Source organism: Chelmon rostratus, chromosome 10, assembly GCF_017976325.1.
Source record: "Chelmon rostratus isolate fCheRos1 chromosome 10, fCheRos1.pri, whole genome shotgun sequence".
NCBI lineage: Eukaryota > Metazoa > Chordata > Actinopteri > Chaetodontiformes > Chaetodontidae > Chelmon > Chelmon rostratus.
This window is the reverse complement of record NC_055667.1, coordinates 4,547,097-4,617,245: the sequence shown is the minus strand read 5'-3', so window position 1 is coordinate 4,617,245 and position 70,149 is coordinate 4,547,097. Positions and strand designations below refer to the sequence as shown.

The following is a 70,149-nucleotide window of genomic DNA, read 5'->3' as shown; positions in this document are numbered from 1 at the left end:
AAAAGTGAAGAGGTGTCACAATTTCCAAGGTGGATGGTTGCTCTGCAGGTCTCTCATACAAAAACAGTGGAGAAGCTATACCTGTCTATTCACACTCAACAGCAGTGACGCAGTGCACACAGTGAGCACAAACATGCTGCCATGACCACCTGCAGGTGATCAGTGATTCCTGTGCTGGCTAATTTGAGTTTGGCAGGTGCCAGTCTAGAAGTTACAGTAGCCTATGCAGAAGAAATCAGAGCAAAAGCAGAACTATAAAATACATAATATATATAAAATATAAATTAATTTTGAAAACTGAAATCTATTAGTTCACATAATTCTGTCAATTTACTAATTACTCATCAGCAAATGTAATGTTTCATTGCTTTTTACTTTACTTTTGTTACTCAGCCCAGCTCTGTCAAAGGTGCCTTTAAACAACTCCATAATCCTACACACACACACACACACACACACACACAGCACATACAGAAATGGAAGACGATTGTGGTTTAGCAGGCAGTCTGCCCTTCAGCGTGGAGAGACCATCAACAGCTAACTTAGCCTCACTGACTCCACGCAGCTCTGCAGACGTCCTGACCTCAGCTGCAGCCTCCAACTCCTCCAACAAAACTCGGGGGATTCCTCAGCATAGACTCACTTCAGCCAGCCAGCCAAGTGTGGATCAACTCTGGGATCACCAGAGGTTGCATTTCTCCTATTTTGGTAGAGGCTGAGCACCTGCCTCCACCTCCAGCCTCTGCTGCAAGGTAACACACCCCCTACCAGTCTCCCCACTGAACACCAAAAAAGCAGACACCCAAATGCAATTGCTGGATTTCAAATTGTAATCCTTTACTGAAAAATGTGTTGCTAAGTAATGATTACTGCCCAGCATTGATTACAGGTGATTACAGACATGTTCAGTAGATTAAGTGCATCCACCTCAGGGTATAATCCGGTTCAAACCTGACCAGCTCTTCAAAAACACTTCTCAGACTGGAAGGTGTTTCTGGCCTTTTCACTCCACAACAAAGTAACAGCTGTTCACATTTGGCTGGATAAGGCAGGAGGAGAGAGGTTTCTCTTTGAGGCTGCTTGCGTCACGCCCCGATAGTGTTATGCACTCCCGTCTCTTCCCATGCGGCGCTAATCTAATGAAGCCCCCGTTCACACGTGATTCTCATGGCCAGGAGTGAACTGTCGCTGTCAGCCCAAAAGGGTGAACGTTCCACTGGCAACATTTAGGACAGATTGTATTTTGGACATGCTTAACAAATGTGTGAAGGAATATTCTTCAGCAGCTCTCACCCTTTTTGCTTTTCTTTTCCCAAATGTTTCCAGCAACTCTCATGTTAATGTACAAACATAGCTTTCATGCAGACTTCAAGGTCTGTAGTAAATGACCCGTGTCTGACTATGACAATAAGCACACGTCTATTATTATATAGTCAGTACACCTTGTATCTTGCAGAGGGGCTCTGTGCTCATGTTGTGCATATTTCTATATTCCTGAAAACTTGGAAGTGACAGTGTACATATGCAATGCACACAGGGTCACTCAGGTGGGTGGTATGGTGAGGGCCAATGGGGACCAAATCATGCTCAAAGCAGCAGCTTGCACTGAGTAGTTTGATGTCACTCGCTGAGGTAAGCATCATGTGAAATGTGAAGTGTTAATATTATCGTGAGGCCTATCTGCTCACCCACAGAGCTCATAGCTCTCTAAAACGGATATTTCAGAGTCAAGAAAAAGAAAACTTAATTGAAAAATCTATTTTCTATTTACTAATTACATACCATGCAGTCTGCTGTGCAGTGCACTAAATGGCAACCCGGATATGACAGGGTAGATATTAGAAACACATTAAAATACAACGCTGATATTAAACAGGAAGTGGATTCAGTTGAAGTCTTTACAAAATGTCCCCGTAGATGCAGAGGAGCTTTAAGTCTTCCCATGAACAAACACCGCAGCACTGATCCACTCACCAGTCAACATAAAGACCACCTGCATCATATTTATCAGCATCTTTAACCAGAGGGACACTTGGAGAACACAGACCTCCACCAAGACCAATGGTTCTCCTCTGTGATCTACAGGAAACTTCCTGGACCCAGTCCTGGTGTTTCCTGTGAACTTTTAAGACTGAAAGGTCAACTATAGGCCTAGTGGATGAAATCCAGCTTGGTCGCTAAGCATTGCATGTTGGGCTATTTGTGTGATTACCATAATTAGCTCATTATCAGGCAAATTGAAGAAGACAATTAAAAATCATCACAGACTTCCCAGAGTAGGTTTATTTTAATGGTGATGTACTGCAGAGATTTGTTTTTGAAAATTCAAATTTGGTCAAAAATTGGCCAAAGGTAGCTCATTTAAAAGCTCAAAACAATTGTAACAAAAATCCAATCATTTTCACAATTTAAGATGTTTGGCTAATAAATCACCAAATGCCTCATACTCAGAGGCCTTCACCCCCTTCATCATCTCTCTCCTCTCTCTTCCCTTCAGCCTCCACATCATTGCCATCCTCTCTTATTTGTGGTGGTGGGTTGCAGCAGCAGACCTCACCTCCGTCAGACTTACAGTAGTCAGTGTGACAGGGAGTCGCAGCAGTGCAGCTTCAGGCCTTCAGTGAGCTGCAGCTGCAGCCGGCGATGTCAAGCAAGGCCGCGATGAAGAGGTGGCTGTTGTTGTGATGATCAGCAGCGTTTCTTCGACACAAACTGAGCGGCACATTTGCGGAAGAGTAGAACTTCAACATAGTTGGTTACAAGGTCACGATCACTGAGACTTCATCAGCTCGCAGCTACCATGCTTGCTGGGGAGCTTCAGGGTCAGTCCCAGCCTGGTCTGACTGCCTGTGCCACTGATGTGCTGCTGGATGCTTGTCCAAATTATTCACAATTCACTACATTTGCAAACATTTGCTTCTGATTTCATCTGAGCTTGTATTGTACATTTCCTGAAACTCACAGTCCATCGTCCCTTCATCGTCTCTACTACAGATCTTAAGCGACTCTTTGATTGCTGTCTTACATGACTGAGAGTTGACTGTGTTTTGTGGAATTTTGCAGATCTTGCCATCGCAACTTTGGTGATACTGAGTATTGGTGGCATGAAAATCTTCTTGAACGTTCTGGTCCTTTGGCCCCCATCAACCATCCTGCACTGAAACAACACTCATGGACATATGCTCAACTGAAAAAAAGTGCAAAGACAATATATTTAATGTTTGACCTCATCAACTTCATAATATCTGCTTATTCTAAATTTAGAGCAGCAACACGTTTCAAACAAGTTGGGACAGGGGCAACAAAAGGTCAAGAGGCAACGAGCGAATAGAGAGCAGAGAGGTTTGATCCGCGGATGGACCGAGCAGGATTTACAATCTGCCATATCAGCAGATATGGCAGGGCCGAGTCCTTGCAGGAGTCCTGATTACAGGATAGGATGCAGCTGGAGAGGCTCTGCTCCGGCACACCTGTTTCCACTCAGGCAATCACACACCATACACACATACACACATACACACACACACACACACACACAGAGCGAGAGAGAAAGATAGAGATAGAGAGAGAAGGGATTACATTTTGCTTGACACAGCTTCCAAACATTTTTTGGAATCAGGGATGTAAACACAAATTGTTTAGTGTGATTTGAGTACAACCAGGATTATTTGACTCAGTCGGCCCCCTCGTCTTCCCACCACTCCCAGTGCTCCTGGATGTGAGCCTGTAATTACCAAAACAGTTTTGGTGTGTGTGAATGGAAACACTGTCCTATTCATGTGGCATCGTCGAGGAGTCATGGACTTAGCTTTAAGTTACTTTACAGAGGTGGTCAGTCTAATTCCAGTTCTTGGTGATTAATTAGCTCATTATGCTAATTACTGAAATTAGAAAACATGCAATTCTTAGCAACCAAGTTAAATCTCATCTGCTAAAATCATAGATGACATTCATATCATACACGTTCAAGATACTTGGAGATATACACACACACGCACACACACACACACACGTAGGATATCAGACCACAGCCTCCATGGTGGAGGTATATACAGCATATACACACATACCCAACACTGAAAGTGCACTGTGACGCCCCTCCCACTGTCTCTGCAGGAAACTGGCTGACATGGGAGTGCTAATCTAGTTCACCTGGGCCTCACATGCTATAAAGGCAGCACACAGCTGACATCTGTCCTGCATCTCACTGCAGATCTGCTCACTGCATTGTTTGTTTTGTTTATCTTAGTTTAATGAATTACATTTTTTAAAAGTAAATCTCTTGCGTGGACCTCCTCACGTTCCCTCGGTCAGTTTGTGGCAACGCTGCACAGCGACAACAGTTAAACTAAAATAAATACAGGCTGATCTTGTTTCACACATTGTTCCTGACAGTGTGACTGCAGTGCACTCAGTCCTCCTGTCATGTCTGTAGTGTTGGACTGAGATTTCTTATCTGCAGTGTTCATGCTTGACTCAGCTAGTGGGAAAAAACTGGCCTTCAACCATCAACCACCTGTTCAGCTTTGTCTCCTTCTCATTAGACCTGCTCCAGTGTAAACACATGCCAGTGTGTGTCTGGCTGTGTGCATCATCAGGTGCTTTTGGATACATCATTATGTTCTGGTTTAAGTATGAAATATATAGAAACTTCAAAGGATGAACAAATAAATGGTTTTATACTTCAGTATCTTGACCGGCTGCGTGCCTTCACCTCAGCTAAAAGTTAAGAGGAGCTGCTCAACATAACTGGCCAAGGCAAAAATGGCACAGGAAATGAAATAGCATATTTCTACACTTAAAATACTCCACCAGCCAAATGGGCTCTGTTGAAAGTGGATACATCCCCAGGCACATTTATGCAGAATTACTCAAAGTTTACTGTAAATCCACTGTTTTCTTATTTTGTTGAAACTGAATCTCTGGGCTCCGTTTTGGTGTCGGCGACAGTGCACTGAGGTTATTTTGTGTAGCATCTCTGTGACCCACCATGTGCCAAAACTTAAAAAAAAAAACAATGCACACTTAAATCATATGTAAGACACTACAGTAGCATGTAACAGCAGGTGGTTATTATAAGGATCATTGTGATGATAGCGATGATAAATAAAATCACACACTATTACACATGGAAAACAGGTTTCTTCTGAGGAAAACTCTCCACAGGATTCCCAAACAGTGAGTGCGTCATGATGGAGTCAGCCCTTTGTTTGCACGGGTGATTGTCACAGCTCTAACACACCCACCTATAATGTGTTCTTTCTGATTCTACTGCAGTCGTCAAGTGTAGCACAGGTGCACAGAGACATCCCAGCCATAGGATTACCAAAAGTGTGTCTGACGCCCTCCTGATGCACTGTGCAGTGAACATCTGACTGATCTGGCTGCACCACTGGGTTAAAAAAAAAAAAACAACCTCAGGAGCATCCTGTGCACTGAGAGCAGCAATTAATCCATTGACCTGTGGAGGAAAGGACATACACCAAACACTCTGCACTGAGAAAGTACTGACAGGTGCTGATTTGGAGAACAGAAAAGTTGTATATCTGAAACATGACCCATCATTCATTCAACCTTTATTTCACCCCCACAGACCACTGAGGAGGATCCTCATTTACAATGGTGTCAAGCCACAAAACAGTTAAATACACAACGTGCAATATTACTTTTTCACTCTCTTTAAGATCTCCACCTATGCACATACACTGGTATTCTACACATATATTTATTACTATGCAATAGTGTGAATGCTGTTCTTATATTATCCATACCCACCATGTGCAATTTCAATTCATGTGCAATTTCTGTTAAAGTTAAATGTTCTATACAATTTTTGGCAGTATATTTTTATGCCAATAATATTTTTTATAGTTCTTTGAGGCAATATATATTTTTATAGTACTTTGAATAAAATGTACATATAAAGTCAAATTTTATTTTGTATTTCTTTATTCTGTTGTTTTTCCTACTGCTATTGCCCGTTGCCTGTAACACCCAAATTTCCCCCGCTAGGGATTAATAAAGTCCTATCTTATCTTATCTTGTCTCATTTTATCTTAATAACATGCTATCAAGTAAATAATAAAAATATAGGAAATGCTCAATTGGAATAAAATAGAAGAAATAAATAAGAAATAGAATATTTAAAACAGAGTACAACATGGAGCTAAAAACATTTGCAATCAATTAGGTCTGAAATGAGGTCTTTGAATAGTCATAGCAGCAGCAGAGAGTGTAAGTGTGAGGCCTTCTGCAGGTTGTTCATGTATAAGGTGCACTGTAAGAAAATAATCTGATCGATGGAGTGTGGAGCATCAGCCTATTCTGTGAGCGAGCACCCAGATTATGTGAGTTCAGAGTTCAAAGGGATGAAATGTAGAGTGGAAGCAGCTGCATTAAAGCTTTATAGATGAATAAAAACCAGTGACCACTACCACTACTACCACCAGATACCACTAATGGCATGTTGAATAAAACAGTAATCAGCCTGTACATTTAAAGCCTGTATGTTCAGGATTTTTTTCTTTTCAGCTATATGTCCGCAGCTGAGCATGTTGTCATCTGTCTGGTGGTCTCAACTGAGATGTTAGTTCTCATTTCTTATCAGCTGGTCACGTCTGTCTGATAGCACAGCGACGCACCTTCATTGTGAGCCTCCCATCTTGCTGCTGTCTTTTTAAATATGATATCTCTCTCTGCTTTGGTTTGTTCATGTTGCTGTTTTGTGCACCCCTCCACCCCCCCATCACCAAAGTCTTGCAGATTCATCAGCTTCATCTTCACAAAATCCACTGTCCATCCACTATCATTAAATGAGGATTTAATTTTTAAAAAACAATGAAATTTCTCAGTTTCAGCATCTTGTTGACATGCTGTCTTTGTGCTATTTTACATTAAATATGGGATTTCAGTGTTTTGCAAATGATCAAATTCTGTTTCTATTTAGTTTTACACAGCGTCCCATCTTTTTTGGAGATAACTAATTTGAACTGTGAATGACTTTGAATTTGCAATGTCTAGATGTTTGACTTTAGTAAGTCATGTGGCCTGGAAAACAGTGTTGGTCTGTATGAGTTCAGTTAAGTCCAGAAAACTTCACTCTTCAGCTTTTCATTGTCCTCTGCAGTGGTGTAAGACACTTATGAGAGGCCCAAGTTACTAGTTATGAAGCACACACATATCGTCTCATCATGTGATCAAATAGACTTGACGCTGAGCAGCATCAGCATAGATATTACCCAGCATTCATCATTGCACATCTGTATGTGACAAAAATACCAAAGAAAATAAGAAATGTATTTAACTGAATATTTTTTAATAGCTTTTTGTATATTTTAAGCACAGTTTTTAGTTTTTAGTAGGATAAGCATTTTGTTATAGATTGTTACTGATGGTTTTACCAAAGTAAAAACAAAAAGACAGAAAAGCATTATGGAGATGGCCTTTGCCTTTTTGAGGGCATATAAACAAATGGCACCCACCCCATAGGCCCGAGTGCAACCGCACTGTCTGTATGCACACCCTCGCTCTCCTGCTCTCCTTCTGTTGTGCTGCACAGTCTTTCACAGTGTGAATGTGACAATCAAGCAAGTGTACAGTGAACAGTGATAAGTGTTTGGGTACACTGTTAAGATTAGTAGGAAAAAGTGCATCATCTTCATAAACATTTTTACTCAGCAGTTTGTCTTTTGACCTTTTCCTTTGTTCCTTTCTTCTGGCCGATATCTCTGTAAAATAAAATGGAAGTGAAAGTTAGATGTTCATGCAGAAACTTTTCCATATTCTGGTCCTAAATCTTTCAGTTCTTTCTGTGAGGCTTGTCACGGCGAGTGTTTGAACCTGATGAATACAATACAAGGTTACACAAGGTTTCCTGTTCGGGGGCAAGTACACAGAAATGTCAAACTAGAAAGTTCACGCTGCAGAGCTGAAGTTCTGCAGAAATGAGCAGAAAACATAAAAATAGCATCACATCACAGAGCCGTACTGCAACAGAAATAAAGAGGGAAGGCTTTAGAAGCATTTTGCTCAAGCAAAGCAGTCCATGACTTACGAGGAAGTGACATTACGGAGAAACATCGAAGGTGAAATTACACTGTCAGGTAAAAATATGAGGTGTAATGGAAGATGTTCACATGGACTGTGATGCACAGAAACACATTTGTCAGTAAGGTGGCAGCACACTGATACAGTGGACTGAACATTCACTTTTTAGTTTCATTTTTCACTCAATAACGTTTTTAACTTTTTAAACCAAAAACTCATTTAGAATGAGATCATAATTCTCAGGTCAAACTAGTAATTTGTCCCTGTGGGGAAGCCGATTGCCCGTACAGGACATCGTTGTTAAATGTTCAGTTGTCATTAAATGACAAAAGACATCGTTTGTAACAAGTGCAACAGCAATTTGTAACCCATTTGAAAAGCAGACAAATGATGTCTCGCTGATAGAGACGTCAGAACAGAAAACGCTTGTGTTGGTGACACTGTGTCATTATATCTCAAAGTGGCAAAAGCAGTTTTCAGTGATGCACAATGATGACAGAGTGTGGAAAAAACGGATGCTTGAACGCCAACAAGCATTGGGTGATTTATCTTGACATGCTTTTGGGCTAGAGACATGATGAAAGACTGATATGTGGGACAAGGACTTTGTGATTAGTCCATCTCTAACATGTCCAGACTGTGTGGCTCTGAGTGACGTCCTGTTCCAGTCTGTCCATTATCACATTTAGCAGCTTAGGATGAGTGACAGGCGGGAACGCATCATTCTGTAGAGATATGGCACTGACATAATCGTGTTACCCAGATTTTTTTTTTACCCTTTTACCTCCTTATGTGTTACTTTCACAACTTGTGATACTGATATCTTCAGTTTAGCTAACATTCTACATGATCTTATCCAGCAGAGGTTTTCTGAAAAGATGTGGGTTTACTGTGCTGTAATGTAAATAAAACCAAAGATCTGAAGCACGGCTGGTTGTGTGTAGTTTTATTGTCTGTGTTTTGTCTCATTAAGGAGCCTGCATGTGACTGACAGGGCTCCTCCACCACTCAGCAGGGAAACACTCAGCAACTAGATAACCAGTAGGCGATTTCAGGGGGGATTAAGGAGCGATGCCATCCTACTTGTGAGCTAAATGCATCCCCCTTGTTAACCTGTCATCCCCAATCCAATCCAACCATGGCTCTGTCACATCCGTAGCCTTACTGTTCTGTGTATTGATTGATCCGTGGTGCTGATGCAGCAGACATATTTATATTTGTACATTTTTCTCTCAGTCCCATCCTTCTGTCACTTTCATCTGGGATCTATGGTATTCTCCAATATACATGTACATATACATACTCCCTCTTGTGTTGGGGGGGTCCTCCGATTGGCACTACCTGGACGAACCAGACGCTGAACTATAGCACACTGTAGTACATGCACCTGTATGGCAATTTGTTGGATTGAGTTATCATTACGTTTGCTCATGATTATTTTGGATGGGGGTGCATGATTCCCTGTCTTTATAATGGAATTGTTAGTCAAGTTAAGTAATGTGATAATTAGGATCCTGATGGGTGAAGTAATGATTGCTCTCATATCTGTTATTGGGTCAGGAGGGGTTTATGGTGAATGATCAGCCACCAGCTCCACATAAAGGAAGGTTTCCCTATAAAAACTTGTCAAACTTAATGAAGCCCAATGTGGCAGATGTACTGTGTGTCTGTTCAGCAGCTGAGAGGTTGTTGGGGAGCACAAGTGAAATATTTCAAGCAATGCCACATCATTACTACTACTGAAAATTTCATTGACATGCGCAATGACAATAAAGACTCTTGACTTGACTTGACTTGACTACTAGATTGATGGGAGATCCTACTTCCTATCAATAGTCTAGAGCATGGACCCACAGCAGTGTCTATCACTGTTTGGTACATTTTGGATTTTCCTCCCTGTGCACTGGTCAGGTTCTGCAGTGTGTTTGCACAAGTGGGCAGAGACTAGATCCATTGAGGACGATAATTTTGTTGTAATGAATTCACATTTGTGCATAAAGGGGAGTGATTGGCTTGAGTGAAAGGAATAAATTTCAGCTAATGGTTGAAAGAGCAACTGACTATTCTGAATCATGTCCAAACTGCATGGTGTCCAGGGAAAAAAAGTATTTTTCTTGATTGTAAAAAAGAAAGATTGTTCATGTATTGATGTATTTTTTTCTTTTTTTTATTCTTGCAAAAACAAAACAATTCCGACTTTATAGATATAACAATGATAGAAGCAGGCATAAAATGTACAAGGGCAGACAGAGGAAAGATGATGATGTACAGAATGTGACATGATACACACAAAAACAACCAACAAGACGGAATCAATAGTCATAATAATGATAACAGTAACAACATCATGCAGTTGCTCTGATATCAATTAGTAAAACGTAATGAATAAATGGGTAATAAATAAGAGACAACCCAAAACTCAGGTTTTAACAGTTTGATGAACTTGGCTGGAAGCCTCAGGACACTTGCAGCTGGATTATCAAATTGAAGGTCTGTCCATGTCCCTGAGTTTGAAAAATAAATAGTATCAAACAGGAAATTGATATCAGGCTTGTCATTATGTAACCTGCTGTAGATTGAAGATTATATGGTTGATGTGACCTACTCCAGTTTGAGAGACTTATCAGAAAGGACATGATGAGTTTTTGTGACTGAACTTATGGAGTGAAATGACAGACTTACTGTTCAGACTATGCAGATTTAGATATGAACAGATATGAGTCCAGAGTCCAGAGTTACAGTCTAGATATAAGAGAGAGAAACATATTTGCAAAGTTTGCTGTAAATCTGGTTTTAACGTATTGATGAAGAGTCTATCAACTCTTGGATCTCCTGCTCTGTGTGCATCAGGAATTACACCAAATGTTCACTCGAAACTAGACAAAAAAGTTTGCATGAATGAATCAGTTTGACACTTCGATTAAAAACAATTTATTTCTCTTTCAACTTTATCAGTTGTAACATAAAGGTATTGAAACTGAGCTCCTCCACAACTCAAGGCTCTGAAGATAGGGTAATAATGTCGGCTAACTAACAATCAGCCCGTACCACACACCAGCCTCCAGGTGGCTGCTACCTACCTGCCCGAATCCCATCACGTAGGTAAATGAGCTGGCTGAGGTTTAAAAAGGGGCAAATGCTCAGAAATATGACACAATTAATATAAGAAGGCCATGCGATAGACAATGCTTTTTTCATTCCATCGCTTGAAGGCACAAATTTCACTCATACTCAAACACAGTAAATACTGCTCTATGTAGCAAATAGGGTGTGATTTCAGACAAACAGCATCCACTGTGACCACATGTGGGACTTTCATGATAACAGCACACTAAATTTCCCTACATTCAGGCGACCTGGTGAGAGAACTGCTACTTTATTGATAAAACCTTTTATCAGTGATGTGCTAACTCGTGGTGTGACAGTAGTACATTTAGAGAAGGGTCAAATTCAGCATCAATTGTGTGATTTCTTCTTTCAAAAGTATAAAAGAAGAAATTGTTTCAGGAGTCCTTTAGAATATGCTACTATTTCAGGTCAGGATCAAAATGGACTCGAGTCAGTTCATCAGAATACACAAGGTTTGTCACACCGCGGTGAGGTTTGTCTCGTCTTGGGTTTTTGTCTTGTCATTTCCTGTTTTATTTTGTGAACCTAACTCTCCTCTCATTTCAGAGCACTTGCCCTCCCTCATGTGTCACCGTTGCGTCAGCCTGATTACCTATTGTCTCCACCTGTTGCCTATTACCCTCCATGTGTTTAAATTGTCTGCGTCTCCCTTGTCTCGTGCCAGTGTGTTTTTTGTCCGAAGGTCGTTTCACACACAGCTACAGTTCAAGTCGCCTAGTAAGCCTTTGATCCTCTTCGTGAGCGTTTTTTGTTTGTTAATATTTCATAGTCTAGTTCTGAGTTTTTGTATTCCTTTGTTTATTCCTTGAAGAACCATAGTCCTCTTTATGAGAGTTTTTGTTGTTTCACCTTTAGCAGTCTTTGTTTTCCTCCTAGATATTTCATAGTCCTTCTTGAGAGTTTTTTGTTATTTAATATTCTAAGTCTAGATCTGTAAATACCTCGTAGCCTATTCACTATCCTACAAGAGAGCGATTTTTGTTCCATTCATTTCCTGAGATAATTATAGTCTTCCGTCATTTAAGTTTAATTTTGATTTCTGTATAAGTGAACTTCTGGCGTTGGTTAATTTTGATAGCTTTGTTATTTTTCCTCCTTCTGGAGCGATTTCCGTTATCTAAGTTTTATAGCCTCTTTTCCTCTTACCAGAGCGTTTTGTGTTAATCTAAGTTTTTGTTCCCTTTGTGTTTTGACCGCTATCAGGTCCAAAAAGTATTGATCAAAGATTAATTTCAAAGCCATTGCTTTCAAGCTTGTCGAAGAGGTCATTGGTTGTTTTTGTGAAAGAATAAAGTCTGTTATGATTTAACTCTGCACCTAAGTCCTCATTCCAGTCCCGGCCTGACAAGGTTTCTATCACTGGTGTCACCCGTCCTCTATCTGGGGGCTGCTCACACTTTTATCTGTCTGTTGTTATTTATATGAGATAAGAAACCACATAAGCAGACAGTCTCTTTAGTTTCTCTGTCTGTCTTGCCCATTCTCTAATTTAATCCACTGCCACTCTCTCTTTCTCAAAACTAAATATAAAAGACTGCAGGTAGATTGAAAGTATTCGGGCTTACTCTGGATGAACAAGAAGCAATGACACTGACATCACGTGACAGTGATGTCAGTAATGATTCAGTTCCTCACCTGCAGTCCATGTTTAAGGAAAAGATTCACCAGTGAATATTCAGTTCACCATCAGGGTCAGGGACAGTGCCAGATTAATCCACTAGGGGGGCCCAGTGTGCACCATTGTCCACTCAAAACTTTGTGAACATACTTAAAATTACGTTGAAAGGTATCAAAGGGCTTTTATTGAATGATATTTAAGGCAGTAAAAAGCAACAGGATAAGGGGTAGCAATGTGCTTAAATGCTATTTTGACCAGAGCCTCAGAAACAGCCCTAATGTTGGAGGGTTACATGCCTCTGCAGCCAGTTTTTTCCTAAAATTACTGCAGTCTTATTTTCAGTTATATGGCCACAATTACCAATAAGCTTGCAGTGATTTTAGGGAAAAAAAATTTTAGGTTAGGTACCATGAGAGTATAACATCAACTGACATCACAGTGGAGGTAAAATCTGACATAGATCTCTTTAAGACTAGGTGAAAAAGCATCATCACTCTCAAGGCCTGTAACGTAGCACTTAAAGGCCCTGAAAAATGATTTTCTCAAGAAGCTTCTTGCTATGACTGATGCGCCCCTACCTGACCCATCATTTTCTGCCAAAGATAGAACAGTTGTGTATGCCACATTCAAGATTTCTGTGTGTCTCATTTCTCTGCGTGGGTGGGTGGATGTCACGCGCACCCGAGCAGAAACAATAACCCCGAAACTTAAAAACAGCATGCAGGCTGAAAGACATATGACTTGATCACCATGCTAACGACCTGCCCCAACAGGTCATCACACATCCTCCTCTACAAAATCGCATAGTGATCACTGTGGTCTCTACGATTCAAGCGCCCATTTCCATGCTAGCATTTGTTTCTTGCTTTTTTTGTAATTAACTTCATACATAGAAACAGGTCCGTTTTGTCTGTATATTTGGCACAACAATGTCATTAATTATATAGCTAATTTGGGTATTTGTGGAAAAATACAAAAATATGTATCTTTAATTTGCATAATCTACATGTGCATCTATGAAATACAGACTGAATGACACACTGACAGATAGAAATGACAAGTAATTATAGCAGTTAATTTATGTTTACAACGACATTTTATTAGGATCTATTGCAACTTCCCAAAGTACAACTGCTGCTCAGATCTCAGATCTTTGGAAGTGGAATCAACACGATGTTGTCCATTGGCATCTCTCCTGCTTGAACATTCATACCGAGAGCTTTGGACATGTCTCCCCGGGTGAATAGTGGATAAAATGCAGTTGGAATTGTCTCCATCTTTGAAAACAATGAGCATTTCTCCACTCTGGAGTAAATCTGCCAAGAAGCTTCCTTGGATGCCTGCAGCATTGGCTTTTGCAAATCCATCTTATTTTTCTTGCCTGACACAATCACACTCAAGTCAGAGCGTCGTTTGAAGCCCAAATCTGTGCAGCTCTTCTTTTCTTTGGTTATATAAAGGACCCTTTAAAAAAAACTCCTGCCACCCTGTCTCTTCGGGTCCAAAGCCCAGCTTCACTACTGGCCTTTAGCTCTGTTTGCTGACCTCTGTTGTGATCTAGCGACACAGCTGACGGCCAAACCAGCTCAGGCAGCACTGACTGTTCCTGCCACTAAGACTGCAGCTCTACTCTCTGTCCTGGTTCTCAACACACTCCGTCCAACATGAGCGAGGTCAATATGAAGAGAAAGAAAACAGTCCCTGTGCGAGTGGAGCATTTGTGTTCTGCTACCCTGTCCTGCAAACGGATTTTGCTCTTCCCATGTAAAAAAAAAAAAAAAAAAAAAGAATTGCAACTGGGACATTCTAGCTGAGGACTTCACAAAATCCGGATCTGGAACAAAGAGCAAGTCAGTTTGGATGGTTATGATGATGGTTTGGTTATGAATCGCTGCAATACATTAAGAAGTGTTAGAATGTTTTCTTATTTGAAATTCTATTGATCAATAAACTGTTGTTTACGTTGAATACACAGTGTAGTTGGATACAGGGTTTCTGCTAAGTACAGTTTTTAGTTTTTTGCTTTATTTTTATTTATTATTTATTTTTTTACCAGGAAAGTCTGTTGAAGTCTGACATATGTAAACCTCTCCAGTCACATTGTCCGGTGAAAATACTTTCCATGTTCGACATGAAAACACACACACACACTGTTTTCCCCTCTGCTGTCCGCCCTCCCTCTCACTCCTCATCAAACCAGAGTTGGTGGTGATTGTTGGAGCAGTGGAAAGATGAGTGTGATTTTGTTTCTGTTAAGTTTGAATTTTACAATGCTAAAGTTACTGTTTCTGTAATGGAGGCTGGTGGCTTTGGCAGGAGCGATATAGTGGCTGTTCCCGTTGAAACTAAAAGGATCTTACTTCTCTGGATCTTTTCCATAATGTTATCAGACACTTAGAATAATAATCTGAACCTGGACGTACATTGACGGTACTCTATTGCCTGGAGGGATTACACTGCAGCCTGTTTTGCCCAAAGACTGTTTCGACCAATTCAAAAAAATGACTGTCCCCATTAGTCCCTTAGGCACAAACACATGTGAAAAAAGGGTCCACAAACACAGACGACATTTGACGTGAATTTCCATTGAGATCTTCCAGGACAGAGACCCTTAATAGAGATCACTCACAGTGTTCCAGACCTCTGACCGTGAATAAAAATCAGATGCTGACCTTTGAGAACCGTTGTTCCAGCCTATCATCACGTTTAACAAATCAGTTAATGGAATGAAATGCTGAACTCGCACTGACAATATGAAAACATGATGTCTGCGTTACATTTTTGCAGCGGTTACAATGGTTTACACTTGTAGCACCCCCTGGGTTTATGGATTGAACATGAATCAGTTTATCATCACGCTCAATAATACCCTCATTCCTATTGAGAATCTAATGTTTTCTGCCTCTGTATTGTATGCTATGACAAATACAAGTTTGCAAGATCTAAAGATGACAAAAAAAAGTCATATCCTGGAAAACACTGCTGGCAACAACCTTATCCTCACACCATCACACCCCATAGTGGTTTTAGATATAAATAACTACAGGGCTTCAAACTCAGTAGAGGAGAAAGGAAGTTATTAAGTTTTTCACAGAGGAGTGGACCCTCAGTGCTTGTGATATTTTATTAAGCTTTCACAAATGCCCCTCCCTCGAGTAGAAGCATGACTAGCTGTCCTAATTAAACAATATCAGCTACTGATGAGCCCAGCGCACTCCTCTCTGAACCGAGGGACATTGGAAACCAACAGGGACCATCCTGACCTTTTCCATGGGCGCAGCGGTGGCACAGGCCCGGATCATGGCACGACCCAGGCTGCAGCTGTGAGTCCTGCCAAGTCCTCCCCTTAAAACAAGGCTCTTCTCTGTAGCCGGGAGCCAGTTCTCGTTTCTCTCACACTGTGTGAAAGAGCTGGGCCTCTTCCACCCATTCACATGTGGCCACATCATGCATGGATCAAACAGCCTTCACAAGTGTAACTGCGACCAGGAAGCATTAGGAAACATTCTAGCCAAATGTTGAGAAGGTGTAGCTTCAAACATGCATCCATCACTTCAAGTCACATGCATCGTTTTTACAATACAAGTGACTGTATCAGGAAGTGGTCTGTGCAAGCAGCCACAACTGGGCCTCGCCTCTCTGTGCATACAGCAGCAAATGTCACTCTGAAATTAGCTGTTTTTATCTCTGCAGCATTAAAGAGGGATGAGTGATAAAAATGAACAAACAAATCTTTTCTACTACTTTTTCAAGGATGGTATTTACAAAAGTTACTGGTCTGATATGATATCACCCTCTCCAGCCAACACCCTCTGTCTTTAGACCTTTGATTCAGAGACGAAAAACTCCCCAGGAGTTTACAGGAAGAATAAGAGTAATAGAGGAGGGATCCCTCCCCCATAACATGCAATAGATGTGTGTACAGAAGAGAGCACTATAATGAAATTACAGTATCACAATGAAGAATAGATCTGAGAGGACGTTGAGCAAGTGTGGCCACACAGACCTGAGCCACGCCACCTCCTGTCCACCATGTAAGCTGGAAGAGGACAGACTACACCAACACACCATACACCATTCACACAGAGAGGAGGGAGGAACAGACACACAACACAGAGAGAGGCAAGAGGAGAGGCTACATCTCCTGGAGGATGAAAATCCAAATCCAGAACATCTGGATTGAGTCAGCGACGGGAAGGTTCGATGGTCCGGCACAGAGAAGCCAAGTGAAGAGAGAGGACAGGCAGGAGAAAGCAGAGAGAGAGACAGAGAGAGAGAGGCCGAGGCACACAGCCCGGCTTATGGGACTCAAACAAATGGAGGCTCAGAGACGTGTAACGGGTTTTAGAAAATTTACAGTATTCTTATTGGCAGAACAAACATGGATTAACTTTCACAGTGAGAGTTCAATTTTGACAGTACTGACTACGAGTCCAAAACGAGCTCGCCAGATACAGCAGTTCACCAACTAACCCTGTGAGCAGCCACTACTTGATTTTGTGAAGACGTGTGGATGAATTTCTTTCTACTTTGGTCATCAACCATGGACTTGAAAGAGTTGCTCCTCTATAACACTGTCAGACACTTCAAAAACAAACATAGAAACTGATGCAGCAGAACCACTGCTTATTTGTGCTCACTTATTTATTCCACACGTTCTTCTACCCTGCCAAAACCTGGTTCCTACATTACCCACAACGCAACTCAACCACAGACAGCTCCGTCTGGGATTGAGGTGTGCTGTGCTAACACTGGTAGCCTTGAGCCTCCTGCAGCGAAGATAAGGAGCTCTTTCCTTTTCAAACTTGTAGTGTTCAGCCCCGATAAACACTGACTCTCAGACTCCACACAGCTCCCTCTGGAGACACCAAAGGCTTTACACAACTGCTTCCACATATGCAGCGGTACTCCCCAGCACCTGGAAACACACGTTACTATGGAAACATCACACTTTTAGATCTCAACTGACATTGTTGGACATCTTTTAAGATTTAAGATTCAAGATTCAAGATTTCTTTCTTTTTTTAATGAATTCATTATAACACTATTGGACTTTTTTCCATTTTTGATATTTGATTTCATTTCTGTTATTCAGATTTCCTCACCTACAGATGTTCCCCATTACACATCCAGCTGTTAAAGGATCAGGATCTCTCTCTGAATTGCCTCTCCTGACAACTAGCTTTGTTTTATGTTCTACAAGTTTTGGAGGAGGGAGGTTTGGAACTGTTGCTGTTGTTAGCCTGTAAAGCCCATTGAGGCATTATAATATTAGCTTATACACTCCAAATAAACTTGACCCAGCAGCCTCAAAAAGACTGGCTCAGCGGGAAAATGAGATCAGGCAGGTTATTTGGTTGGACTGCTTACACACACTGGAGTGAACATATCCAGTTTCAAGTAGTGCACGGACAAACTGGCTACACAAGCTGTGCAACAGGTTTCAATGCAAAATGCACACATACAAAGACGAGCAAAGGCACGTACACACACACACAAACTCTGTCAACTGCGTCACTTCATTTTGGTTTAGCATTGAAAGAGGAAATCCCAGCCAGAGACTGAAGTCCGTCGACCATACACTTCAACGGTGCACTTCCTCATACACGTGCACTTGCTGCTTCACTGCTAACAGTCAGACACAGTGCCTGCTTAAGCTGCGGATGAGAACCTTTCAAGCCGGTATTCACTGATGATGAAACGACAGTCACAGCATTTGCACTAGATCCAGCGGATTAATACATTTCTGTCTTCCGCTCAATCAAGATGGACGAGACGTCACAGCAAGCGCAGGTGGTGAGTGTGCTTCTTCAACAAACCGTGCTCTTTGTGTCATGAGTTCAAGCCTGCTGTTGTTTAAATGCAGCTGCTGTTAACCTGCCATGTTCACGCTCACTTTTTGTGTCTCGTTCACTGCTGCCGGAAATGAAGGTGCAATAATCTGTGCAATCAGCAGGAATTGGGAAACTATAACAGAAAATTGCACACTGAGATTTGAAGACGGTTAACATTTGAGACAGTGAATGACAGTTCCTGAGAATCACATGACAGCAGGAATAGAGAACGTTGATCTGAACAACTTCACTTCCTGTGCAAGAATTACATTACACACCATTTTGATGCTGATTGTTTAAGGGAGGGTGGGGGGTGGGGGGTGTGTGTGTGTGTGTGTGTGTCGGGGGGGGAATTGTCGGCAGTTTTGCTGTGTGAAAACTCCACTCCACTATTTACATCATGCCATCACTGTAGAGGGGAAACAAACCCATCAGGGTATTTCTGTGATATCTCCGCAGTGAAGTGCTGATCAGCCCTTACATCTCCCGCTTTCTGTGTACACATTAGTTAGCAGCTAGTGATTACTTTGTGATAACTTGATTAAACAAACTAAATTTTAACTTGGGGCCTCAGCTTTTCAAAAATAATCTCAAGAGAATGCCAATGTAACAAAGTACTGTACTCAAGTACACTTTTGAGATACTTGTTCTTTACTTATTCTACTTTTATTTTACTTTCTGCCTCTTCATGCTTCCACTACTTTTCAGTGGAGGAGTTTGCACTACACAGTGACAGCTGTAGATACTGGTTTGAACATTAAATATCTTGTCTTGATAGTGTGTTCAATTGATCATAGGTCAAAAATGATTGGTGCACCATTGCATTCTGTTTTTATCTATGTTTTACACACCGTCCCAACCTTCACAGAGTCATTCAATGGCCTACTTTATTGAAACTGAACAGATAAGCTATGGGAACACAGTGCAGTTTTGTCATAAATGTGTGTGTTTGTGATGGAGTCACTGTACAAACCACCTGTAAGCACACACTACGTCTTGTGTGATATAGGCGTGGTCAGTCTAGCTGCCTGAGGCCATCTGTTCTTTGAAGTGAACAATAAGCCAGAGGGAAGACAAGTGTGCACAGGTATAAAAGCACTCCAACAGCCACTAGCCAGAGGCCTGAAATAACATTTGCATTTTCCTAGTGTGCTTTTTCAGGGCTGGAGCAAGCTTTTTAGAGACAACAGCAGGATTTGATTTCAATTAAAGTCTCTATGTGTGGAGTTTGTGTGTGACTATAGTGTCTTAGTGTTCTAATGGCATTATCTGTTTTGTTTGTGTTGGCAGTGAGCATTATGTGTGCCACACTCTCTGTTTCTTTATACTACCACTGGGAGGCCCAAAGTTGACTCATTTCCAACTCTACACAACTCTCTGGCTTTTATGGAATGGTTCAACATTTAGGAAATATGCTTATTTGATTTCAAGATGAATATTAACATGGATGTCTCATGTCTGTGTGTAAGTACAGACCTGGATTCAGGGCTGATTTGACCTGGTTTAAAGACTGAAGGCAGAGGGAAACACCTAACCTGGTCCTGTCCAAAGTTCAGTCTCTCTACACCTCTGAAGCATCTGTATCATGTTTGTTTAATCGTTACACAAACAATGTAAAAATGTTCATGGCTTTAGGGCGAGCTACTCGCTGCTACAATTTCTTGACAGACAACAGCCAGTCGCAGTAATTACGCAAAGCTTCCGCTTCACCTTGCATAGCTTGCTGCCATGGCAACACAGACCCAGATAGGCTTTACAAAATAGATAGGTGGATGGATGGGTGGAGATTGCTCATTGCACAATTTTGCTCCACACAGTAATTTGGTCCATTTTGATCATAACATGATTTTTCCAGCATGCTCAGGCCAAAAGATCAACTTTGTATTAATTATTTAGACATCTAGGGGCCAGATTGTTACAATTTTTGTTGAGGATGATCATGGTCCTCAGACTACAAACCTATATAGATTGCTGTGATTCTGTTGTCTCAACGTATTTTTCCCCCTGGTAGCAAGTCTCACAAAATGGCAAATGCATCAGAACAGCTCTTGAAAGTCAATAGTGTACATTGTTTTGTATTGCTTTTATGGTAGTTCATGTGAACAGTATGTTGATCTGAGCCTATTAGACCTTGGTGAGCAGGCTCACGTTGCCCAGTCTTTACTTGGCTCTAATAGTTTGTCTGCTCTGTCGTGACCTCAGACACTCAAGTCAGCGTCTAGCCCAAATAACTGACACTAGCGAATACCAGTCTACAGATACCGCTCTGTTACCACCACTAAGCCACTGCTGTTGCTTTAGTTTGTTGCTGCAGTTTTTTATAGTTAGTTGGGCTACTGACCCTTATTTGAATACTCAGCTGGAAGTTCTTCATGTGTGTGTATATAAGGGTTATTGGTTCTGCATGGGAAGACACGGCCACTATTTATAGCCAACCAAAATGACAGGACATAACGATGTCCTCTGGGAAAACTCCCCAGCAATATAACCCACCAGTGTACAAGTGGAATGCATCAAAGTAGTCTTAGTGGAGCATTTCTAAAGTATTTGTGATATGAGTTTGTTACAGTAGGAAAACATTTTTGTTTTCTGCTTTTGTCATTAGTGGAATTTCCATATTTTCCTTTCTGAAAGCCTTAGCGTTTGCTTTGTTGCCACTAATTGATCTCTCATGGGAAAAAATCCTCTGGCACAGGAAGTGATGAGTTTTATATTTCTTGTTTGTTTTGAATAAATTAAAGAGCAACCGGGCTGTGAGCATGAGCAGCGAAGGACAAGCCACCTGAATTTAATCAAACCTCTTTACCAGAAAGTCCAAAAGACAAAAGATGCCAGAGTACAGCGACTGGGATGATTGTCAGAGCGGCAGTAGACATGGAGGAGTGCAGTACAACGCAGCACCACAAATACTGCTCATCATATGCAGTCAGTACTATAAATGGAAACAAAAAATGCCATTTGGAAGTAAACAAACAGCCATTTGGGTTCATCAGTCTGATATAGAAGCTGAAATCTCACTGATCAGTCCTTACTAGTTAGTATAAAAGTGCACACATTGATCATAGAAATTATTCTTACCACTGCAGAAGCCCTGTTCTTTGATTTTATTACTTTTTTTGGTAGAATGTAAAATGTTGGTGTCGGGGCAAACAGCTTATCTGTCTCTGTCCAAAGTTTAAAAATACACCCACCAACCGCTCCAAAGCTCACTGATTAACAGGCATCTTTTTTGTTTCACCTGCAAATGTAAAAATGACGATTTGTGGTTTCAGGGATAGTTACAGTATGTGTCAGAATTCCTCCCTTCAGAAATAACACTTCACCTCAGGTGCCTAAAACTAAGCAAGGCCTACCTTCATGTCACTCTCCAACAGTGATATATGTCGTTTTTAGAGTCATTGGCAATCGACCTATTCATTCATTTAAGTATGAGGATGTATTGGAAAGTACTTTCTAGCATTTTCTATCAATCCTGAGCAGTGCTCAAATCAAGTTCTAGAAACCCAAAACAGGCAGTAACAGTGGAAACAGCCAAACAACAATATCTCAGTCCTGGTTTTGGTTTCTGTTCAAGCATGACGGTATCAAACGTGACAACCTCACTGTCTCTAAGACTGATCCATACCGCTTTCCTTGACTTGTGAAGACCCCAAGTTACGCCAGTTTCTTTAATTGGGACAGTGACTCACTCTAAACTTGAAGGCAGCAATGGGCAGTCTGCACATTAGATTTTGCGATACCTTTAGACGTGACCATGGATCTACGTCTTACAAAACCAGCTGTGTATTTCAGTCACTCAAGGCTTATCAAGGTTCAAACAGAAACAATGCTGAAAATAAAAAACTCAACGAATGAGGACCATCTTCTTTGTAACTGGGAAAGACAACATCAAAAAAGTGGAAAGTAATAAAAAATATACTCAGGCCAGGAAAATTTTCTCCCATTTACGTCAATGCAAATCATAGAAAGTCAGAGACAGTGTAGGATTTCTTCATGGTTCACTGACTGGAGCACTGCTCATCTGCACGCCACTGAGTTCTGCAACTGGTGGCTGGAAGCTATGTATGTTTCAAAAGTAATGACTGTTTTCAGCTGCAACATAATAGGATAGATCATATACAGGGCTACCAAAACAATATCTGTTTACATTTCTGTGACAAAGTCCTCTAGTGGCTTTAGCAATTATGATGGGAGCAATGGAGGAAGTCAGTGGATATTGTTATAGAAAAAAAAGGCAAAGTTCACAGAGGGAGACCACTCTTCCTTTTCCCTTCCCTACCATGACCACGATCATTCCAGAACCATAACCAAGCGTTTATTACTGTAACCACTATGGTGATGGTCCCCTAACCTTAACTAAGCACTTATTTTAACCCAAACCATCATTCTCTAAGCCTAACCAAGCTGTTTATGTGCCTAAACTTAACCAGACCTCAGACCTCAGACGAACAATGCTGTCCTGCTGACAGGGGCGACATCAGAAAAAACTGTGCCTTTCTAAAGGCCATTTACAAAGTTTGTTTAATTTGGAGGACTTGTTGCATTTACAGTTAAAAATTCTGGCCTGAAGGACCAAAGGGTTATGAGATTCATCCTCTGTCCACCATCAACATCCACGGCAAATTTCATACCAATCCAGCCCTTAAAAATCTTGTGTACATCCACTGTCATGGCCAATAGATTCTGTGAGACACTGACATGCAGACTGAAAAACAAACTTGTTTCTTATGTGAGCGTGATGGAATATTAAACTACTCTTTCTCTCCTGCCTACAAATTTATTTGTATTGTTTACTAATTTTTTTCATATTTCATTTAAATGTGTATTTATTGTCTTTCTCTCAGAGCCCAGCGCAGCAGCTGTCTTCAAACACAAGGAGGAGCTTCAGCTTTTCATCTCTGCGTATTAAAAGTAAGACAGCGGACCGTACACCACATATCCACTGTGATATAAAGTACAACAATAACTGCATCTCAATTATCCTTTTATTCACTGGTAACGCTTTCATTATTTTCTGCAGAAAGGCACAACAGTTATGATGGGGGTGGATTCACACAGCGGAGAGGGTTGCTGTCTTTTTCATCATTAAGAGGGGCATCAAGAAAAGGTAAAAAAAAATCTACTTCTCTTAATCTACATGAAGAACACCAACTGATCACAGCTTTTAAACGCAACCCTTCTTTTTGTTTTTAATCCTAGAGTCAGTCCCAGATGAAGATGGTGCTTCACAGCTGCACCGTACTCAGGACCAGGTGAAGAAGACAAGTATGTCTGAAGGTGACATGAACATTAATTACACATGGCAAAGTATGGCTAAATACTAAATGGGGCATAGCATTCCTCAAAGCAGAACATTGAAGCCATGCCAGCATTAGCTGATCAGCATCTGCTGTTTCATTAATGTTTCACAACCACTGGCTCATCCATCAGCTGCTTGGCTGCCAACAACCAATCACATTCATACAGGTGTAGAGTGTGGCTTTTATAACCCTTCTCACTGTGAAGGTGTGTTCAAACAGAATGCAAAGGGAAGACACTGCATGCCTGCAAGTCACATCATAAAATTTAATCAAATTAAAATTTCATCTGCTCAGTCTGAAAACACCTTTACTCTGCTCATACACTCATCTTAAGGTCAAGGTCCCTCCACCCTTCAAATGTATTTCAAAAATCCCCTCTGCCCTTCCACATTATGAAGCTGATTAACTTGTTCCTCTGAATTGCAGCTAAGTCTTGCCGTGCCATTGCAAGTGCTCCAAAACAGCTTTTGCAGTAAAAATCAAGCCGGTCTCCTTAAAATTACATGTATGTCCTACAGTACAGTACGCACAATAAATGCCAACAACAGACAAACAACCATTTAAAATTAATGCAAAATTGACACAACTCACTGATTATGTCTCTCAGTGATTAATTACAGTCTGGAAACTTCAACAAAGGTTCACACAATCCACTGCAGTAAAGATATTTAGTCCATAACATGATAGTAATCTACAGAAAGCTGTTGTCCTTTCAAAATGGCAGCCTATGTGCTTGTCTTTTGCTTGTCTTCAGTGTTTTCCCAGTTAAGATCTAGCCAATCACAGCTGATAGAAGATAACTGATGCTTTGAATACCCAGTGAAATTTTGTACAGAGTTAGGGTTAGTGCTATTACACATGATAAGTTCATAATTTATGAAATGTGACAAGTGAATAATATAAATATATATAACCACAATATAGGTATAAATACCTTAAATATGCATATAGGTGGTGAAACTTTACATTATAAATATATGAATATAAATAGATATTCATGCATATATAGTAAATTTGTAGTTTTTGGAAAATGCCTAAATACACCATTATTATAAAATGAATATATTCAGTTTCTGTGCTATTGTTATCAGTTTTTATTGATTTTGGAGTAGTGTAAGGCTTCATGCTATAGTCCCATTGTGTTTTCCAGCTAATAGGTCCCACATACAGCTATCTGCAAGCATTTGCAAAAAAATATTCAGGTAAAAAAAATAAAGTTCTATTTCAGTGTGTTCAAACTTCTATGATTCAATGCCAGTAGCACATACAGTGAGTGTTACCTTTCAAAGGACACCAAAAGCATGCATGTACTCCAAATGCTTTAAGAACAGCTATCAATTTATGTTGGGTATGTCTTTGATGGGCATTTTCGGCTTATTTTTATGAGAATGGTCAGAGCACCTTTCACATCTAAATGTTACCTGAAGGCCACCGGAAAGGGAGGGGTGAGTGGAGGGGTATTCAGTTGGTTGTAATCTGCAACCTCAATGCTAGATGCCACTAAATCCACACCTTGAACTCAAATTTGTACAGATCTCTGAGATTCAATACAGGTTTTTACATGGACTGTACATACCATGCAGTTTTACAAATGGTGACATAATTACTTTTACCTAATTCTGAAAAGTGTTATTACAGGCCTATACATTATACCATAATCAAAATTCATAAGAAATCATTATTTTTGGCACTCTGACCAAACTAATAATTCATTACTAAAGGGGCATGCTACTGATTTCACATGTCAAGGTCTATTTACTGGTCATTAGGAGTGCTACAAGGCTTGTGACACCAGCTGCACAAAGTCTTCTGTGGCTGTCGGGGGCTGTTATACAATACATGGTACATATTTATTGCAGTATTGGAAGCAATGGACTTGACCCATACTAGGGAATAAAAGTCAGGCTACGTAGGCCTTTGTTTTAAAGTGTATCACGAGTACCCAAATCTTTATGAGTGCATTACTAAATGATGTGCAGTACCGCTATAAGTGCATGCCATATTTGTCCTACTAGTACTATGGTGAACATCTGAAAGTTAGCTTGGAAATATGCTAGCTATTAGCCCTCAGAAAACTGTTGTCATGGTTTCAAAGGCTGCTTGACAGATGTGGATTTTATTTGATAGTTCTGGGGTAATTATGCTCCTGAAGGGTCTGGTAGGCGAACAGCATTTCTCTGTTTACAAGCTGAAAGTACCTACTGATACACAGCATTTTCCAGAAACCCCAACCTGTCTAAACACTCGTCAAAGTGAAAGAAAAAGTAAGTGATTTAACAGTCTGACATTTAACAACTTCCAACGAACGTGAAAGCCATCCTGGCCTGCACTTACTCAAGGCGCTTGTTGTTGTTGGCCTGTTGAGCTTCTATGACATCTTTTGGTCGAACTGAAGTTAACTATTACGACAGGAGAGCAGGGAATGCTGAGTCTGTGTCACTGACCTACTCCAACACATTTTCCTATGTGTGCTGTGTATGTTGGTTTGTGAGTCTAACTGTTTTCTACTCGGTGCGTGAGTGACTCGCTTCTGTTCGCTGGTAGCAGGAAATCCAGCGTTGGCCGTTTTCCGCACATGACTTGAACGCAGCACAGAGAGGACCGCTTCAGCACGCGCACGGCAGAGCTATTTCAGTCTGGGAAGCACGCGGAGCCAGCGGTGAGCGCGAGCCAGGATGCTATGTGTGTGCGGGAATGGAGACGATAAAACGCGACTGTCGTGTTGCTGAGTTTGCTGACAAAAACAGCTGAGAGTACTACAAATCTCGGAGTTAAGCAGCAATGAGCGAAACAGTAACGAGGAGAAGAAAAGGGCCCAGATTGGCCAACTTAAAGAGCAGATGGAGTGAGTACTGAAGAGCTGACACCGCCGAGGCTATCCACTATCATTTATTTGACTTACTGAGTCTCCGTGGATTTGGACCAGTTGCGGGATGTTCATATTTAAAGACAGTGAAAGAGCAGTAATCCGTTACACGCGGGTATAAAACCATACGTTACTTTTGGACGGTGTTTTGTTTTACCTGTTGGGACGTGCGATGGTGACCTAGTCTCGAGCAGGTTGTGCTTACTTATATCCGGGTATCAAGTACCACCTCATGTAAATAGAAAGCTAGACTTCTGCTCTAGTTTGTTTTGCTAGTTAACGTACGACCCTGCGCTAAGTCATATGTTTTTGTCGTTGAATCATGTGGAGAAAGAAAGTGACATAAAGTGCAACGTGGTGAAAAATAAATATGCCGATTTGAATAATAGACCCCATTGAATTGTTTTGTCGGGCTGCGAGATGGGTACTGCAAGCGGCAAGGACTGCAGCATGAATTTACGTGTTACTAAATGCAGTTTGGAATGGGTATTTCGCGGCAGACGGATATCGGAATTGAAAATGTCGTATTGGCTATGACAAGTGCACTCACTATAGGCCCACTTCAGCATGTTGTCCAAGTTACTAGCTGCAAACTTATTCTTTGGTGGTTTAGTAATGGCTGGTTCATGGCTGGCTACACATTAAGCCAAGAATGTGGCTGTTGGTATTGAAAAAGATGACACATGAAACAGAATTTAGGAGCTGAACACTGCTATATTTTGCATATAACTGGACAAATAGATAAGTGGACATATGTTATGGACAGACTTTATTCTAAATCTATAGGTTGCAAGTTTTATAAGTGAAGGGGAACATGGAACAGGATTCAGGCAGGTTTTGGTGGGTCTTTGTGACTGCACCATTCCTTTTCTTATAGAATTGACAGCATGGTGTTGTAACATGTTCAGCAGCCTCAGGGCATGAGGCTGTTAAACAGGACTGTTACTTGCACCCACATCGCAGCTGAACTGCAGAAGCACAACTAGGGAAAGAGTGTAGGCTTAAGACAAATTCGCTCTGATGTTGTTGTCTGTGTCAAGAATGAATAAATGACACTACAATCTAAGATCATTCTTGATGTGTATTTTTTATGTTTCTCTGTGGCTAATTGAACGAAGAGTTTCCACCAGGAAAATTGTCTGTGCAAACACTGCTATAGCTATTGACACAGCACACACTCCTTGTCCTATCAACAGAGGTTGTGTGCTGCAGACTTGAGGCTTCAGTAAAGGTCGTTATCAGGAACCTGGGACGTGAGCCAGAGTGAAACCTGGACAATGTCCAGTGGGATGCTCCACTTGGAGGATAAATTCAGTTGAACTTTCTTCACGTGCTGTATGTGCACACACACATAGGACTTAGTGGATGATAAATGTCAGATCATGTTTGGCAGCAAGCCAAACATTGCAGTGACAACCACAAACCGACAAGAATGCAGTTCATGGTCAAGCATTACAAGTTTTGTCTTAAAGTGATTGGCTTGGGGTGTCAGTGTGTTTTGTCTTGTAGAAAGCTGGTTTTCCCACAAGGCGTGAATGCAGCACAAGAATGAAAATTATTTCCTCAGAGTCTGAAGTAAACAAATGATTCAGCACACTGTTAGTGCTGCAGTATACACAGAGGATTAATAGGAAAGACGACCTGTGTGGCAAAACTGTTGTTGTGAGGCAACAGGGAGATGTTGATGGTGGTTGGGTCAGTACTTTGCAATTAGCCAATCCAAACAAATACGGCCAAGCTTGTTATTTACACTGGACAGCTGTGGGTGGTTTAATATGCTAAAATAACAATGATATGCTCTACAGCAACCAGAGCCATGCAGAGAAATAATGTTTAGGCGACAGGACTGAGGACTGATTGTTACTGGCAGCTGGAGAGGTGCAAGTTCACCTCCAGGGCACTGCCAAGGTGCCTTTGAGCAAGGTACCTAACCCCTAACTGCTCTGGGTGCTGCGCCGCTGCGTACCTGTGTGTGTGATAAAAGTACTTCTCAGTGTGTAAAGCTTGGTTTATTAATGAAGAAATTCTTCTTCTTCTTAGCTTCTTTATTCTGCAGTAATCTGTAGTGGAGCAGCTACAGTATGTGTGATTTCAGCAGAGTCCACATTCATGTTTGACTGATTTGATTTAAGGTTTCTTTGTCTGCAGCGTTGTTGTTGTTTAAATGCAGCATGCTTTTGTTTCTGCTTATGTCTCAGTGGTCAAATGGTCTTGGTTGTTTGGTTGACGTCACTGACGGGTGTTCGTGCGTCTGAGAGGTGTTTCACAGAGCAGGATGATGTACTTACAAACTTGCTTCACTAAATCACACCTGAATGCAGGAAATTCTGTTTCATAAAGCAAGTTAAAATGAGTCTGAAATAGGTTACTATGGAAATGTGGTCTTCTATAGCCTGGTCCTGGTCAAGGTAGCTGTCAGGCTTAGCTTCACCTCAGACTTAACCAGCCTTACAGCCAATCTGCCAGACTGAAACATAACAGTCTGTACAACAGTTCTGCCATGCCGTCCCTCAAAGCACATGTGACATTTAGCACAGTTCATTTTAGGACACAGGCTTCAGTTATAACTAACTTAAAATTCAAAATTCAGTCCCTCATCAGTGCCTGAAAATGAAGGTGCTGTCGTACTGTGCTGTATTCTCACCATTTATTCTCAGTCCTCAGATGTGTGTGTTCTTTATGAAACAGATTAGTCCTGGTTCAGTTTGTTAGGCTCATTCAGAGTCTGGCTTCTCAACATCAGCCCTGCTTTCAGAGCCAGCCACAGTTACAGCTTTGGTTAAAATTACACATTTACAAAATACATATCCAGTTGTATTTTATAAGTGATCTAGATCACGGTATCCAGCAAATGTGGTTGTTCAGTCTCAGAAGTGTTTACTCACTGTACTTTTCTCTGTGTTGTCTAGGTGAGCAGCCCAAAGGTAACCTCATCTCTGATGTCACTGGGAAACACAGTAAGTACAGTAGCTGGAGTAACAAGGGCTATTTTCTCCACTACAAAAAAAGCAAGACAAGATTTTCTTTAACCATGTCATCTTGGACAGTCAAATAAAGGTTTCAGAATTGGAATTTGTCATTTTACGTCAAACAAGTCTCGGTGGACTATTACTCGCTGCATGTAGAATTGAAAGGTGGCTCTAACGTTCATGGCTTTCTTGTTTCCAGAGGACCACATATCAACCATTCGTAGACACTTCCTGTCACTTGTGTGGACGTGCAGGGCCTTGAAGCTAGCAAGGGAAGCTAATGTTGTTGTGTGAAGGTTTCAGTGTTGAGCAGATGCTGTTTTTGTCTCTCCATCAGCCATCCCATCAAGTGAAGATGAAGGCGGGCGACAAGGGGCCCTCAAGAGGTTTAGTGCCATGTGGTCCTCCTTCCGCAGAGGCAAAAGGGATAGTGAGTATCACATTACATCACCACATTAAAGAAAAATCATTTACTTTTTTGTATTACAAGTATTTCCTCTTTCTTATTCACTGTTGCTTTAGTGCGCAGTCGGACCAGAGAGGGAAATTCATTTGTGTATCCTCGGGAAAAAGGTGGTGGATGTTTGGTCATAAGGGGGGGTATAGAAATGCAGTTCTGAACACCTTCTGAGCAGACATTACTGTGTTGATCAGAGTACTACTGAAGACACTGCTTCCTTTCCAGTTGGCTAAGCATTGGTTAAATCTGTTTTTGAACATTTAGGGGACAGAAAATGCTAAGAGTGACAAAATCCATTAATATAAACTTTTTGTTGTCTGATACGGGCGCTCACAGTGTCACACTTTCAAAACCTGAGGTCGAAAGATTGAGTGGAAAATTCTTGTTTATTTCAAACTGGCAGAGTGCCCGCATATGGGGCTATTGTGGCTCTATGGTTTGTGCTAACTTTGCATTTGTCACCTCCTTGTAGATATTGTGGTTTAGATTGTATATGAATAATTTCAAACACTTGTCTCAGAGTCTGACGCAAAATAAACACAGGCAGTAGATCCTTGAAACAGCCATGATGGCTAACTGCATAGAATGGTGGTGGCACAGTAGTATTTCTTACAGTGCTATTTTATTGGATTTAAATACATGTCAATACATGTTAATTCTTAACACATGAATTAACAGTTTACTGTAGTGTTTTTGCTAAAACTGTACTCAGCTGAGTATTATCTGTCGACTCCACGGATTCATTTCGAGAACGGGTTTTTCAGGTGGAACGTGCTGCATCTCTGTAAACCGTTTGCAAGGCAAATCAAACCTGATGATCATCAAACTTCCCGTCAGCCAACTTTAAATATTTATGCATCTAGTTGTGGTAGGGTTTGCACCAGCAGGCTTTAAGCACACAGATGCAGAGGGCTGCTCGCCTGAGCACTGAGAACTCCTTGCTGGGTTGCTTTTATTTTAGACAAAAGGCGAGGAATGCTGCAGAGAACACATGAACAGGCTGGCAGCCTGTGAAGACAGGACGAAGCTGGGCTGTTTGCATGGCCTGTGAATAATGGACTCAGAGCAGAGCAGTACGGTCAACAGGAGAGCTGGGTATGCAGAGGCGTCATGGCCAACATCTGTGGGCAAACATTTAATGCAGATAGTGTAAATAAATAATTCATTGGAATAACATTTCGTCCAAAGAGAGGATTAGTATAACTATGTTCAACAGTCAGTTGAATCCTCCCACCTGTTTCCAACACCAGAAACAGCATAATCATCAGTTAGAACATGGAAAAATATGACTTTTTTTATAATATTAACTTCATTGCAACATCCATACTTCATTTTACCAATCACACTGTAACAAACCTACAAACTGTGCTGCACTGTGTTAATAACAACAGTCCCAGTCTAGGTCAGTCAGGACGTAAAATCATACAGCATGTGGTCTTTATTGACTCTTAATTGTTTGCTTTCTGATTAGGTCACTGCCCCTCATTCCCATTTGCATCATTTTAGATGTGTTTGATTTGTATGACATGAGTTGGGACACAAACGCACGATTTATTTCTACATTTCTGTGTAGGAGTCCCTGAGCCTATAGAGCCACCGGGCCCGGTGGTGGAAGACAACACATCCAGGCAGCGGCGCTACGTCAGTGGTCAGTACTTCTTTGAGTATCTGGTGGTGGTCAGTCTCAAGAAGGCTAAGGACAGCAGCAGCTACGAACCTCAGATCACTTACCAGTTTCCGAAGGTCAGTTTGATGGTGGACTGCAAATGTTCAGTAGCTCAGCCTAACAAAGTAATCCTGGAGTGTTTGTTGAGTGAGACAGATTACAGTTACACATTGTCCGCTCGAAAAAAAGCATTCAAAACTGATGAATTTCACATCTCCATGTATGACACGGTAGCAGGGTCCACAGTACCCAAAAGTGTTTCTACTGATGCAAAATTCTGATGTGTGGTTTAACAATGTTTTTCACAAATAATAATAATAGCTGTGTAAGGGAGTATGTATCTGCTATACTATTCATAAGGTATTGCTGTAATGGCACAGTGTGGTGATTTTAACTGCATGTAGTGCTGTTTGTATACACAAAATGTAGCAATGCAGCAAACGCAAGAGGAGAAGACCGTGAGCTGACACAGAATTGATAAGATACCTGCATCGTCTGCTAACCCTGCACAAAAATAACTCATCTGTCTAAATCATTTGCTCAGGACGTTTGAGTGTAAAATTGGATACAGCCACTTGAACAGAGGTTTTTTGCAGGAGAACTGGGGAACATTGTTGCCACCGTGGGAAACTCATCAAGAAATGTTCCTGCTATGAAGTGTGTGTGTGTGTGATCTTTTTAAAGAGCAGAAGCATTTGTGCATGTGTTTGTTCACTTTCAGAGAGATGGGATGGCGAGATTTCAGAAGGAAGAGGAAGAGAAGACACTAAAGGCAATCACTCTCTTCTGTTTCCCAGAGGGCATCAGCTGGGCTCCATTGACAGAATACCACAGGTACAGCTGCTCCTATATCAGCTGTTTCATCACTGATAACCTTTATTGCTGTGTTTGTGGTTCAGGTGATTATACCTGCCCTATGTCAGTGTACATTCCTTGTTCTGAGTTTTCCTTGTCCATTTTCAGTGAGACCTTCTCCTTTGTTCTGACTGAGATTGATGGCAGCAGAAGAAATGGATACTGTAGGAGGTTACTGGTCAGTGTGTAGACAGAATGAAGGTGTCTTCACTGTGCCGTCATTTAGAAGTCATTTTCTAACGTTCAGTTAATATCCTCTCCTGCCACCCTCCTACCTGCAGCCTGGAGGGAAAGGAGCTCGACCACCGGAGGCTTACTGTATCATCAGCACGCTGGCTTGTTTCGGCCTCTTCTCCAAGGTCAGTTCAACTGGACATTTGACGCTTTTTGAGTGTCTTTCAGCTTTTTTTTTTTTCAGTGTGACTGCACTTAGCTGTCTCTACAACATAATGAATTTCCAAAATTTCAAACTGTCGAAATTGTGAATTTATAACCAAATAGAAATGCAATAAACAGCCATTCAGTTCTCCCCTGCTGTTGGTTTCTTCATCACCAGCTACTATCATTCTGAACAGTGTGTTTACAATATGGAGTTCTGCTCTTTATAACCCATGATATGTCATTGACAGGTTCAATATAGGGCTAGTCTGTTCAGTAAATGAGAAGTGGATTAGGTATATTGAGAAAACTATGAAAAATGAAAGCTATTGCCTTGCACTTCATTTTAAACAGTAGCTCTGTAGTGCTGTATGGTTTAGTGTTGAGCTGTGCTGTGACTTGCTGATGTTAAAAGAAATAAGCCATTGATGATTGACTCCCATGCTTCCTGGAACTCTTGCTTTTGTTGTTGATAACAGTTGTCATTTTTTCCAGTAATGTGTATTCTGCAAAGGTGTTTATCTGTAAATGAGATGTCCAGTTGTTCCTTTGCGTTTCCAGTTGAGCATGATGGTCTTCTTGGCAACAGTTAGTGTTACTTTTGTACAGTGTTTGGGAAGTGAGACTGATGATAGATCACTCCGTATACAAAGAGATGGGGAGAGTGGATTCAGCCAGGCCAAGGTGAGGGACAGCTTATCAGTGATTGCCTTCCAGAAGTGTTGTACAGCTGTGGTCATTTGTTTTGTCTTGTGGTGTCTGTGGAGAGAGGGATAAGTAGTGGTTGGGCTGCCAGTTTCCAGCCCTCTTAACAAATTGGTGACACTGTTGATTTGGACCCTTGGCTGAAGTAGTTTGAGATTTTAAAGACTATTCAGAACTTTGTGGGTCATCTGTGTACCTATTTAGGGGAAAGTTAACTTTACACTAAAAAATATTAGCTCCTAATTCGCTTTGATTAGCAACAGTTTGAACAGTGGAAACAAAAAAACAGGAGACTTTCTGACAGCACCTAAGAAAAATGCTCCATCAATGACTCCATCTATACTATCTTTCCATCCATTTTCATAATCGCCCTCCTCTACCAATTGTCTCTAGTGGCCTCTCTCAAGATCACAACTAAATCATAGTGTATCAGTGGTTGTACATGTCCTTCAAGTGCTGAATTCATTGATGTAATGCAGGGATGTTCACAGCATTTCCAACTGTAAGCATAAGCATACCTGTTACTGAAAGGCTGTGTATTGTGTTCGCTATCACAGACGAGAAATAAAAAGTCCCTGCTCATGTAGTGTGAACACTGAGCTAGCTAGATAATCGTACTAATGGTGGACAATGAGGTCTATCAGAGATATGCAAGACAATTATTGAAAGTCATCCGTTGCACGCCGCCGCCAGTGTGCAGAGGCCATGCAAAACAAAACATAGTCAGTCAACGTATGTGTTGTAGGCCTATTTCAGCAAATGGCAGCTGACCTCATATATTTCATTCACTAGAAGCAGGTCCTAATATTGAATCAAATGGAAAAAAGAAATAAATACTACTGACATGTTGTTGATTTATGCGTTTATATTTGTATATTGTATGTAAGAGGAGCTCTGTGGTGACCTAACATTGACAGAAAAATAAGTGTTGTGGGTCCGTCACCTGTTTATTATTAACTAGGAGACACACCTGCATCAGTTCCTCTAAATGCAGAGTTATGGGGGCAAACATTGATTATCTGAGCGAGGGCTGTACAGTAGCAACCAGACACTGAAGTTGTGTCCTCTGGAATTTTCTGGTAATTTGGAGGTTTTTGTAATGTGGGCAAAGTTTTACATTCTACTATTAAAAACATATTATACATATATACATATATAGGCTGATTCAAATATTTTTAGATTTAATATAATTAAATTGGATTGCTTTCAGACCAATAAACATAACATAAAATGACATAAATTATCTAATATTCCCCCACCAGAATTTGATTCCTGGTAGTGCTGATTAGGATTGGAAACAGCAGATTGCGCAGTATGGCATGGCTTGGAAACAGATTTTCTGATATATATTTTTTTGTTTTACTGGCTTTTATTTAAGAATTTTTGGTAAAATTAAAGAAGGATCACATGACACCACTGCCATTGGCTACCTGGATCTTTTCCGATACATTTAAAAAGAAATTCCTGTCACATTTGTTATAAAGCTTGACAATTTCTACAGAAGGAGTTTGGTTATATCAGTGTCTTGGTACTGTATCATGACTGTATGTGCTCCTGTGTATGTGCAGATATTTGACGAGGTGGAGAAGCGGCGGCAGATCTCCATGGCCATGATCTACCCATTCATGCAGAAGCTGAGGGAGGCTCCATTCCCAGCTCCGGGAAACACTGTGGAGATTAAGAGCTTCATTCCTGAGTCGGGCACCGAGGTCAGACCAAAAGCACACTTTCTGATATAAGAGTCGACTTAAAGTTTGTTATTATATTAAATAATGAAATACGGTATATATTCTATTATAGTGATATATTAAATATAATAGTAAAAGTCTGTGTGCTTTTTTTCAGCATTACATAAACAAACAGTATGCAGACCCACAGAGTAGATTCTGTTGTCTTATTGTGAAAAGTGATGACTTGAGTCAGAGTTTAACTTTGAGATCCAGAGAAGTTCAGGTTGGCTGAAGTTTAAAACAGTTTCTGGTGTCATTAGATAAGCTGCACGCCCTTGTCTTGAACACAGAGAGAGCAGAATGCACAATGTCATACATCCAACACACGTGCATCACAAGCCCAGGAATATTTCATACTCATTTTTTGTTTGTCATGAAACCCCCTCAGAGGAAAGATCTGTATTCACTCAAAGGAACTTAATGTTTTACTATAAGAAGGGTTTTATTTTCGCAGCTCTGAACATTGGTTCTATTATAACAATTTTCAGAGTTAGTTGCTGAAATCTCAGAATCTGGTGGCATCACTAAAAAGAAGAGTAGAGAAAAAGAAAGTGATAAAACCATCACCCAGAAACTAAAAGTGGGATTCTCATGGCTGTTCAGCGTTTCAGTCTGCACCATCAGACGAACACTCCCACTACTGCAAACTACAGCAGCTGGAAAACTCATCAGCTCACATTGGGCAGCTGTTGATTTTAGTTATCATGCATATTAACTGAAATGAGTGAATCACTATTAAATGCTAATCGATCCATCCATTTCATGCCACTTGACCCAGGTTGCATTACATTAACGGACTATAGGACTCAGGAATTATTGCTATATAATCCTGGAAAGTGCTGAAAAGGTTCTATAATGATGAATCATTCTTAGGCCCTTTAGGGGCCTGCTGGTTTTCCATTATACATCCATACTTTGGCATGTATGACAATGAACCAGGCATTAAGTTGCTTTCTATGCTGGGTACTAGTAAAATACAACCCAGACTGTGACAGACCATAGTTTAAATTTCATCTTGAAAGTTTTGATTTACTGAAATCGGTATAGGATATGGTTTTGTCAGAGATTTCAGAGCCTAAAATGTTGAGTACAGGTTGAATCTCCCTCTACAGTAATCTAGAGGATTTCCCAACATCTTCCTGTCAGCTGTGACTTCAGCTATGATGTATTAAGGAAACATGACTACATTCAGTAGTGAAAGAGGAAAACATTCTCCACATCATGTTCCACAGGACTGTCGAGATTAGCAATTTCCCAGCACTTCAGAACTGATAAACACGAATGCAGGGGGAGTTTGTCATTACTCACACTCAATTCCCAATTCTCTGAAGATTTGTGAAGTAGAACGTAGTAAACGGGCTGAAAGAATTACAAACATTCCTCCCACACACTGACACACACAGCATGAGTACAGAGTAACCCAGTGACTTAATATAGTGAGATCCTCCTGGTGGGTGTGTTCGAGTGGAGCTGTGTCTGAACCTGCCCTGCATTACCCAACCTTTACCACGCTTCTCCCATCAGGCTTACCGTGTTTCAACAGCTCACAGTCCTCTCAGGTATTCACTGATGCTGGCCATTGTTTGTGCTACAGCTACTGTGACCAGCCCCCAGGGTGAAGGAAGGACAATGACATGGTTGTCTGGCTAGGCTCTTGTTCATGATGACAGGGAAGGTGCTGTTCTAAATATGTATGATAATGTAAAGTTTAAACTCCCCTGCATCTCATCCCTGCCTAAATAATGGCTTTCAAATCAGCTGAAAGTCAGTGACAGTTCAGTGATGACATGCTGGTATCACCGTTGACAAATTTGTGACAGTGGTGTCTCTCCACTAGATCATCAGTCTGACCCGGCCGCTGGATTCCTGGCTGGAACACGTGAACTTCGCCACGCTCTTCGGCTGCCTGAGCGACAAGGAGGTGTTACTGGTGTTTGCTGCCGCTGTCCTGGAGAGACGGATCATTTTCATTGCTGATGAACTAGGGTATTAATTAATTTTCCACCCCCTACCCGAACAAGGGTCTGTATCCAATCCCTACTTTCATCTTTCGACTCTACCTCTTTATTTTCTACCCCCTACCCGAACCAGGGTTTGTATTCCCACCCCGCTTTTTTTTTGGTGCAGTTGGTGAGAGGCAGGTGTAGATGATGGTAGTGTGGCAATCGGCAGTTACATGTGGCATCTAGGCCTGTGGTAGCATTGTAGCAGCTAACAATAGCTAAAGCGGTGAGAGTATGATAGTATCTTAGCAGTTAGTATTGGTAGCTAGCAATTAACATTAACAGTATCGGTGAATCTAGCTTTATTGTCTTCTTCTGTTCCTCTTAGCAGGTAGCGGTTAGCACGTAGCATTAGCTAAATGGTAGCATCGGAACTGTATTGTCTTCTTCTGTTCTTCTTAGCGGTTAGCATTAGCATTAGCAATAGTTAAATGGTGGCATCGGTCCTGGCCACTACCTGGAGCATCTCTGGGTCAGTTGAACGTGGCGGTGCTGTTTGGATTGTGTAGGAGCAGTGTGAACTGGCATTAGGGGGGGTGACTCTGGGACGCCGGAGTTCACTGCCTAACCTCCTGGAGGTGTAGTGGGACTAAGTAGGCGAAACACTGTTGAAGGGAGGTTTCCACCTGATGACCCCCAGAGACGTGTTAGGAATCACTGCTCTTTGGCATGTATAGAGGTAGATTAGAGCTCCAAGGTTCTTCACTGAGAATGAATCCTCTTTTTGAGCACAAGTATCTTGTGTTTAAATTAACTTACACACTCACCTGTACACTAGTATTTATACAATGCACACTAAAAACATAGAACAATGAATAAAAAGCGGAATCTATACAAGAAAGTACACAGGATTCCAGGATTGCAGACATTTTTTGTATTTTACAGCAGATTAAAAACATGTTTGCAGCTCAGACATGATTGATGTGGTAACACATACTTTGAGGGTGTGCGTGTGTTGATCACTGTGTGCTGTATGCTGCTTACCATAACATCCTTATTTTGTACCTGTATTTCCACAATAGTAAATACTAGCTGAGGAAAAACAGTGTTTATTCTCCTGCTTCACAGACTTAGAAGAGACATAAACAAGAAAAATAGTTTTGCTTCATGTCTGAAAAGAAGAAAGTCAGAGAATGTTAAGCATCACAAGACATTTGGTGTCATCTGGTAATAAACAGAAGGCATTTGGATTTTACCCTACAAAACATAAAGCAGGGATATTAAGAACAGCAGAATGCAGAAAGGAGCCATGAGGGCTCCTCTCACATGTCACATGTTCAAAAGCAAATTGTCTCGGACAGCCAGCCAGAGCTGTCAGGCAGTGTACAGCAGGCGAGATGAGGTCCTCTGTTTGAAAGGAAACTTCAGTCCTGTTGGGCTGTCTTTCACTACAACTGGCTTTAACTGTGATCACACAAAACACGTTTTTGACCATGACTCAAGAATAAATACACTAACTACAACATAAATTTATTTCAATTAAAACAACATAAAATAATGAAGTGATGACATGTTATATCCAAAGGTCAAAGGTCAGCTTCACATCATAATGTTCTGTCTATTATTCAACACCATAACTCATGAACAGAAGGGGAGATAGTGACCATGTTCACATTTGGTTAGATACTGAATTGATGAACCTTGAAACTGTGCTGATTGTTTAGATCTTCTGTGCTGCCGTGTTGAAGATGTGTGTGAAGCGTCCAGGTTTTCAGTCCTCTTTACTCCTCTGCAAAAGTAGTCTCTAAGTGAAGACAGCATGTTTCTCACTGGACATTATTCACTGAAGTCATGCATGTCAATATAGTGATAACTTCCATGTCATCAAAAATACACTTAATACCTTTAATTAAATACTGTCTTCATTAGATACACTACATGGATGTAAACTGAATCTTAACTGGTTGGTCGAGACATAAAACCACAAGGTTTTTTGAAAGGCTTGTATTAAAGACACTCCTTTATTTTTCATTTTCCTTCTTTTCTGTTTAAAGCAGACTTGCTTCCTTCACGTTTGAAGGAAGGCTTTTAATGTGAAAACTATCCAGGAAGTGTTCAGTTCAACTGACAGTAACTTAACTAAAACTGGACGATTTGTTTATAATCATAATCATCAGTAAACTGATGTCAGCTCTCTTATCTCTCTACAGGACGTTATCCCAAGTCATTCATGCAGTAGCAGCCCTCCTTTACCCTTTCACCTGGCAGCACACCTTCATCTCCATTGTTCCAGAGATCCTGATCGATGTAGTGATGGCACCCACCCCCTACCTGCTGGGAGTCCAGAAACGCCTGCTGGACCTGGTCACCGACCAGGGTGATGTGAGTTATCATGGAGAACACAGACAGAACAAAACATCTTTCAAAGCATGTTGGAGTGACCCCCGCATTCTGCCCTTCTCTCTCTGTAACACAGCTGCTGGTGGTCGACTTGTCTGAGGATAGAAAGGAGACCTTCATCGTGTCAGTAAGTGTTGTGTCAACAAAAATGTTGGAGTAAATAATCTTTTCGTTATCAGTTATGATCTTGAAATTCACATGAGCTAACCGTGTTACATGAGTTTTGTGTTTACAGAAAGTGTAAAACCTTCCTCTTCCAGATCGGCGATGAAAGCTCTATTCTGCCCCCGAAGCTTGAAGCTGAAATACTAGAGGCACTCAGCAACAGACAAAATGCACCATGTGAGTAAACTGCAACCAAAATGAAACACAGGTGTGCCAGGTGGGAACAAAATGCATCACCAATGTTCTCTGTGCTTTCTCTCAGCGGTGGAGGAGCTGAACCGGGTGGTGTCAGAAGCCTTCCTGCATTTCTTTGTGAGAACAGTCGGCCATTATGCCTCCTATGTGAGATACAGTCGCGCTGGAGAGCAGGGGGTGTTCGAAAAGAGAAGTTTCTACAAGGCCATAGAATCCAAGACCACTCGACACTTTGTCAAGCAGTTCATCCAGACGCAGATGTTTGACCTGTTTATCCAGGAGGTGGAGCACCAGCAGCCTGGACCGCAGCAAGGTGAGACACACACACACACACACACACACACACACACACACACACACACACACACACACACACACACACAAATCCAACTAAAAGATTTGATCCAGCCTCAGAGTCTTAATAGGATTGTTGTCAGATAACTGTGACTGTGACAGATGTGACTTCAGTAAATTGGCCTCGTACAAGTTCATCTCACAGAGCTCCGTTTTTTTTATTTAAATATAGAAACATCAGCCAAAGAATCAGTTCAATAGCTATGTACCTCGTAGGAGCAGTAGTAGGAATGTTTTCAGAGCATCCTCCATGTTTTTCCAGTTCAGAAGCAAACAAGAAAACAAAGATCAACTACAGAGGGGTTCATCCTCGACTGACACTGTTAAAAATATTGAGTTTTTATTCATCTGATAATGATAGATCAGCTGATGCTCATTTTATTACATAAATGCATAGCATAAATAAGCAGGATTCCTTAAATGTAAAGGAAAAAATGTCAAGTGATTTAAAGGATTAAGTCCAATAGATGTAGTGAGCAGGATGCTTTGTTGTCAGCACTCTCTGGTGTATGTAATGCTCCAAATGTTGAATGATTTCCCACATACAGTATCTTTGACTGTACTGTCTTGTTACATAACATATGCCAACAAATAAGCTAATATTAGCTGATGTATGAGCGAAGCCAATTATACTCCCGTCAGCACATCATTATTCCATCCGTTACCTCAGGCTGGAGGAAATGTGTGCAGACAGATGGACAGATAGTATCTCTCTTTTGAACTGCTCACTTTGTTACACACAACACCAAAACAGAGGAACACGAGTGGCATCTGTAAGAGAACATCACTGGACTTGTTAGACTAAACACGTTGTAGCCATTAAAGGTTGCTGCTCTTTGTTAGCATTCAACAGTTACAGCTGGAATGAGGTTTTGTTAGCAACGTAAGGTTAAGACTCATGGGAACGGTACTTTCAAAACTAACTTTTACAATGTGTAACCAACCACACTCCTCATTACCTGTATGTAGTTTACAGTTTTAGTCTTGCAACCTGAGCTCACGTACACTGATTCAGTATCCTGTCCTTTGTCCTGCAGGAATATTTCACAAAAAGATCCTTGAATACCAAGAGAAGAAGAAAGGGGACAAGACAAAGAAACACTGGCTCTGAGCGTGGGACCCTGGGTGTATATACACGAGTACATAGGAAAAGATGTGAATGTTGCACTGTGTGTTTTATTTCCTGTGTCAGTTTGGTTTTAAATAATTCTGTACTAATGTGTAAATTACTGTATGGCTGTATGTTGCTGCTACTCTGTGAAACACTGGCAGAATGAGAGACTACAGTTCCACATGCTGGTTCTCAGCCTGTGGCCACGGTCTGTCGCTGATGAGCAGGAAAATCATTTCAAATAAAGACTACTTTTTTAACTCCACACACCTGCAGTCATTTTCAGGCTACGGGCCCCAGTGGCCTCAAGCTTTTTGTGCTAGCTGGTTGGTTAGTTGTCTAAAGCTGACCCTTTCAGAGTACAGGCTTGATGTCTAATCAGATCAAGGCTAGATCATGTCGAGCAAAATCTATGCTCTGAGACTGTGATTAGGAGAAGACAGAACTTCACTACAGCGTGCACTTCACGTTGAGGTGGGAGAAATGCCACTCTGCTTTCATTATAAACTACTGCTAGTCAACTATTGGATGAATTTGAGGGGGCACAGAGATGGTCATGCAACAAAAAGGGTTTTGCAGACATGCTGGGAGAAGGAAAGGACAGGGGTCCACTCGCTGTCGGAGCAATAATCAGCAGGTTTGCTGCACCAAGTGCTAACTACGCAAGCTAATGGCCTGTTTAGTTTTAGTAGTCTACTGTAAGCTAATTCACATTTGCATTTTAATTGTCACATACTCATATGGATGATTGATGACAATATTAAAATGAGAATGGAAAAGCTGTTTGACATTTAATTTTCAAAGACTTAACTTCCTCTACAGCAGACAATATTGAAAGGCACTAAGTGAAACAGCGCCCCCAGTCGATTGCATGTACAACTACATGTCATCATGCTCTCTATACAGTCGTGAAAAAATTAGGACATCCTATGAAAACGTGTGTTTTTTGACTAATTTAAACATATGGCTATTCAATATCTATTTTAACAATATTGAGAGATTCAAGTAATATAACTAAACATGTACAACTCAAGAAAATATTTTTAAAACCTTCTGTAAAATGTAATAAAACAAAAATGCAATTTCTGTTGAGGAATAAATTAGGACAGCCCCACATTTTTTCCCACTTAAATTGTCTGAAATCAAACACAGGTGTATCACATCAGCAGCACATGATTACAACATTGTCACTCAGCATTTTGAAGGAGACTTGCCCAATTTAAACCTCAGTCATTCAGTTTGGTGTACTCCTGACTGTTGACGTAAGAGTGAACACCATGTTGAGATCAACAGACCTGCCTGAGGCCTTCAGAAAGAAGATTGTTGCAGTATTTGAGTCTGGTAAGGGATTGAAAAAGATCTCAAAAGATCTTGAAATCAGCCAGTCCACTGTCCAGAAAATAGTGTACAAGTGGAGGACATTCAAAACAACTGCCAACATGCCCAGGTCGGGCCGTCCAAGCAAGTTCACCACAAGAGCAGACTGCAAGATGCTTAAAGAAGTCTCCAAATACCCTAAAATCTCATCACCAACCACCTACAGCAGGTGCTGGCAACTGTTGATGTGAAAGTGCATGCCTCTACAATCAGAAAGAGACTGCACAGGTTTAACTTCCACAGGAGGTGCAAGGAGGAAGCCTTTGCTCTCTAAGAGAAACATTGAGGCCAGACTGAAGTTTGCCAGTGAGAACATCGACAAAGTAGATCAGAACAGAACAGAACAGAGGACGTGTTTGGCGCACACCGAATCCTGTGTTCCAGGAAAAGCGCCTCATACCAACCGTGAAGCCTGGAGCTGGAAGTGTCGTGGTTTGGGGATGCTTTGCTGCAACAGGACCTGGCCAGCTCACCATGAGAGAATCTACCATGAACTCTACAGAATATCAGAGGGTGCTTGAAGAACATGTGAGACCATCAGTAAGAAAATTGAAACTGAAGCGGAACTGGACCCTGCAACATGACAATGACCCTATACCAGAGGGGGTTCTGGCTACACTAGCGCCCTTGGCGAACCATCCCTTGGTGCCCCCACCCAAAAAAAAACCCCTCCACAAACAAAGGACTTACCCCCAAACAACACAACAATACATTATATTATTTGGATTACTTTATTCAATATTTTAATAAATCAAAAAAAAAAAGTAACTAGAACAAAGAAAAAACAGATGAATAAAATTCCTGAAGAAAGCAAAATAAGGCAACTCTATATATCAAGAACCATTCCTGGGGAAAGCAAAGTCAGCAGGTACCTCACTCGGTCCTCTACAAACCAGCTGTCTCTGAACTCTGTCAGTCAGAACTGAAGGCCAGTTAGCAGGGTCAGCAGACAGAGGCTCATCCTCAGGCACTGGATTTGGTGGGATTTCTAATTGAGGCATTTCTAACAAAGAGAAAATGGTATTGTCATTAGTGTGCATGTTATTCACAACATTTATAGTGTTTACAAAAGAAAAAAATAACATACAAAAATGCACACATAACACCACCCACACACAGTCATGCGCACACACACACACACACACACCTGCAATGAACATGTTGCTGAGGAGATGGCTCCTCATCAGACTCCAGGACCATTTCTGTGGCTGCTGTGCAAGGGTCTGACTCCCCATTTTGGCCAGTGGGTCCTCCAGCCCCAAAATATTTCAGAATTGCCCCTGAATTTACAATTAAGATACAACATGCAAGTTAGATCACACTGACATCACACATGCATCAGTTACCCAATCAAAATGAGCATAATGCACATTTTATTAACATTTGTTAACATTCTATTAACTAAGCATAACACACTACAAAATGCCATGGCAATGTCTGTTAGAAGTTATTTCACTTAGCATATAGCGTATAGGAATAATAAAGTCCACAGTCAGGACGGCTGTGTGAATTTGCACTTGTTGTGTTGCAAACACAAACTAGACTCGGTTGCCCATGGGGGAAATTAGTTGCATGACATGATGCCTCAGTTCTAACAGTTGCTAGTTCAGCAAAACTCAATATCAAATACAGTCGTCTTCTGTAGCTTAGCAACATATTAGCAAGAGGCTAATAAATAGCCGAGAGCCTACCGTTCCTCACATCGCTCATAGAAATCAGCATACCTTTTTCTTTTGCCCGTTTCTCCTCTTCTTCTTTTTTTCTTCTTCAAAACTGGGCACCTGATGGCTTCTTTGGTCTTTTAGTTTGATCCATGATCTTCATTTAAGACACGACTCCATAACATGACCTTTGGCATTACCTTTGTTACGTTACTGATCTTTTGCATATTTTTCTACTTACTACGTGTATTGTTATGAACCAAAGTACAAAGGCAAATTCCTCGTACGTGAAAACCTACTAAATCTGATTCTGTCAACAAAAAAATCCCCAAACAGAAAATAGGGATAAAATTAAAGGGTACATATTAGCGGTAATAATAAGTTCTCAACAGAAGAGTAAAACTGTTTGCAGTTGTGGAGTTGTTAAAGTCCACAAACATCAGCCAAATGTCCATCAATGTCCGTGCGATGGATCATGTCAGACCGACGATATTCAAAAACCAACCAGCAGAGGGAGCAGACTGTCCAGGTTTTGGGATATGATGGTTGTTCTAGTAGTTGTTTAACCTTTAATTTACGTACAAGGATTATTATTATCACCATCTTCATTATTATTCTTATTATTATTCTTATTATTATTCTTCTTATTATTAAATTCCTCTAGCACAGGCATGGGCAAACGAGATGCAGGTTGAAGGCACAGACATCCTAAAATCTGAAGCCCCTTGAATCTCAAACACTACCATGAGGAAGGAGAGTAGCAGGAGGGAAGAGGACCTCATGGCGCAGAGCTGCAAGCGAAGGTGACCTTGTGTGTGAAGACAAAATCATCTATCTATCTATCTATCTATCTATCTATATATATATTACACCATTCTTTCTTTCTTCAATATGTTTTGTGTTATTGATCTGACTCTGCAAAGTGGCCTAGAAGTAGCAGAAAACGGAAATACTCAGGTAACTCCAAAGTTTACTTCAGTACAACACTGGATTGGTTGTTTCCCACCACTGTTGGAAATGTATTGTACATTATGGGAGCTGGACCCCTCCCTCCAAAATGAAACAGAAAAACTGATTAATGCTGTTTCTGCTGTGTTCAGTAGAAGTGTAGTCAACGACACGGAGCCATCGATCCACATCACGAGTTAATATTGAAAATGGCTGCAGACTATAGTCCCTGTTACTGTCTGTCCCGCTTGAATCCATTCAAACGGAATGACATACTCAGAGCTACATGAGCCAGGTGATCGTGGACCGACGCTGATCCGGAACGTTGCACAAACGCGCTTCTGGACGGAGATCGCTTTCGTTTTGAACATGAGGCTCATTAGTGTAAACGTAAAGTCCGATCTGGATTAATTGTAAATATTCCACGATGACGGACCGACTCTCCTCCTCCTCATTTAGACCGCTCGCTGCTGCTGCTGCTGCTCCGGCTCTCCAAGGCAGGGGGGCATTCACGTGTTTCTGTGTTTGTTTTTTTTTTTTGTTGTTGTTGTTTGTTATTGGCGCACTCACGTGAAGGCAGCGTGCACAACGTGGCGTGATGCTATTTGCACCTCTAATAAGCACTGCGCAGCTGGACGGTTCCCAACTGCGACTCGGTTCCCATCGTTCATGTTAAGGAGCGTTCAAAAGAACCAGTTCGTTCTTGAACGTCACAACACAACACAACACTGGTCACTATGACAACATAACAGAGTGCTTTGATGTCATCAATGCTTTGATGTTTGGCTTTGAACTATGACGCTGCATCTTTTCTCATGTCTTTAGACTGGAGCTATGAATTCTACATTTACTTACTATACACATCAAAACAGAGCAAGCGTTAAACACATTACGTACTTAGCTTTTCTTTACATCTAATAGTAGTGTTCAATTTGTTTAGTTAAAATGGATCATACAGGAGATGGACATCAGAATGGCGGATACCAGTGGTTTTCAGCCATCAATCAATCAAGAGGATATCTGCTATCAGGACAGGGAGAGGGACCTCGCCCTGAGTTTGATGCCTGGATAGCAAATCTTTTCAATTTAATTTTTGAAGCAAATGGAATGGATGAGCTTGAAGCTGCTGTATTGAATTTAATCCATGCATTGGAGAATGGTAACGACAACATTGAAAACAATGGCAACGGTGAAAACAATGGCAACAATGAAAACAATGGCAACCTCGACAATGCTGACAATCTCGACGACAATTATGGAATCAACAACAATGTAGTTGTTAACATTGACAATCACATTGTTAACATTAACAACAATGAAAATGCACAAGTCGCTGGTGCTGGTCATGTTGCAAGTGCTGGACTTGAAGGTGCTGATGGAGTCAACCAGGTATTAGAGGGAATAGAAGAAGACGACCCCCTGCCTGAAGGATCCGGGACAACGTCGAGAGAGGAGGATGAACTGGACACTGACGAGACAAGCAGATGGCGGGACAGTGACACTGAGAGCACTGATTGTGCAGATAATGTTACAGGAGAATACAGGAATACTGTAAATAGTCCATTCAGATGGTGGGAGCCTGAGTGGTCCTCTGACAGTGACACTGAGAGCACTGACGATGAAGACAATGATACAGGAGGATACAGGAATACAGTAAATAGTCCAGTCAGATGTACAGGTGCTCGTGCTGAAGCTGCAGATGAAGACCCTCTGCCTGGTCCATCCAGGAAACGGCCAAGACAGCATGATAGAGATGAAGATGAAGATGAGGGAAGCAGCAGCAAACGATTCAGACGGTCGAAGTTTGACTGCTCCTCTGACTGTGACACTGAGAGCACTGACTGTAAAGATAATACAGGAGAATACAGGAATACTGTAAATAGTCCAGTCAGATGCACAGGTGCTCGGGCTGAAGCTACAGATGAAGACCCTCTGCCTGGTCCATCCAGGAAACGACCAAGACAGCATGATAGAGATGCAGATGAAGATGAGGGAAGCAGCAAACGATTGAGACGGCCGAAGTTTGACTGCTCCTCTGACTGTGACACTGAGAGCACTGACTGTAAAGATAATAATACAGGAGAATACAGGAATACTGTAAATAGTCCAGTCAGATGTACAGGTGCTCGGGCTGAAGCTACACATGAAGACCCTCTGCCTGGTCCATCCAGGAAACGGCCAAGACAGCATGATAGAGATGCAGATGAAGATGAAGATGAGGGAAGCAGCAAACGATTGAGACGGCCGAAGTTTGACTGCTCCTCTGACTGTGACACTGAGAGCACTGACTGTAAAGATAATAATACAGGAGAATACAGGAATACTGTAAATAGTCCAGTCAGATGTACAGGTGCTCGGGCTGAAGCTGCAGGTGAAGGCCCTCTGCCTGGTCCATCCAGGAAACGGCCAAGACAGCATGATAGAGATGCAGATGAAGATGAAGATGAGGGAAGCAGCAGCAAAAAATCAAGACGGTGTTATGAGTTTGCTGACAGCAACCCCGACACTGTTGCAGCCACAACTAGTCACAATGAGAGACTGAGGAGGAAGTCAGCCAGCAGAAGGAGGAGGAAGACCCACGGCCAGGGTGCTCAGGGACAGTGGCGTGCAGACTTTTTGAAGAGCAGGGGCGAAAAAGACTTCACTTGAGCACGCATTTTGGCGTCCAAGAGGGCACTTTAGCACGCGTTTTGGCGTCCAAGAGGGCACTTTAGCGTGCTTTTTGGCGTCCAAGAGGGCACTTTAGCGCGCATTTTGGCTCCCAAGAGGGCACTTTAATGCAAGTTGTGGCTCCCAGGTGGCACTTTAGCACGCGTTTTTCAACAATTGAGCCACGAGGGGGGGCGGTCCCCCCTGTGCACGCCACTGCTCGGGGAAGAGGTCAAGGGAAGACGATGAAGGAGAGGACAGCAAAAGAAGCAAACAATTTAAATATTTAAAAAATGAGACATCGTCAATGAAGACTGACTTCTACAGTGGTCAGCCAGTTCCTCCTATAGTTGGACTGTAGGAGAACAATTAAACAAATAAATAAATAAAATGAAATGAAATAAAGTCAAATAAAATGAAATAACATAAATGTCAGTTTCATTTAATTCAGTTACTGTAAGTCAATAATAGACTATCATTAATAACAACAAAACTGCAAAAATAAATTGTTCATAAAATGCTTCATCACAAACAATAATAATTATAATAAATATGAATGTTTAAACATAATTGGTTACTGTATTTAAAAATCATAAACTGTTGATAGTAATAATGATAATATGTTGTTGGAATAATGTATTGGAATAATTACAATAATACTAATAATGAAAATAATAATAAAAAAAGCTAAAACTGAACTTGCCTGCTCATTGTCATTGCTTCAGAATCCAGAGTACATTAGGATTTGAAACAAGTCCATTTTTTTAACCTTTCGGGCTATGAAATTATTTTTTAAAAACAGAAAAAGCGTCTGAAACCATCTCATGGATGCATTTTGTAAAGCACATCTCTGTAGATGGAAAAGGTGTTAGAACCTCAGTCATGCATCAAAGGCCCTGATTACACCTGGCATTAACATGCATCATGACCCGATCACAAGAGGGCAGCTGACACACACACCCGCTCACAGCTGTGTCTCCAAGGTGTCCAGCTGACCACTTGTGTTCAGATTTTGTTATTGCCTATACGTCACTTCTACTACATGGACAAAGGGGCACAGTTATTACATGTTGACATGTTTGTTTCACAGTGGCTAAAGTGGTTTTGAGTGATCAGATCACAATACATCATCGTGGTCATTTAGTGCTGTTCACATGTCATCTCGTCAGCCAAGATGCATGTTAATGTCAGGGTCATGGAGCCCGATTACTCTTGACAACTGGTCCGAGACGCATGTGACCACATGTTTTTGTAGTGTGAACGCTAATTAATCATTAGTTATAAGATAGAAAGTCAAAAATATTAAAAATTAAAGGATAAAACAGTAATGTGTATTCTGCAAAGGTGTTTATCTGTAAATGAGATGTCCAGTTGTTCCTTTGCGTTTCCAGTTGAGCATGATGGTCTTCTTGGCAACAGTTAGTGTTACTTTTGTACAGTGTTTGGGAAGTGAGACTGATGATAGATCACTCCGTATACAAAGAGATGGGGAGAGTGGATTCAGCCAGGCCAAGGTGAGGGACAGCTTATCAGTGATTACCTTCCAAAAGTGTTTTACAGCTGTGGTCATTTGTTTTGTCTTGTGGTGTCTGTGGAGAGAGGGATAAGTAGTGGTTGGGCATAAGCATAAGCATACCTGTTACTGAAAGGCTGTGTATTGTGTTCGCTATCACAGACAAGAAATAAAAAGTCCCTGCTCATGTAGTGTGAACACTGAGCTAGCTAGATAACCGTACTAATGGTGGACAATGAGGTCTATCAGAGATATGCAAGACAATTATTGAAAGTCATCCGTTGCACGCTGCCGCCAGTGTGCAGAGGCCATGCAAAACAAAACATAGTCAGTCAACGTATGTGTTGTAGGCCTATTTCAGCAAATGGCAGCTGACCTCATATATTTCATTCACTAGAAGCAGGTCCTAATATTGAATCAAATGGAAAAAAGAAATAAATACTACTGACATGTTGTTGATTTATGCGTTTATATTTGTATATTGTATGTAAGAGGAGCTCAGTGGTGACATTGACAGAAAAATAAGTGTTGTGGGTCCGTCACCTGTTTATTATTAACTAGGACACACCTGCATCAGTTCCTCTAAATGCAGAGTTATGGGAGCAAACATTGATTATCTGAGCGAGGGCTGTACAGTAGCAACCAGACACTGTATTCACTGATGCTGGCCATTGTTTGTGCTACAGCTACTGTGACCAGCCCCCAGGGTGAAGGAAGGACAATGACATGGTTGTCTGGCTAGGCTCTTGTTCATGATGACAGGGAAGGTGCTGTTCTAAATATGTATGATAATGTAAAGTTTAAACTCCCCTGCATCTCATCCCTGCCTAAATAATGGCTTTCAAATCAGCTGAAAGTCAGTGACAGTTCAGTGATGACATGTTGGTATCACCGTTGACAAATTTGTGACAGTGGCGTCTCTCCACTAGATCATCAGTCTGACCCGGCCGCTGGATTCTTGGCTGGAACACGTGAACTTCGCCACGCTCTTCGGCTGCCTGAGCGACAAGGAGGTGTTACTGGTGTTTGCTGCCGCTGTCCTGGAGAGACGGATCATTTTCATTGCTGATGAACTAGGGTATTACACACTCACCTGTACACTAGTATTTATACAATGCACACTAAAAACATAGAACAATGAATAAAAAGCGGAATCTATACAAGAAAATACACAGGATTCCAGGATTGCAGACATTTTTTGTATTTTACAGCAGATTAAAAACATGTTCGCAGCTCAGACATGATTGATGTGGTAACACATACTTTGAGGGTGTGCGTGTGTTGATCACTGTGTGCTGTGTAGCTACCAGTCGAAATTATGGGAAAGCCAGGACTGATGGTCGAATGTCTTTATTCAGGTCAGACTTATTTGCAGTTTCGCAGCCGTAACTTAAACATAGGAGCTCGTCTCATAAACCCAATGTCTCATTTTATCCGTAAAACATGGAATATATCATGACTATACCTTGTTGCCACATTCAACTGGCGCTAAATTCCTTGTTATTCTCACGTTTTTCTTTTATACCCTTTTATCACTTCTTTCTCCGTATGCCGTTACCATCGTTACCGTGTCTATTTACTTTTTCTGTTCGCTACGCGCGTTGGGACCTTTTTAACATAAAAGACTTCCTTTAACACAGGAAATGGCATCATACAACACAAGACGTACATTTCAAAATAAAACTGCATATTTTAACTAGGATGAATTTGTGTCATTTACATGTTGTATGCTGCTTACCATAACATCCTTATTTTGTACCTGTATTTCCACAATAGTAAATACTAGCTGAGGAAAAACAGTGTTTATTCTCCTGCTTCACAGACTTAGAAGAGACATAAACAAGAAAAATAGTTTTGCTTCATGTCTGAAAAGACAAAGTCAGAGAATGTTAAGCATCACAAGACATTTGGTGTCATCTGGTAATAAACAGAAGGCATTTGGATTTTAACCTACAAAACATAAAGCAGGGATATTAAGAACAGCAGAATGCAGAAAGGAGCCATGAGGGCTCCACTCACATGTCACATGTTCAAAAGCAAATTGTCTCGGACAGCCAGCCAGAGCTGTCAGGCAGTGTACAGCAGGCGAGATGAGGTCCTCTGTTTGAAAGGAAACTTCAGTCCTGTTGGGCTGTCTTTCATTACAACTGGCATAACTAAAACTGGACGATTTGTTTATAATCATAATCATCAGTAAACTGATGTCAGCTTTCTTATCTCTCTACAGGACGTTATCCCAAGTCATTCATGCAGTAGCAGCCCTCCTTTACCCTTTCACCTGGCAGCACACCTTCATCTCCATTGTTCCAGGTTTGGTATGGTTTGTTTCGTCATTATTTTGCAAAATAGGCCTAAGAGCTGAATTGAACATAGCTGTGAAAATGTGCACATTTTGAAATGAACAATATGAAAAAGCTCCTAAATTGCACAAACCTAAGAGCCTATGAAGTGAAAGGTGGCTTGTCTAAGTGATAAAGACTAAATGACAGATGACTCTTTATGACAGAGGTGCACTCAGAACAGCAAAAGCAGCAAAGATCCAGTGAAATAGTGATGTAGTGATAGTGATGAAGATGTTTTCAAGGTATCATCTTTTTTTTTCTTTTTTTTTTAATAACAGTCAATTCTTTAAAGCTGTCCCGATGAACGAGGATGCAGTCATCAAATATTAGATTCTGCCATTATAACATGGAGGCATGAATTATTTTTAGCAGGCGTGCTACCACTGGGAAGAGTAATTGGTACGGTGCCTCAAACCTGACAAAACTGAAGAAATGAGAGAGCCTGTTTTGAGTGTAAACTTTCTGCAGACCTTCAGGCACGTGTTATTTACTTGAAAGATTGAACCGTTCAGGAAGCAACAAATCACTTCATGGGTTCTTTAAGCCTTTTTGATGCTCCGTCCTAATGGTAGGGGGCACATTTGAGCCGTGATGACACCCAGGTGTTGGCCCAGCTCAGAATAATTCAGAACAGAGACTATTTTGCAAGGTAGATCTGTAGCATGCAGTGATCTATTTTTTTTTTCTAATGACAGTTAAGCCATAGCCCACCCTTATGTTTACAATGTTGGAGTGACCCCCGCACTCTGCCCTTCTCTCTCTGTAACACAGCTGCTGGTGGTCGACTTGTCTGAGGATAGAAAGGAGACCTTCATCGTGTCAGTAAGTGTTGTGTCAACAAAAATGTTGGAGTAAATAATCTTTTCGTTATCAGTTATGATCTTGAAATTCACATGAGCTAACCGTGTTACATGAGTTAAAACATTTGTGTTTACAGAAAGTGTAAAACCTTCCTCTTCCAGATCGGCGATGAAAGCTCTATTCTGCCCCCGAAGCTTGAAGCTGAAATACTAGAGGCACTCAGCAACAGACAAAATGCACCATGTGAGTAAACTGCAACCAAAATGAAACACAGGTGTGCCAGGTGGGAACAAAATGCATCACCAATGTTCTCTGTGCTTTCTCTCAGCGGTGGAGGAGCTGAACCGGGTGGTGTCAGAAGCCTTCCTGCATTTCTTTGTGAGAACAGTCGGCCATTATGCCTCCTATGTGAGATACAGTCGCGCTGGAGAGCAGGGGGTGTTCGAAAAGAGAAGTTTCTACAAGGCCATAGAATCCAAGACCACTCGACACTTTGTCAAGCAGTTCATCCAGACGCAGATGTTTGACCTGTTTATCCAGGAGGTGGAGCACCAGCAGCCTGGACCACAGCAAGGTGAGACACACACACACACACACACACACACACACACACACACACACACACACACACAAATCCAACTAAAAGATTTGATCCAGCCTCTAGTTCATCTCACAGAGCTCCGTTTTTTTTTTTATTTAAATATAGAAACATCAGCCAAAGAATCAGTTCAATAGCTACGTACCTCGTAGGAGCAGTAGTAGGAATGTTTTCAGAGCATCCTCCATGTTTTTCCAGTTCAGAAGCAAACAAGAAAACAAAGATCAACTACAGAGGGGTTCATCCTCGACTGACACTGTTAAAAATATTGAGTTTTTATTCATCTGATAATGATAGATCAGCTGATGCTCATTTTATTACATAAATGCATAGCATAAATAAGCAGGATTCCTTAAATGTAAAGGAAAAAATGTCAAGTGATTTAAAGGATTAAGTCCAATAGATGTAGTGAGCAGGATGCTTTGTTGTCAGCACTCTCTGGTGTATGTAATGCTCCAAATGTTGAATGATTTCCCACATACAGTATCTTTGACTGTACTGTCTTGTTACATAACATATGCCAACAAATAAGCTAATATTAGCTGATGTATGAGCGAAGCCAATTATACTCTCGTCAGCACATCATTATTCCATCCGTTACCTCAGGCTGGAGGAAATGTGTGCAGACAGATGGACAGATAGTATCTCTCTTTTGAACTGCTCACTTTGTTACACACAACACCAAAACAGAGGAACACGAGTGGCATCTGTAAGAGAACATCACTGGACTTGTTAGACTAAACACGTTGTAGCCATTAAAGGTTGCTGCTCTTTGTTAGCATTCAACAGTTACAGCTGGAATGAGGTTTTGTTAGCAACGTAAGGTTAAGACTCATGGGAACGGTACTTTCAAAACTAACTTTTACAATGTGTAACCAACCACACTCCTCATTACCTGTATGTAGTTTACAGTTTTAGTCTTGCAACCTGAGCTCACGTACACTGATTCAGTATCCTGTCCTTTGTCCTGCAGGAATATTTCACAAAAAGATCCTTGAATACCAAGAGAAGAAGAAAGGGGACAAGACAAAGAAACACTGGCTCTGAGCGTGGGACCCTGGGTGTATATACACGAGTACATAGGAAAAGATGTGAATGTTGCACTGTGTGTTTTATTTCCTGTGTCAGTTTGGTTTTAAATAATTCTGTACTAATGTGTAAATTACTGTATGGCTGTATGTTGCTGCTACTCTGTGAAACACTGGCAGAATGAGAGACTACAGTTCCACATGCTGGTTCTCAGCCTGTGGCCACGGTCTGTCGCTGATGAGCAGGAAAATCATTTCAAATAAAGACTACTTTTTTAACTCCACACACCTGCAGTCATTTTCAGGCTACGGGCCCCAGTGGCCTCAAGCTTTTTGTGCTAGCTGGTTGGTTAGTTGTCTAAAGCTGACCCTTTCAGAGTACAGGCTTGATGTCTAATCAGATCAAGGCTAGATCATGTCGAGCAAAATCTATGCTCTGAGACTGTGATTAGGAGAAGACAGAACTTCACTACAGCGTGCACTTCACGTTGAGGTGGGAGAAATTCCACTCTGCTTTCATCGTAAACTACTGCTAGTCAACTATTGGATGAATTTGAGGGGGCACAGAGATGGTCATGCAACAAAAAGGGTTTTGCAGACATGCTGGGAGAAGAAAAGCACAGAGGGTCCAGTAGGAAGAGATATGGGAGTACTTGAATAAGTATTTTACCCAGCTGTGTTATGGTAAATAAAATTATTTGATTTGAATATTTCATTTAATTTGATATGTCTCTATATTTTTCCATAATCTCATTTTATCCGTAGCTGTCATGAACTGTTTTTATGAAAGTGTTGTATGTCGTTATAACCTTGACTGCTTGATCAGTGAAGAGGATGGAGGAAAAGGTCAGATCAGCGAAGCAGCAGACCCTGGACTCATCTCATAAAACCCTCATAGACTGAAACCCCCGAGACAGCAGACAGAGGCGCAGATACGTGCCACAGCCACGGTGGAGCTCAAGCAAAGCGAAAGTATCAGCAAACTAACTGTAACCTGACAGACACTCGCTGTCGGAGCAATAATCAGCAGGTTTACTGCACCAAGTGCTAACTACGCAAGCTAATGGCCTGTGTAGTTCTAGTAGTCTACTGTAAGCTAATTCATATTTGCATTTTCACATACTCATATGGATGCTTGATGACAATACTAAAATGAGAATGGAAAAGCTGTTTGACATTTAATTTTCAAAGACTTAACTTCCTCTACAGTAGACAATATTGAAAGGCACTAAGTGAAACAGCGCCCCCAGTCGATTGCATGTACAACTACATGTCATCATGCTCTCTATACAGTCGTGAAAAAATTAGGACATCCTATGAAAACGTGTGTTTTTTGACTAATTTAAACATATGGCTATTCAATATCTATTTTAACAATATTGAGAGATTCAAGTAATATAACTAAACATGTACAACTCAAGAAAATATTTTTAAAACCTTCTGTAAAATGTAATAAAACAAAAATGCAATTTCTGTTGAGGAATAAATTAGGACAGCCCCACATTTTTTCCCACTTAAATTGTCTGAAATCAAACACAGGTGTATCACATCAGCTGCACATGATTACAACATTGTCACTCAGCATTTTGAAGGAGACTTGCCCAATTTAAACCTCAGTCATTCAGTTTGGTGTACTCCTGACTGTTGACGTAAGAGTGAACACCATGTTGAGATCAACAGACCTGCCTGAGGCCTTCAGAAAGAAGATTGTTGCAGTATTTGAGTCTGGTAAGGGATTGAAAAAGATCTCAAAAGATCTTGAAATCAGCCAGTCCACTGTCCAGAAAATAGTGTACAAGTGGAGGACATTCAAAACAACTGCCAACGTGCCCAGGTCGGGCCGTCCAAGCAAGTTCACCACAAGAGCAGACTGCAAGATGCTTAAAGAAGTCTCCAAATACCCTAAAATCTCATCACCAACCACCTACAGCAGGTGCTGGCAACTGTTGATGTGAAAGTGCATGCCTCTACAATCAGAAAGAGACTGCACAGGTTTAACTTCCACAGGAGGTGCAAGGAGGAAGCCTTTGCTCTCTAAGAGAAACATTGAGGCCAGACTGAAGTTTGCCAGTGAGAACATCGACAAAGTAGATCAGAACAGAACAGAACAGAGGACGTGTTTGGCGCACACCGAATCCTGTGTTCCAGGAAAAGCGCCTCATACCAACCGTGAAGCCTGGAGCTGGAAGTGTCGTGGTTTGGGGATGCTTTGCTGCAACAGGACCTGGCCAGCTCACCATGAGAGAATCTACCATGAACTCTACAGAATATCAGAGGGTGCTTGAAGAACATGTGAGACCATCAGTAAGAAAATTGAAACTGAAGCGGAACTGGACCCTGCAACATGACAATGACCCTATACCAGAGGGGGTTCTGGCTACACTAGCGCCCTTGGCGAACCATCCCTTGGTGCCCCCACCCAAAAAAAAACCCCTCCACAAACAAAGGACTTACCCCCAAACAACACAACAATACATTATATTATTTGGATTACTTTATTCAATATTTTAATAAATCAAAAAAAAAAAGTAACTAGAACAAAGAAAAAACAGATGAATAAAATTCCTGAAGAAAGCAAAATAAGGCAACTCTATATATCAAGAACCATTCCTGGGGAAAGCAAAGTCAGCAGGTACCTCACTCGGTCCTCTACAAACCAGCTGTCTCTGAACTCTGTCAGTCAGAACTGAAGGCCAGTTAGCAGGGTCAGCAGACAGAGGCTCATCCTCAGGCACTGGATTTGGTGGGATTTCTAATTGAGGCATTTCTAACAAAGAGAAAATGGTATTGTCATTAGTGTGCATGTTATTCACAACATTTATAGTGTTTACAAAAGAAAAAAATAACATACAAAAATGCACACATAACACCACCCACACACAGTCATGCGCACACACACACACACACACACCTGCAATGAACATGTTGCTGAGGAGATGGCTCCTCATCAGACTCCAGGACCATTTCTGTGGCTGCTGTGCAAGGGTCTGACTCCCCATTTTGGCCAGTGGGTCCTCCAGCCCCAAAATATTTCAGAATTGCCCCTGAATTTACAATTAAGATACAACATGCAAGTTAGATCACACTGACATCACACATGCATCAGTTACCCAATCAAAATGAGCATAATGCACATTTTATTAACATTTGTTAACATTCTATTAACTAAGCATAACACACTACAAAATGCCATGGCAATGTCTGTTAGAAGTTATTTCACTTAGCATATAGCGTATAGGAATAATAAAGTCCACAGTCAGGACGGCTGTGTGAATTTGCACTTGTTGTGTTGCAAACACAAACTAGACTCGGTTGCCCATGGGGGAAATTAGTTGCATGACATGATGCCTCAGTTCTAACAGTTGCTAGTTCAGCAAAACTCAATATCAAATACAGTCGTCTTCTGTAGCTTAGCAACATATTAGCAAGAGGCTAATAAATAGCCGAGAGCCTACCGTTCCTCACATCGCTCATAGAAATCAGCATACCTTTTTCTTTTGCCCGTTTCTCCTCTTCTTCTTTTTTTCTTCTTCAAAACTGGGCACCTGATGGCTTCTTTGGTCTTTTAGTTTGATCCATGATCTTCATTTAAGACACGACTCCATAACATGACCTTTGGCATTACCTTTGTTACGTTACTGATCTTTTGCATATTTTTCTACTTACTACGTGTATTGTTATGAACCAAAGTACAAAGGCAAATTCCTCGTACGTGAAAACCTACTAAATCTGATTCTGTCAACAAAAAAATCCCCAAACAGAAAATAGGGATAAAATTAAAGGGTACATATTAGCGGTAATAATAAGTTCTCAACAGAAGAGTAAAACTGTTTGCAGTTGTGGAGTTGTTAAAGTCCACAAACATCAGCCAAATGTCCATCAATGTCCGTGCGATGGATCATGTCAGACCGACGATATTCAAAAACCAACCAGCAGAGGGAGCAGACTGTCCAGGTTTTGGGATATGATGGTTGTTCTAGTAGTTGTTTAACCTTTAATTTACGTACAAGGATTATTATTATCACCATCTTCATTATTATTCTTATTATTATTCTTATTATTATTCTTCTTATTATTAAATTCCTCTAGCACAGGCATGGGCAAACGAGATGCAGGTTGAAGGCACAGACATCCTAAAATCTGAAGCCCCTTGAATCTCAAACACTACCATGAGGAAGGAGAGTAGCAGGAGGGAAGAGGACCTCATGGCGCAGAGCTGCAAGCGAAGGTGACCTTGTGTGTGAAGACAAAATCATCTATCTATCTATCTATATATATATATATTACACCATTCTTTCTTTCTTCAATATGTTTTGTGTTATTGATCTGACTCTGCAAAGTGGCCTAGAAGTAGCAGAAAACGGAAATACTCAGGTAACTCCAAAGTTTACTTCAGTACAACACTGGATTGGTTGTTTCCCACCACTGTTGGAAATGTATTGTACATTATGGGAGCTGGACCCCTCCCTCCAAAATGAAACAGAAAAACTGATTAATGCTGTTTCTGCTGTGTTCAGTAGAAGTGTAGTCAACGACACGGAGCCATCGATCCACATCACGAGTTAATATTGAAAATGGCTGCAGACTATAGTCCCTGTTACTGTCTGTCCCGCTTGAATCCATTCAAACGGAATGACATACTCAGAGCTACATGAGCCAGGTGATCGTGGACCGACGCTGATCCGGAACGTTGCACAAACGCGCTTCTGGACGGAGATCGCTTTCGTTTTGAACATGAGGCTCATTAGTGTAAACGTAAAGTCCGATCTGGATTAATTGTAAATATTCCACGATGACGGACCGACTCTCCTCCTCCTCATTTAGACCGCTCGCTGCTGCTGCTGCTGCTCCGGCTCTCCAAGGCAGGGGGGCATTCACGTGTTTCTGTGTTTGTTTTTTTTTTTTGTTGTTGTTGTTTGTTATTGGCGCACTCACGTGAAGGCAGCGTGCACAACGTGGCGTGATGCTATTTGCACCTCTAATAAGCACTGCGCAGCTGGACGGTTCCCAACTGCGACTCGGTTCCCATCGTTCATGTTAAGGAGCGTTCAAAAGAACCAGTTCGTTCTTGAACGTCACAACACAACACAACACTGGTCACTATGACAACATAACAGAGTGCTTTGATGTCATCAATGCTTTGATGTTTGGCTTTGAACTATGACGCTGCATCTTTTCTCATGTCTTTAGACTGGAGCTATGAATTCTACATTTACTTACTATACACATCAAAACAGAGCAAGCGTTAAACACATTACGTACTTAGCTTTTCTTTACATCTAATAGTAGTGTTCAATTTGTTTAGTTAAAATGGATCATACAGGAGATGGACATCAGAATGGCGGATACCAGTGGTTTTCAGCCATCAATCAATCAAGAGGATATCTGCTATCAGGACAGGGAGAGGGACCTCGCCCTGAGTTTGATGCCTGGATAGCAAATCTTTTCAATTTAATTTTTGAAGCAAATGGAATGGATGAGCTTGAAGCTGCTGTATTGAATTTAATCCATGCATTGGAGAATGGTAACGACAACATTGAAAACAATGGCAACGGTGAAAACAATGGCAACAATGAAAACAATGGCAACCTCGACAATGCTGACAATCTCGACGACAATTATGGAATCAACAACAATGTAGTTGTTAACATTGACAATCACATTGTTAACATTAACAACAATGAAAATGCACAAGTCGCTGGTGCTGGTCATGTTGCAAGTGCTGGACTTGAAGGTGCTGATGGAGTCAACCAGGTATTAGAGGGAATAGAAGAAGACGACCCCCTGCCTGAAGGATCCGGGACAACGTCGAGAGAGGAGGATGAACTGGACACTGACGAGACAAGCAGATGGCGGGACAGTGACACTGAGAGCACTGATTGTGCAGATAATGTTACAGGAGAATACAGGAATACTGTAAATAGTCCATTCAGATGGTGGGAGCCTGAGTGGTCCTCTGACAGTGACACTGAGAGCACTGACGATGAAGACAATGATACAGGAGGATACAGGAATACAGTAAATAGTCCAGTCAGATGTACAGGTGCTCGTGCTGAAGCTGCAGATGAAGACCCTCTGCCTGGTCCATCCAGGAAACGGCCAAGACAGCATGATAGAGATGAAGATGAAGATGAGGGAAGCAGCAGCAAACGATTCAGACGGTCGAAGTTTGACTGCTCCTCTGACTGTGACACTGAGAGCACTGACTGTAAAGATAATACAGGAGAATACAGGAATACTGTAAATAGTCCAGTCAGATGCACAGGTGCTCGGGCTGAAGCTACAGATGAAGACCCTCTGCCTGGTCCATCCAGGAAACGACCAAGACAGCATGATAGAGATGCAGATGAAGATGAGGGAAGCAGCAAACGATTGAGACGGCCGAAGTTTGACTGCTCCTCTGACTGTGACACTGAGAGCACTGACTGTAAAGATAATAATACAGGAGAATACAGGAATACTGTAAATAGTCCAGTCAGATGTACAGGTGCTCGGGCTGAAGCTACACATGAAGACCCTCTGCCTGGTCCATCCAGGAAACGGCCAAGACAGCATGATAGAGATGCAGATGAAGATGAAGATGAGGGAAGCAGCAAACGATTGAGACGGCCGAAGTTTGACTGCTCCTCTGACTGTGACACTGAGAGCACTGACTGTAAAGATAATAATACAGGAGAATACAGGAATACTGTAAATAGTCCAGTCAGATGTACAGGTGCTCGGGCTGAAGCTGCAGGTGAAGGCCCTCTGCCTGGTCCATCCAGGAAACGGCCAAGACAGCATGATAGAGATGCAGATGAAGATGAAGATGAGGGAAGCAGCAGCAAAAAATCAAGACGGTGTTATGAGTTTGCTGACAGCAACCCCGACACTGTTGCAGCCACAACTAGTCACAATGAGAGACTGAGGAGGAAGTCAGCCAGCAGAAGGAGGAGGAAGACCCACGGCCAGGGTGCTCAGGGACAGTGGCGTGCAGACTTTTTGAAGAGCAGGGGCGAAAAAGACTTCACTTGAGCACGCATTTTGGCGTCCAAGAGGGCACTTTAGCACGCGTTTTGGCGTCCAAGAGGGCACTTTAGCGTGCTTTTTGGCGTCCAAGAGGGCACTTTAGCGCGCATTTTGGCTCCCAAGAGGGCACTTTAATGCAAGTTGTGGCTCCCAGGTGGCACTTTAGCACGCGTTTTTCAACAATTGAGCCACGAGGGGGGGCGGTCCCCCCTGTGCACGCCACTGCTCGGGGAAGAGGTCAAGGGAAGACGATGAAGGAGAGGACAGCAAAAGAAGCAAACAATTTAAATATTTAAAAAATGAGACATCGTCAATGAAGACTGACTTCTACAGTGGTCAGCCAGTTCCTCCTATAGTTGGACTGTAGGAGAACAATTAAACAAATAAATAAATAAAATGAAATGAAATAAAGTCAAATAAAATGAAATAACATAAATGTCAGTTTCATTTAATTCAGTTACTGTAAGTCAATAATAGACTATCATTAATAACAACAAAACTGCAAAAATAAATTGTTCATAAAATGCTTCATCACAAACAATAATAATTATAATAAATATGAATGTTTAAACATAATTGGTTACTGTATTTAAAAATCATAAACTGTTGATAGTAATAATGATAATATGTTGTTGGAATAATGTATTGGAATAATTACAATAATACTAATAATGAAAATAATAATAAAAAAAGCTAAAACTGAACTTGCCTGCTCATTGTCATTGCTTCAGAATCCAGAGTACATTAGGATTTGAAACAAGTCCATTTTTTTAACCTTTCGGGCTATGAAATTATTTTTTAAAAACAGAAAAAGCGTCTGAAACCATCTCATGGATGCATTTTGTAAAGCACATCTCTGTAGATGGAAAAGGTGTTAGAACCTCAGTCATGCATCAAAGGCCCTGATTACACCTGGCATTAACATGCATCATGACCCGATCACAAGAGGGCAGCTGACACACACACCCGCTCACAGCTGTGTCTCCAAGGTGTCCAGCTGACCACTTGTGTTCAGATTTTGTTATTGCCTATACGTCACTTCTACTACATGGACAAAGGGGCACAGTTATTACATGTTGACATGTTTGTTTCACAGTGGCTAAAGTGGTTTTGAGTGATCAGATCACAATACATCATCGTGGTCATTTAGTGCTGTTCACATGTCATCTCGTCAGCCAAGATGCATGTTAATGTCAGGGTCATGGAGCCCGATTACTCTTGACAACTGGTCCGAGACGCATGTGACCACATGTTTTTGTAGTGTGAACGCTAATTAATCGTTAGTTATAAGATAGAAAGTCAAAAATATTAAAAATTAAAGGATAAAACAGTAATGTGTATTCTGCAAGTTGTTTATCTGTAAATGAGATGTCCAGTTGTTCCTTTGCGTTTCCAGTTGAGCATGATGGTCTTCTTGGCAACAGTTAGTGTTACTTTTGTACAGTGTTTGGGAAGTGAGACTGATGATAGATCACTCCGTATACAAAGAGATGGGGAGAGTGGATTCAGCCAGGCCAAGGTGAGGGACAGCTTATCAGTGATTACCTTCCAAAAGTGTTTTACAGCTGTGGTCATTTGTTTTGTCTTGTGGTGTCTGTGGAGAGAGGGATAAGTAGTGGTTGGGCATAAGCATAAGCATACCTGTTACTGAAAGGCTGTGTATTGTGTTCGCTATCACAGACAAGAAATAAAAAGTCCCTGCTCATGTAGTGTGAACACTGAGCTAGCTAGATAATCGTACTAATGGTGGACAATGAGGTCTATCAGAGATATGCAAGACAATTATTGAAAGTCATCCGTTGCACGCCGCCGCCAGTGTGCAGAGACCATGCAAAACAAAACATAGTCAGTCAACGTATGTGTTGTAGGCCTATTTCAGCAAATGGCAGCTGACCTCATATATTTCATTCACTAGAAGCAGGTCCTAATATTGAATCAAATGGAAAAAAGAAATAAATACTACTGACATGTTGTTGATTTATGCGTTTATATTTGTATATTGTATGTAAGAGGAGCTCAGTGGTGACATTGACAGAAAAATAAGTGTTGTGGGTCCGTCACCTGTTTATTATTAACTAGGACACACCTGCATCAGTTCCTCTAAATGCAGAGTTATGGGAGCAAACATTGATTATCTGAGCGAGGGCTGTACAGTAGCAACCAGACACTGTATTCACTGATGCTGGCCATTGTTTGTGCTACAGCTACTGTGACCAGCCCCCAGGGTGAAGGAAGGACAATGACATGGTTGTCTGGCTAGGCTCTTGTTCATGATGACAGGGAAGGTGCTGTTCTAAATATGTATGATAATGTAAAGTTTAAACTCCCCTGCATCTCATCCCTGCCTAAATAATGGCTTTCAAATCAGCTGAAAGTCAGTGACAGTTCAGTGATGACATGTTGGTATCACCGTTGACAAATTTGTGACAGTGGCGTCTCTCCACTAGATCATCAGTCTGACCCGGCCGCTGGATTCTTGGCTGGAACACGTGAACTTCGCCACGCTCTTCGGCTGCCTGAGCGACAAGGAGGTGTTACTGGTGTTTGCTGCCGCTGTCCTGGAGAGACGGATCATTTTCATTGCTGATGAACTAGGGTATTACACACTCACCTGTACACTAGTATTTATACAATGCACACTAAAAACATAGAACAATGAATAAAAAGCGGAATCTATACAAGAAAATACACAGGATTCCAGGATTGCAGACATTTTTTGTATTTTACAGCAGATTAAAAACATGTTTGCAGCTCAGACATGATTGATGTGGTAACACATACTTTGAGGGTGTGCGTGTGTTGATCACTGTGTGCTGTGTAGCTACCAGTCGAAATTATGGGAAAGCCAGAACTGATGGACGAATGTCTTTATTCAGGTCAGACTTATTTGCAGTTTCGCAGCCGTAACTTAAACATAGGACCAACGTAAGAGCTAAACAGAAATAAAACAGAACACAGAATTACCATATTAGCTCGTCTCATAAACCCAATGTCTCATTTTATCCGTAAAACATGGAATATATCATGACTATACCTTGTTGCCACATTCAACTGGCGCTAAATTCCTTGTTATTCTCACGTTTTTCTTTTATACCCTTTTATCACTTCTTTCTCCGTATGCCGTTACCATCGTTACCGTGTCTATTTACTTTTTCTGTTCGCTACGCGCGTTGGGACCTTTTTAACATAAAAGACTTCCTTTAACACAGGAAATGGCATCAGACAACACAAGACGTACATTTCAAAATAAAACTGCATATTTTAACTAGGATGAATTTGGGTCATTTACATGTTGTATGCTGCTTACCATAACATCCTTATTTTGTACCTGTATTTCCACAATAGTAAATACTAGCTGAGGAAAAACAGTGTTTATTCTCCTGCTTCACAGACTTAGAAGAGACATAAACAAGAAAAATAGTTTTGCTTCATGTCTGAAAAGAAGAAAGTCAGAGAATGTTAAGCATCACAAGACATTTGGTGTCATCTGGTAATAAACAGAAGGCATTTGGATTTTACCCTACAAAACATAAAGCAGGGATATTAAGAACAGCAGAATGCAGAAAGGAGCCATGAGGGCTCCTCTCACATGTCACATGTTCAAAAGCAAATTGTCTCGGACAGCCAGCCAGAGCTGTCAGGCAGTGTACAGCAGGCGAGATGAGGTCCTCTGTTTGAAAGGAAACTTCAGTCCTGTTGGGCTGTCTTTCATTACAACTGGCATAACTAAAACTGGACGATTTGTTTATAATCATAATCATCAGTAAACTGATGTCAGCTTTCTTATCTCTCTACAGGACGTTATCCCAAGTCATTCATGCAGTAGCAGCCCTCCTTTACCCTTTCACCTGGCAGCACACCTTCATCTCCATTGTTCCAGGTTTGGTATGGTTTGTTTCGTCATTATTTTGCAAAATAGGCCTAAGAGCTGAATTGAACATAGCTGTGAAAATGTGCACATTTTGAAATGAACAATATGAAAAAGCTCCTAAATTGCACAAACCTAAGAGCCTATGAAGTGAAAGGTGGCTTGTCTAAGTGATAAAGACTAAATGACAGATGACTCTTTATGACAGAGGTGCACTCAGAACAGCAAAAGCAGCAAAGATCCAGTGAAATAGTGATGTAGTGATAGTGATGAAGATGTTTTCAAGGTATCATCTTTTTTTCTTTTTTTTTTAATAACAGTCAATTCTTTAAAGCTGTCCCGATGAACGAGGATGCAGTCATCAAATATTAGATTCTGCCATTATAACATGGAGGCATGAATTATTTTTAGCAGGCGTGCTACCACTGGGAAGAGTAATTGGTACGGTGCCTCAAACCTGACAAAATTGAAGAAATGAGAGAGCCTGTTTTGAGTGTAAACTTTCTGCAGACCTTCAGGCACGTGTTATTTACTTGAAAGATTGAACCGTTCAGGAAGCAACAAATCACTTCATGGGTTCTTTAAGCCTTTTTGATGCTCCATCCTAATGGTAGGGGGCACATTTGAGCCGTGATGACACCCAGGTGTTGGCCCAGCTCAGAATAATTCAGAACAGAGACTATTTTGCAAGGTAGATCTGTAGCATGCAGTGATCTATTTTTTTTTTTCTAATGACAGTTAAGCCATAGCCCTCCCTTATGTTGGAGTGACCCCCGCACTCTGCCCTTCTCTCTCTGTAACACAGCTGCTGGTGGTCGACTTGTCTAAGGATAGAAAGGAGACCTTCATCGTGTCAGTAAGTGTTGTGTCAACAAAAATGTTGGAGTAAATAATCTTTTCGTTATCAGTTATAATCTTGAAATTCACATGAGCTAACCGTGTTACATGAGTTAAAACATTTGTGTTTACAGAAAGTGTAAAACCTTCCTCTTCCAGATCGGCGATGAAAGCTCTATTCTGCCCCCGAAGCTTGAAGCTGAAATACTAGAGGCACTCAGCAACAGACAAAATGCACCATGTGAGTAAACTGCAACCAAAATGAAACACAGGTGTGCCAGGTGGGAACAAAATGCATCACCAATGTTCTCTGTGCTTTCTCTCAGCGGTGGAGGAGCTGAACCGGGTGGTGTCAGAAGCCTTCCTGCATTTCTTTGTGAGAACAGTCGGCCATTATGCCTCCTATGTGAGATACAGTCGCGCTGGAGAGCAGGGGGTGTTCGAAAAGAGAAGTTTCTACAAGGCCATAGAATCCAAGACCACTCGACACTTTGTCAAGCAGTTCATCCAGACGCAGATGTTTGACCTGTTTATCCAGGAGGTGGAGCACCAGCAGCCTGGACCACAGCAAGGTGAGACACACACACACACACACACACACACACACACACACACACACACACACACACACACACACAAAACAAACTAAAAGATTTGATCCAGCCTCTAGTTCATCTCACAGAGCTCCGTTTTTTTTTTTTATTTAAATATAGAAACATCAGCCAAAGAATCAGTTCAATAGCTATGTACCTCGTAGGAGCAGTAGTAGGAATGTTTTCAGAGCATCCTCCATGTTTTTCCAGTTCAGAAGCAAACGAGAAAACAAAGATCAACTACAGAGGGGTTCATCCTCGACTGACACTGTTAAAGATATTGAGTTTTTATTCATCTGATAACGATAGATCAGCTGATGCTCATTTTATTACATAAATGCATAGCATAAATAAGCAGGATTCCTTAAATGTAAAGGAAAAAATGTCAAGTGATTTAAAGGATTAAGTCCAATAGATGTAGTGAGCAGGATGCTTTGTTGTCAGCACTCTCTGGTGTATGTAATGCTCCAAATGTTGAATGATTTCCCACATACAGTATCTTTGACTGTACTGTCTTGTTACATAACATATGCCAACAAATAAGCTAATATTAGCTGATGTATGAGCGAAGCCAATTATACTCCCGTCAGCACATCATAGTATCTCTCTTTTGAACTGCTCACTTTGTTACACACAACACCAAAACAGAGGAACACGAGTGGCATCTGTAAGAGAACATCACTGGACTTGTTAGACTAAACACGTTGTAGCCATTAAAGGTTGCTGCTCTTTGTTAGCATTCAACAGTTACAGCTGGAATGAGGTTTTGTTAGCAACGTATGGTTAAGACTCATGGGAACGGTACTTTCAAAACTAACTTTTACAATGTGTAACCAACCACACTCCTCATTACCTGTATGTAGTTTACAGTTTTAGTCTTGCAACCTGAGCTCACGTACACTGATTCAGTATCCTGTCCTTTGTCCTGCAGGAATATTTCACAAAAAGATCCTTGAATACCAAGAGAAGAAGAAAGGGGACAAGACAAAGAAACACTGGCTCTGAGCGTGGGACCCTGGGTGTATATACACGAGTACATAGGAAAAGATGTGAATGTTGAATGTGTGTTTTATTTCCTGTGTCAGTTTGGTTTTAAATAATTCTGTACTAATGTGTAAATTACTGTATGGCTGTATGTTGCTGCTACTCTGTGAAACACTGGCAGAATGAGAGACTACAGTTCCACATGCTGGTTCTCAGCCTGTGGCCACGGTCTGTCGCTGATGAGCAGGAAAATCATTTCAAATAAAGACTACTTTTTTAACTCCACACACCTGCAGTCATTTTCAGGCTACGGGCCCCAGTGGCCTCAAGCTTTTTGTGCTAGCTGGTTGGTTAGTTGTCTAAAGCTGACCCTTTCAGAGTACAGGCTTGATGTCTAATCAGATCAAGGCTAGATCATGTCGAGCAAAATCTATGCTCTGAGACTGTGATTAGGAGAAGACAGAACTTCACTACAGCGTGCACTTCACGTTGAGGTGGGAGAAATGCCACTCTGCTTTCATCGTAAACTACTGCTAGTCAACTATTGGATGAATTTGAGGGGGCACAGAGATGGTCATGCAACAAAAAGGGTTTTGCAGACATGCTGGGAGAAGAAAAGCACAGGGGGTCCAGTAGGAAGAGATATGGGAGTACTTGAATAAGTATTTTACCCAGCTGTGTTATGGTAAATAAAATTATTTGATTTGAATATTTCATTTAATTTGATATGTCTCTATATTTTTCCATAATCTCATTTTATCCGTAGCTGTCATGAACTGTTTTTATGAAAGTGTTGTATGTCGTTATAACCTTGACTGCTTGATCAGTGAAGAGGATGGAGGAAAAGGTCAGATCAGCGAAGCAGCAGACCCTGGACTCATCTCATAAAACCCTCATAGACTGAAACCCCCGAGACAGCAGACAGAGGCGCAGATACGTGCCACAGCCACGGTGGAGCTCAAGCAAAGCGAAAGTATCAGCAAACTAACTGTAACCTGACAGACACTCGCTGTCGGAGCAATAATCAGCAGGTTTACTGCACCAAGTGCTAACTACGCAAGCTAATGGCCTGTGTAGTTTTAGTAGTCTACTGTAAGCTAATTCATATTTGCATTTTCACATACTCATATGGATGCTTGATGACAATATTAAAATGAGAATGGAAAAGCTGTTTGACATTTAATTTTCAAAGACTTAACTTCCTCTACAGTAGACAATATTGAAAGGCACTAAGTGAAACAGCGCCCCCAGTCGATTGCATGTACAACTACATGTCATCATGCTCTCTATACAGTCGTGAAAAAATTAGGACATCCTATGAAAACGTGTGTTTTTTGACTAATTTAAACATATGGCTATTCAATATCTATTTTAACAATATTGAGAGATTCAAGTAATATAACTAAACATGTACAACTCAAGAAAATATTTTTAAAACCTTCTGTAAAATGTAATAAAACAAAAATGCAATTTCTGTTGAGGAATAAATTAGGACAGCCCCACATTTTTTCCCACTTAAATTGTCTGAAATCAAACACAGGTGTATCACATCAGCAGCACATGATTACAACATTGTCACTCAGCATTTTGAAGGAGACTTGCCCAATTTAAACCTCAGTCATTCAGTTTGGTGTACTCCTGACTGTTGACGTGAGAGTGAACACCATGTTGAGATCAACAGACCTGCCTGAGGCCTTCAGAAAGAAGATTGTTGCAGTATTTGAGTCTGGTAAGGGATTGAAAAAGATCTCAAAAGATCTTGAAATCAGCCAGTCCACTGTCCAGAAAATAGTGTACAAGTGGAGGACATTCAAAACAACTGCCAACATGCCCAGGTCGGGCCGTCCAAGCAAGTTCACCACAAGAGCAGACTGCAAGATGCTTAAAGAAGTCTCCAAATACCCTAAAATCTCATCACCAACCACCTACAGCAGGTGCTGGCAACTGTTGATGTGAAAGTGCATGCCTCTACAATCAGAAAGAGACTGCACAGGTTTAACTTCCACAGGAGGTGCAAGGAGGAAGCCTTTGCTCTCTAAGAGAAACATTGAGGCCAGACTGAAGTTTGCCAGTGAGAACATCGACAAAGTAGATCAGAACAGAACAGAACAGAGGACGTGTTTGGCGCACACCGAATCCTGTGTTCCAGGAAAAGCGCCTCATACCAACCGTGAAGCCTGGAGCTGGAAGTGTCGTGGTTTGGGGATGCTTTGCTGCA

At 41.3% G+C, this 70,149-nt stretch overlaps 3 protein-coding genes and 1 pseudogene across 6 annotated transcripts; 3 read left to right on the top strand and 1 right to left on the bottom strand.

Annotated features, from left to right (window-relative positions):
• Positions 1-13,938: 13,938 nt before the first annotated feature.
• On the bottom strand, positions 13,939-15,172 carry LOC121613388 (annotated as a pseudogene).
• A 3,162-nt stretch (positions 15,173-18,334) lies between these two features.
• Positions 18,335-41,989, top strand: LOC121613199 (DENN domain-containing protein 2D-like). Of its 4 annotated transcripts, none has more exons than XM_041946505.1 (17): positions 18,335-18,586; positions 23,472-23,538; positions 23,648-23,734; positions 23,827-23,904; positions 29,703-29,750; positions 30,100-30,192; positions 31,796-31,965; positions 32,610-32,722; positions 32,852-32,921; positions 33,025-33,102; positions 35,395-35,535; positions 37,394-37,542; positions 39,710-39,881; positions 39,976-40,026; positions 40,160-40,241; positions 40,327-40,572; positions 41,651-41,989. In XM_041946505.1, exons 1-17 carry the CDS (start codon positions 18,560-18,562, stop codon positions 41,722-41,724), a joined length of 1,746 nt encoding a protein of 581 aa, XP_041802439.1. In that variant the 5' UTR covers positions 18,335-18,559; the 3' UTR covers positions 41,725-41,989. The 4 variants fall into 4 exon arrangements, with proteins under 4 accessions (XP_041802439.1, XP_041802440.1, XP_041802438.1 ...); XM_041946506.1 differs by having other exon boundaries at positions 18,335-18,589; positions 23,827-23,892; XM_041946504.1 differs by having other exon boundaries at positions 18,335-18,589.
• A 10,816-nt stretch (positions 41,990-52,805) lies between these two features.
• On the top strand, positions 52,806-54,660 carry LOC121613386 (DENN domain-containing protein 2D-like). The gene is made up of 5 exons (XM_041946767.1): positions 52,806-52,818; positions 52,948-53,036; positions 53,177-53,258; positions 53,344-53,589; positions 54,587-54,660. Exons 1-5 carry the CDS (start codon positions 52,806-52,808, stop codon positions 54,658-54,660), a joined length of 504 nt encoding a protein of 167 aa, XP_041802701.1.
• Positions 54,661-65,905: 11,245 nt separating this feature from the next.
• Positions 65,906-67,952, top strand: LOC121613385 (DENN domain-containing protein 2D-like). Its single transcript, XM_041946765.1, has 5 exons — positions 65,906-65,911; positions 66,323-66,373; positions 66,514-66,595; positions 66,681-66,926; positions 67,879-67,952. The coding sequence occupies exons 1-5, from the start codon at positions 65,906-65,908 to the stop codon at positions 67,950-67,952; spliced, it is 459 nt and encodes a 152-aa protein (XP_041802699.1).
• The last annotated feature ends 2,197 nt before the right edge of the window (positions 67,953-70,149 follow it).

Coding starts and splice junctions, on each gene's coding strand:
- LOC121613385 (XM_041946765.1), top strand. Junction 66,596..66,680: donor CAACAGACAAAATGCACCAT/GTGAGTAAACTG, acceptor GCTTTCTCTCAG/CGGTGGAGGAGCTGAACCGG. Junction 66,927..67,878: donor GCAGCCTGGACCACAGCAAG/GTGAGACACACA, acceptor TTTGTCCTGCAG/GAATATTTCACAAAAAGATC.
- LOC121613199 (XM_041946504.1), top strand. CDS start 18,560: ATGGACGAGACGTCACAGCAAGCGCAGGTG. Junction 23,735..23,826: donor AAGAGGGGCATCAAGAAAAG/GTAAAAAAAAAT, acceptor TTTTAATCCTAG/AGTCAGTCCCAGATGAAGAT. Junction 40,242..40,326: donor CAACAGACAAAATGCACCAT/GTGAGTAAACTG, acceptor GCTTTCTCTCAG/CGGTGGAGGAGCTGAACCGG.
- LOC121613386 (XM_041946767.1), top strand. Junction 53,259..53,343: donor CAACAGACAAAATGCACCAT/GTGAGTAAACTG, acceptor GCTTTCTCTCAG/CGGTGGAGGAGCTGAACCGG. Junction 53,590..54,586: donor GCAGCCTGGACCACAGCAAG/GTGAGACACACA, acceptor TTTGTCCTGCAG/GAATATTTCACAAAAAGATC.